General features: G+C 42.0%; 1 protein-coding gene and 1 long non-coding RNA gene across 4 annotated transcripts; one reads left to right on the plus strand and one right to left on the minus strand.

The window, feature by feature from the left end:
* The first annotated feature begins 9,451 nt into the window (after positions 1–9,451).
* LOC120438026 lies at positions 9,452–14,318 on the plus strand. Of its 3 annotated transcripts, none has more exons than XR_005611600.1 (6): positions 9,452–9,515; positions 11,699–11,806; positions 11,892–12,003; positions 12,755–12,912; positions 13,353–13,411; positions 14,283–14,318. It is a non-coding gene; the product is annotated as an uncharacterized LOC120438026 (long non-coding RNA). The 3 variants fall into 3 exon arrangements; XR_005611601.1 differs by having other exon boundaries at positions 14,286–14,304; XR_005611602.1 differs by having other exon boundaries at positions 13,356–13,411; positions 14,286–14,304.
* A 958-nt stretch (positions 14,319–15,276) lies between these two features.
* LOC116327351 (ribonuclease inhibitor-like) lies at positions 15,277–43,455 on the minus strand. Its single transcript, XM_039608496.1, has 5 exons — positions 43,419–43,455; positions 25,325–25,498; positions 20,834–21,007; positions 16,991–17,164; positions 15,277–15,336 (listed from the first exon to the last, which is right to left on the minus strand). Exons 2-5 carry the CDS (start codon positions 25,408–25,410, stop codon positions 15,291–15,293), a joined length of 480 nt encoding a protein of 159 aa, XP_039464430.1. The 5' UTR covers positions 25,411–25,498; positions 43,419–43,455; the 3' UTR covers positions 15,277–15,290.
* Between the last annotated feature and the right edge of the window lie 28,634 nt (positions 43,456–72,089).

Here is a 72,089-nt window from a genome sequence, read left to right on the forward strand (position 1 = left end):
TAACCACTTCGAACTGTTGAGTTGAATCTATAATTTTAAATGCTTTTCTAATGCTTCGATAATCTTAAAGGTTTCTGTGTAGACTGCAGGGACAGGAAGTTACATGTGTTTGAAGTTGCAGGCTTCTGCAGAAGTGAAACTGAAACCAGAGTTTAACTGCAAGTTAAGAGCAGGGTGTTATTATGCATGTATCGTTGATTAACACACACACTTAGTTAGAGGGATCACTGATAGGGGAAAGTTCAAATTGTGTTGCTTGGGGTGGCTTTTAGACTATATTAGGAGGAGCAAACATATTGGCAGATCTGAGAAGGAAAACCTGTGTTATGAAAATGATTTTAATCTTTTATACATGATTGCATTTGAGGTTATGTTATCATCATTGGAGTGTGACATTTAGGCCAAGAGTCACTCATAGTTCAGCTGTGTATAAGCTCAGGCCTTATGTCTGGCTATGACAGAGGTGTGAGGTGAAGCTGGGGTACAGGAGAGGTCACGACACGTACGCAGTACACGGCATGCACGCGCCCCCGCACGTGCACACACACACAGATAGACTCATTTAGGTAAGAGTTTATAACTGCAAAGTCGAGGCGTACGTGGTAGTCTGTTACAGGAAGTGCACCGGGTGTGAAGGGGAGATAAGGAGGCGCTCATGGTGCGACAGCGAGGATGGAGACAGGAACCATCTGCCGTCGACGCGAAGATGATGTTCTATGTTAAAAGTCATTGTGGTTTTGGAGTGACGTATGCTTTGTTGTCCTACTCCTATAAAACCTTGTCTAATGATTGTAAGTTTAGTTCGACGCTGAAATCTGCACAGCGGTCGGACTCACACATGTGTTCATTAAAATGCCGTCTAATTCCACCCGGCTGGATCTGTGGTTATTTATGGATTCCTCTCTCAACATTGAACCCATGACAGAGGGAAAACAGTACACCTCTCTGAACAGTGTCTGGGAGGCTGTGGTTGCTGCTGCACGCAATGTTGATGGTGAACAGATCAAAACACTGACAGAATCCATGGATGGCAGGCTTTTGAGTGTCCTTGCAAAGAAAGGTGGCTATATTGGTCGCTGATTTGTTTTTGTTTTGTTTTTGAATGTCAGAAATGTATATTTGTGAATGTGGAGATGTTATATTGGTTTCACTGGTAAAAATAAATAATTGAAATGGGTATATATTTGTTTTTGTTAAGTTGCCTAATAATTATGCACAGTAATAGTCACCTGCACACACAGATATCCCCTAAAATAGCTAAAACTAAAACAAACTAAAACTACTTCCAAAAACATTCAGCTTTGATATTAATGAGTTTTTTGGGTTCACTGAGAACATGGTTGTTGTTCAATAATAAAATTATTCCTCAAAAATACAACTTGCCTAATAACTCTGCACTCCCTGTATATAACTTTACTCACACTTGTAAAACTCTGTAAGTAGAATTCAATGGGGCAGAGTGACCTGAGCACAGGCCCACTCTGTGACACTCAGAGCTTTGTGGATATCATCTGCAGGTGCACGTACTGGGAGTACTGGACACAGTGCATGTGCAGCCAGCTTGCAGCCACTTTGCCACCACTTTAGGACAATGTTTACAGTAGACTGAGCCACACTGACTTTGAGCAGTCATTGTGCTGCTGCATGGCTGATGGCACTGTCCCTGCAGCTGTCAGGGACAACAAGAACCACTCAGCTACCTCAGCCAAGCCAAGACTGTGCTGATGTTGTGACCTGAGACCAAGACACTAACCCAGGATGGTGATATGATGGTGTGAGAGTGGGTGGATGAGCCCATCCACCTTAAATATGAATCATATAAATATCTGTAATGCAACACATGTTTTATGCAACATGAACATATTTCCCGCTGTTTCATGTTGTGTTTCCAAGATTTCAGTTTACTGTAACTTTCATTTGTATTTGCTTCAGTCTGTTAATCTTGGAGCTGTGAGCAGCTTCTTATTACCAGGTGAGAATATGTAACAGTCTGTAGATGTGATGACACTATGGAGCAGGATCTCCTGTCTAGTGTGGATGCACAGAAAGCTGATGTCACTGCAGCTGCTAATATGTGCTGCAGCCAAGCCTACATGAGAGGGCTGTGCTGTGGAACAGGGTGGTGCAGGTGGTGTTATCTACATTTGAACATTAGACAACAGTCACATGAAGACACTTGATGTTGTAGCTAAAGACCTACAATAAGAGAAAGAGAGCAGCAGCACTAGTGCAGCAACAGCAGCTCATGTTATAAAAACACTGATCAATGATTTGACTGTAACTGCTCCAACTGTCTGTGTCAGTGATGCTGTTGGAGAAGTTTCAGTAACACTGACTGAGACTGAAATGGTTTAACACTGGTTTCATGTTCAGAGAGATTTGACTGTTAAATGTCACATATTTCTGATATATGTATAACACATAATCATGCTCTGTTACACACATTCATATGTGACTGTTACTGTATCATATTCAGTCCTCATCTTACACTCAGGTGTTCATCGCAGACGTGTCTGTAGTTGTTGTTGTCAGTGTGTGTGTGTGTGTGTGTGTGTGTGTGTGTGTGTGTGTGTGTGTGTCATGAGGGTGCATTTGTGTGACCTCCTGATCACAACTGTTTCTAACAACATCCTTGGTCATAAAGGGGGTAATCTCCCCCACACCCAATATATGGTTCAATTCCTGTATTGGTTCACCATGCACAACACAGTGAAACCATAAAAAGTGCAGGAAGCTTACCAATCATCAAACAAACCTTCACAAGGGATGTGCTTGTGATAAAACACTCAACTCCCCCCAGAACCTTGAGAGGCTGGGGAGGGGGACAAAGGAATGCCTTGAACACAGAGTAGAGGTTAAAAACATAAAAATGACAACATTTAAGAATTCAGAAATGTGAACATTTTATTTGTACTGTTTAATCTGCAGATTCTGACAGAAATGTGCAACTATCCTTTGAACATCTAAAACAGCAATAAGGATAATTATTAGGTTATCTACATTATTATGTAAATAACAAAATAACCTAAAGCAAAAATTGGGAAATGTAAAGTACGAAGTCTTTATATTAAGGGCATCAGTCAAACATTATTGTTTGCTCTGGGTCTAAACAGAGCGCGTTATATGTGACATCTTCTTTTGCGCATGTGGGCCGCTTTGAGGGTTCCGACTAGAGAGTGTTCGCTGTCACATTTTATTTGTAGTGTGAACAAGCAGACAAAAAAATCGGATTTGATCAAAAAAATCAGAATTGTGCAATAACACGTGCAGTGTGAACATAGCCTAAGTGACTTTCTTTGGGGCCCATTTTAATGTGGAGACTCATTTTCTATTCATTCATCCTTTCTTTGCTGATAGTGGAAACTATCGCTGCATTTCGTTTCTACCCTCAGCAAAATGATGTCATTTCAAAAAGAAAAAGAAGAACTTTAGATCAGATTACCTCGCTGACTCCTTTTTGGGCTGGGACTCATTTTCTAATTGTCCCAAATAAGTGACTTTCTCCTGAGCCCATTTTAATGTGGAGAAACTCACTTGCAACGGTTTTCCCGGCACGTGTCATATAGCGCTTTTGTTCTAATCGTGCAGATTTGCTCCAAACAACAGAGATTATCTAACAAAACTTTCAGTGCACTGTGAAAGTATCAAAATGAAAAGCCTAGTTAAGCCATGACACATGTTCCTCATCTCAGGAGGGTAAATCATACCAAACCTAATTGGCAGGTTCAACATTGTAACAAAAGAAAAAACCATCAGCTAGATGAATTCCAAACATTCATCCATCAATCAGCCACACAACATAACCCTAATGTCTTATTAGATATGAGTTTAATCCCCAGGCCTGTGCTTTTCACTCATTTGGGTCACAGACCCGTTTTATACAGTTTTCCTTTTCTTTTTTTTCTTTTTTTTTTTGGATAAAACATGTTACATGTCGTCATGTTTTTCCCAAAAAAGTTTGTTCTTATGTATTCAGATTTGTGTATCCGGGTGCAGGATTCACCCGTACATCAAAAACAGGAAACTCAGTGTTTTAGAGTCTCCACTCTATCAAACTCCAACACATTCTATTCACTTATGCCAGAATTCAGTCACCTTTCATTAATCTAGTAACAATCGACTAATTTGTATATCAGCTCATAACCCACGTTGACAACCCAAGTTGACAGGACAACAGAGATGCATGTTCATAATATTATCACAAAAAGGAATTTCCTTCATACAGTAAATTACTTGTGCTGCATCAATCAAGCAGAAAGCATCTCCCAATTTACTATATTAACAATTACATTTATTGTCTGGTCACTGGTTGGTCAAACCAGAATCTTTTTTTCCCCCCTAACAACAGTTGTTTGTTTGTTGTTTGTTGGTTGTCAGCATTGGATAAATTCAGCATTTAATAACAAAACTTGTCTGTTAAGTTTTTCTCTACTATATTTTAATCATTTTTTTAAACTAATTTGCTGTTAGTCCTCTGGTCTTTGTATCAATTTTCATCACACTAAGTGACTTGGACAAGATGATGAACAGACTCACATGCTTAAGATGCTGTCTAATCTTCATGAGCTCTCTTGTATAAGTAAGGTTAATACATTTTCTGTTTGTGTGCATTTTATTTTTACCTTTGTTGAGATTCTACGGACTCTTTCTCAACCTCCACAAGACAGTTGGCCCCAATTTTGAATTCAATTTTAATGTGCTCTCACATTAAGAACAACAGACTTAATTCTTCCTCCATGCCAGGGGCCGAGTGGGCCATTCTTCTTCAGCTTTGCCTTTTGCCTTTCACTCTTTTCAGTCTCTTCCTCTGCCATTTCAATTCCCAGTATGGCAAATGTGAAACTCATTCACACACACAGTGGTGTCGCAGGTGACCTCCCAGATTGTGATCAGGACCGCATGCTTTCATCCAGATGATATTTGTACATGCTGCTGAACCCTTTAGGGTTTAGGGCAGTTTTGCTGTCTGTACACCTTGTTGACTCTTCAAGTCAACGCTGCATTAAATGTAAATAATAGCTGCATTAGTTCAGCTATTTTCCTATTTTACTTCATCTCATATGTCATTGTACTGAATTTGAGCTTACTAAGCTTGATGTAGACTACTTTTAGCATTTATCCACCGCAGTTAAATCTATGGTCTGGAGCACAGCACAGCAAAAAAGGCTTTCTGCAAGGAGTCAGTGGCTTGGACAAGAGTTAAACCACAGCTGTAAATAACTTTATCATCAGCATAGAAGTGCTAGATTGCATCTGGCACATTTAGACCAAGATTGTTTATGTAAATGATAAAGAGAAGGGGACCTAATACAGAACCCTGTGGCACTCCGCTGTGCACTGTAACAAAGTTAGAACCAATAACCAATAAAGAGGGATGCTCAGTGTTGTTTCAAGTGCAATAGTAATATCACTTACCACTCTAATTGCAGCTGTGATAGTACTGTGATTCTTCCTAAAGCCTGATTGATATTCAGGTAAAATGGCATTGGTGTGTAAAAACTCCTTTAACTGCTCACACACAAGAGCTTCAAGAACTTTGGCCAGCACAGATAGATTACATATTGGTCTGTAATTATTTAACACTGCTGGTCACCCCTTTTAATAGAGGAACAACAAAAGCTGATTTCGATACTGAGGGAATTTCATTCGTATCCAGTGTGAGGTTTAAAAGTGTTGTGAGAGGCTGTGCCACAAAATCAGCAAATCAGCTGCCAGTTTCAAGAAGTAAGGATCTAGTAAGTCTGGCCCTGGAGATTTTCTAGGATCTAACACTTTAAGAGCTTTACAGACCTCCTGCACAGAGAAGGGAACAAAGTTAAATGCCAGATTTTACAGAGACTGGGTTCAGAGAGTCAAACAAAGAGCCAGGAGATATAAAGTGCTTGTTAAAGCAATTCATAATCTCCTTCCTATCATAAACAGGAACAGAATCCTTAAAAACATAGGTAGGTAGAGCGTGGGAGCTTTTACTCACTGAAAGAGACTTAATGATTTTCCAGAACTTCTGTGGATTATTTAGGTTCTCAGTGGTGACAGACAGATAATATTCTGATTTAGCTTTCTTAATAGAGAAAGTACATTTGTTTCTTAGTTGTATGAAAAGAAGTCAATCAGTGGGGTAGCCTGTTTTCCTAGCTTTGGCCCAAGCCAGGTGACACTCATAAATGATATCTGCCAGCTCTGGGGAGAACCAGGGGTTTTCACGACCTTTTATCCTATATCTCCTTAATGGAGCATGTTCACAATTTGCATAAACCCATGCCTAAAGAGTGCCCATGCTAATTCTACATCAGGGATCAATCCTATTTTCTTCCAGTCATAGTTTGACAAATCATGATAAAAATGCTTGTTAATTAAAATGTTTAAGAGTTCTTTTAAAAATAATATGATGTTGTGACTTGGCCACTTTAGTATTTCAAATAACAGCAACAACACAGTGGTAACTTAAGTTGTTATAAAAGACACCCAAAGATGAAAATTTATGAGGAACGTGTGTCAAAATCAAGTCAATCAAGGTAGACTTTTCGGGGCTTTTGAGATTCGGGCGAGTGGGTAAATTGACCAGCTGGGTAAGATTGATAGGATCACAAAAAGATTTTAAATCATCTGAAACAGTTTTGAGCCAATCCCAGTTAAAGTCACCAGCCAAAACAAGCTCACCATAATTTAGTCTGGACAGCAAAAGGTTTAAAGAGCGCAGAGCTTCTGTGGAGGCAGAAGGGGGTCGATAGCAACAAGCAACTGTTATGCAAAAACCCTTTGCAATATTTACATTCAGAGCCAAAAATTCCAATTGTTTGCAAATTGATTCTGATAGAACTATTGTAGCATCAAATTTTGACTTAACATAAGCAGCAGCAACACCACCACCTTTCTTAAGCCTGTCAGGATAATAGATATTGTATCCAGCAATGCTAATATGTTCATCAGATATATATTTAGACAACCAAGTTTCAGAAATAAGGACAGTGTAAGCGCCATATGTCTCCTTTATATTTTTATTTACGATTGAGTTCATGTTTGTTTTATAATTCATAGATTCCTTACATAAGTCATCTTTTCAGGATTAATAAATGTGAAAATATATGTGTTTACATAAAGTAATTTTAAGTTACTGTTTTGGGATTGGAACCTAAACGGGGTACCTCTCACTTTAAGTATGTAAGTGCAATAGTAGCATGAAACCCTGTGTGAGAGGGAAGGGGAGGAGCATGGAGAGAGAGGTTAGGAGTCTCATGGTTTTCTGACCGTGTGCACAGATAGTTCTGAATTACTGCTATTTTTTGGAACTTTCATGCTTTTTAGGAAGGAGTTCATTGTTACATCCTCAGTTTGTAATAAATAAACAGTCGTCAAATCATAATGCAACTGGAAGCATTTCTTTTGGAAACCAGGAACACGTGTCAGCCATAGACTCCCTTTTTGAACTTGGTTTATTAGAAATTACCCTACAGACAGTATCTGCATCTGTTGATTGAACCCAAATCTTGATCATATCTTGATTTTGGGTAACAAACTTCGCACATTAAGATGCACTATCTTCAGCCCGATTGAGGATTTAAATTCAGATGGTGACTGACTACATTGCAGCTCAGGGCCTGGGTTAGGTTGTACATTACCAGATAAGAGCAGTAGTAAGACAATCAGAAGTCTCTGCTTTGTAACATTACTTATTGATTTTGACTTGTGAAATGTTAAAACAAAGCAGAATTTTTCATAACTAATTTTGTAATTGTACAAAGCAAGAAGGTTTTGAAGGTGAGGTAAATCTTTGTGTAGATCAAATGATAAATTCATGTCCTGCTCCAAATACATTGCAAATTGTACAGGATGTACAGCAGCAGTGACGCATGTAGATCTGGGGACCATGTCTTGCAGAATGGGGACACTGTTAAATGTGCTCATCTTAGGGACTTTGGGACTTTGAGTGTCCCAAAGTCCCCCACAGCCAATAAGCAAAGTAAGGTTATTAAAAAAGCCATTATCCAAAACAAACAATGATTGTTGATGCTGAATTAAATAGGCTGCACAGACCTAGGATGGCAAGTAAGGCTCCAGCCAGAAGCTCAGGTCCTGGTGGCTAGCAGAGGGCTTCTGTTAGCACATGCACCAATGTGGTGTAGAGGGCTTCAAGCAACAGCACACTGCCCGATGTAATGCAGATGAGCTTTTTCTAGCAGCACAGGCCCTGGTGCGGTGCAGATGGCCCCAGCCAGCAGCAAAGGCCCTGGGATGGTGCCTGTTGGTCCAGCCGCCAGCACAGGCCCAGGTGTGGTACAGATGGGTTCAGCCGGCAGCACAGGCCCCGGCAGTGTTGCCAACTCCTCAGTAAGGAAAATCGCTATTGGTTGTCCTAAAAGTCGCTAGAAGTCGCTAAATGATGTCATCGCCTAATTTGCATAATTGGTCATGCTAATATAATTGTAAATGTTGTTGGAGAGAGAAATAACATCGTGGAAGAGACATAAAGTGAGTAAAAAACGTCCTAAATGCATTTAGAGTTTATTTAGAACTACAAATTAAATTTCTTTTAGCAATTATTGTTTTTTTTAATGTCACAATTCCAACTCTGCTCCTTTACCCGGGCTTGGACCGGCAAAAGTGACCCGAAATAGGTACTCTGGTGAAGTTACTTTGTGTGTGTGTGTTTATAAGTAGTTTTAAACCTTGTGATCCACAAAACAGCATAAGAGTAAAAGAGTAAAAGAAGAACTGACTGCGTTGCAGCACCCGCTGCTTGTTGAGAGTAAAAGCGCTTTCACGTCTTTTTTTTAGCGACTTTTTTAAGAAAAAAAGTCACTAGGGGGTCTGAAAACTCGCTAAATATAGCGACAAAGTCGCTAAGTTGGCAACACTGGGCCCCGGTGCAGTGAGATGGCCTCAGTAAACAGTACAGGCCCTGGTTAGGCTCAGTTGGTTTATGCTAGCAGCACAGGCCCTGGTGTTGGGCCAACACGTTCTCACTCCCAACTCGTCAAATGTGTGACGCATGGTCAGGCTCCCTCTGCTTCACTTATCGACGCGCAGGGTACCCCCCTCGCGTCGAGAATTGACGTGCAGGGTCCTCCTATTGAATACTGCAGAGCTCCCTAATCGTTGTTTATTGACGACAAGAGATTTCCGCGCAAGAGCCTGTTGTCCGTATATTTATACATTGTAGTGATATGTACTGAACACAATATATTATATAATGTAAACAACTACCTGAGAAACAGCAGATACATTAATTATAGGCCATTACTTTTGTATCATTTATTGCATTTATGGAGGGAGAGGTGTATGCTGGGTAATGGCACAGCTAGCGACCGGCTGACTTTATTCACCCGCTTCGGCTGTTATCAGTCCATACAATGGGCGTTATTAGCAGAAATCAGTCCCATAGATATGGACCATCCACCTGCTAGATTGTTCAGAAGGTTGGTATCATCCATCCAGATGGAGGATCACTGACAGGAGCGTGGGAAGACTCCAGAATCCACTCTGGCTGGAATCCGGTGGATACAGCAGTGTTACAGGTAAGACCATTTAAACGGACAGCATTTATAGATGACTATTAAAAGTCAGCGAGTGTCAATAATGTTAATGTGGTTATGTTAGTAATACAGCGAGTGCTAATATAACAGCTTTAAGATGCATTTGTAGATATTATTACGTGTTTTACCGTCTTTATGGTGCTAGCTTAAAGTTACGGTGTAAACGTTAGCTTATATTGTAGTAAAGCTGTTACTGTTAGTGATGGGTCGGTCGCGAACGAAATGGCTCTTAGAGCCGGGTCTTTGACGTGAACGACGCGAGCCGGCTCCTTATCGCGAGCCGTGGGTTTTTTTCTTTTCTTTCTCTCACCCTCTCTCTCGCACTTTTTTCTCCGCTTCACTCCGCACGCGAGCCAGTGCTTTGCGCTGGGCAGAGGGGCGGTAGTTACAGTCTCAGTAGCAGAGGAACAGAGCGGGAGGGAGAGAGAGAAAGAGAGCCAGGGACAACAACGTCACATTACAAAGGTATAGTAATCATCCACAACTATTTTCAGTTGCAGATGATAAAGGATTCAGCAAGTTTTTTCATGCAGGCCCATATGACAGAGAATATGCATCTTCTTTTTCATATTTTCATTTATATTTAATTGTGCTGTGGTTTGCAGTGTTTTGTGTTTTAAATTTGTTTAAAAGGAAAAACTGAAAAATTAAATAGTTAAAAGTTGAACTGTGACTAGTTGGTTTTTGTATTATATGATTTATTTATTACATTTTATGTGGAGTGAATAATAAAATAAAAGTATATTTACGGTGGCCCCTAGAGACAAAGCAGCACGTACAAACCCTGAAGCACGTACATACTCCAAAACACGTAAAAACTCAGAAGCACGTAAAAACTCCAAAACACATAAAAACTCAGGCTACGTCCACACATACCCGGGTATTTTTGAAAACGGAGATTTTTCTATGCGTTTGCACCTTTCGTCGTAAACGGCGTTTTTGGTCACTGAAAATGGAGATTTCTAAAAATGCCTGTCAGGGTGGATATTTTTGAAAACTCCTTTTTTGCATTTACGCATAGATGAGGAAAATGGAGAAAACGCAGAAGTCAAAGATGTGCACCTTTTATGAGTCCTTGTGTATAAATACACAAACAATATACATATGCTTTCAATTGTGTAATTTAAGTGGTCTAGGTAGCTGTTTTGGAAGTTCAGTTAACGCTAGAAATGTGTTTTAGAGTTTGTACGTGCTTTTTGGAGTTTGTATGTGTCTCTAGGGGCCACTGTATATATTTATATATAAACGTATATAAATAAAACCACTTTTTTTTACATTAGTAATTCCTTTTGTGCATAATTTTATATTATTGTAATAATAAATTAATTAAAGCAACAAAACAACCTGAAGAGCCGGTTCGGAGCCGAAAGAGCCAGCTCTTTTTAGTGAGCCGAGCCGAAAGAGCCGGTTCTCTAAAAAGAGCCGGAAATCCCATCACTAGTTACTGTTTAAACGATGTTAGCACAGAAATATTAGCTTCTGTCATGACTGATGAAGTTACTAGTTAATAAAGTTTCCAGTAAAGTGATTAATCGCAGCCACAGATTGACAGTAAATATCTCGATTAGCTTCAATGCATCTGTAATAAATATGTGCAAGTTTCAGTGCTTCGTTTAAACTGTATGATACTTATACTGACCCAGGGTCAGTGTAAAATACAATCCTAGCTGTGTGAACAAAGCCTGGCTCCTTTAATCCTGCATGACAAACCTCAGGATGCAGGTTATTATTACTCTTTCCTGCTGGCACACCTGTCACACCTGAGAGTCAGCTAGAAACTTACAGTGACGTGGACATCATGCAAAGACTGCCAGACTCTGTAATACTGTAAATGATCAGTGACTCAGGTTAACACTAAACTTTAAACAGTCCCTCTGTGTCTCTGTGTGTGCTGAACATCTAGGATTGAGTCAGGCTGCATTGACTGTGGGACTTTTCTGTGTTAAAAGCAGGTTGAAGACGGCTCAGAAACATTTGAAGATTAAAATTTAGCATTATGGCTGCTGGTGATTTGTAAAGCCTCTACTCAGCTGTATTTTTGTTACTAATTTATGTTTGTTGTTGCTTAACACAGATTTCAGAAGAGCAAAGATGAGCACTGTTGCTTCATCCTTAATAGTTTAAGTGGATTGGAAATCAATAAAATCCAGATTCTTCTTCCACAGAAGTTTCATTTGTCAGTGTGGATCTGCTGAGTCACCTGAAGAACTCATTTCATTCTCCACGATGTTGATTTACAGAAATGTTTCACAGGAACTGATTCCTCCCAAAGGGTGAACTAGTGTGTTTCCATAGATTATCTCTGTATGAATGTACTTCTTAAATGAAGGCTAGTGTTTGTCCTGTTTTGTTCCTCAGGTACAGTACGTGATATTAAGGGCAGGCGGTCATCACTGGGGGAAGACAAGAAGCAGACGTACTTCCAAGAGGGAGCTGCAGTGAGGACACAGCCTGGTCACTGAGGTCAGAGGTCAGAATCTGAAACAGCTCAGGTTTATATTCTAGGGGTTATAAAAAAAAATCAAAATGTATTTATAAAGAAACCTTTAAATAATATTTCAAATAATAGTCATAATTATGATTATTATTAGAAATATCAAACATTTAAGTGGATTTTCTGTCACACGTATTGTCTTAGCCCTGCGATAACTGGCAGCCTGTCTTTGTCCTGTATCAGCTGGGATAGGCTTCATCCTCCCGCAACCCTGAATTGGATACATGAATTATATTGAATTGTATTCCAATTATGTAATCTGATCATTTACAAACTCAAGGTATCCAATCAAAATTTAAGTAATAATGTTAAAAATGGGAAAGCAGAAATAAGTGTGACATGAATGTAAATGTGTGAGCTGACATAGAGGACAGCTACATGTAGTCTGAAAAACCTTTGTCAAGTTTGCAGGTCCATCAGCACGAGACATTCTTACATAGAAGAGTCTGTTAAAGTCTCTAACTCAGTGAAGCATTATTGGTCCCGTCTGTTTGGATAAATATAGTAAGTTGATGTTTGTCCATTTATTGACACACTTTCTTAAGTGCTTATCCAGTTCAGGATCACAGTGGAGCTGCAGCTGGATATGTTCAGTAAAGAAACCTTACAAAAGTTAACATAAACCTGCATCTCTGTACGTTGTTGTCCACAGGATGAGAAAATCAAACTGGAAGACTGTGGAACATGTTAATAAATGTTTGTGTGTTTATGCCTGTGTCTTTCACAGGAGGCGCTGAAAGGTTTCCCTAATAGTTCCTGGTGAATCAAAGCAGAACCATAAAGGTTGCTGGACTGCATGATGGCCTTACCCCTGAGCAGTCATCCTGTTAAAGGAGGAACCAGTTAGAAGCTGTTTTCAAAGTAGCTGAGCAGATTTCATCTCAAGTAAGCGATTAACTGTTTGTTTGTTTGTTCTGCCACTTAAAGAACATTTAAGGACACAGACAGGTCTTTTGAGTGTTTAGTTGAATTAATTCTACTGGCTCTCATGGTCATTTGTGATTATGGACATATTTTTCATGTTCATCAACCATTTAGTAAATTCTATCTATTTAGTAACATCTGTCAGCTATAAAATGTAATATAAATATAAAAATATCTTAATATCTCCTGCCCGTTATATTTTAATGATGTAAGACCAGACGTCTGTTATCGTGTTACATTAGCATTCCTCACATATGAATGAGATGCTGTACAGTACAATCCTACTGACACAGCAGAGGGATAACGACGGCTATTCAACATCGTTACACGACACATTCGAGCTGCATGATGCAGACAAAGTGACTAAATCATCTTTTTGTGGTTTATTGTCTTCAAACCAGCAGACAAAGCCGATGGCAGAAGATGTTTGGAGAAGAACTTCAGGCCGTGGACTGAAAAGGTATTTTTTTCTTGTTATCAAAAGACATTTGGAGTGACGGCTTCTACAACTGTGCTGAAGTAAAGCTTACAGCCTAAGAAGTCACAGTGTTGATATTCAGCACGAAGAGAAAACCTCAGTTGTTTGAATTTATTTACAATCATAGTTTTTGTAACTGACTGTAAACAGCTTTTACAGCTTTGATATTGTTTGACACTCGATATCAGGTGATGGGGTTTAATTTAAAGGTTTCTATGTCCCAATGAGCCATTTACACTGACCAGTGTCAGTTTGACTGTATGTATCCCAGATCATTTTTATTGATCTAGTCATGGCAGACCCCCCCCACCACCACCCCCCCCACCCCCACCCCCCCTTCCTCCCAAGTTAACTGCGAACCAAAAGAACTAGTGGGGCTATTTACACACTCACAACCAGTGTGGGGTAAAAAGAGCCACCAAAAACCTGTCAGCCTGCACAGCTACAGATGTGCTAAAAGCTAAAAGAGTTAGAAGCTCTGCTTATGGAGAAACCTTCTAAGCCTAACAGGGGACAGGTACTCCTGCCCAAATAACATGATATAACCCCACATACAGCCCAGCCATAAAGAGAACCAAGTCATTTGGTTAAAGACAGCATGGGACCAAATGCATGTAACCAGCCTGCACCCACCTGACATTTCTTCCTCCTGAATTAAATGAATGAATGGATGAAAGTTAAATGACTACAAACCTAAAGCCACTAGTTCCCACACTGGAGTTCCCCGACACTGTATTAACTGTACTGAGCTTGTATCAACAGTTGTAACAGGCTAAGCTACGTGAGAGACTGCATTGAGCGATTGTTTCTATCTTAATGGTTTCAGCTCAGATGTTCTGCTTTTTCCTTTCAGTAGATCAAAGCAGCTCGTGCTCTGTCTGCTTCCATTTTGATGGCAAGAAGAAGAAGAAGAAGAAGAAGACTTCAGCGAAGTGGCGTTCATGGTCTCAGTGGACAGTCATGGTCACACACTGCATGTGGTTTTAAAAGCAACATTGTTCACCACAACAATGGAGATGTGTAATATCAGTGCAGCTACGGTTTGTTCTTGAACATCAGTTCTGTTTTCTACTTTGACCACTTAGACCAAAAAAGTGTTGTTTTCAGATTCTTTCTTTTAAACTATAAACAAAGAACAAATACATACAAACATACAGAGCTCAGATATTTTACATATTAGGTAACAAGCCTAAACACAGCAAGCACAGGTGGCGCTGCAGGAAAGATCACGGGGTCATTTAAAGGTCAGAGGTGAGTCTTCTGTGTTCAAAGCTGCATCACTGCCCAGTTTAACAGCAAAGATTAAAAATTAGTCTGATTCAAAGGTTTCAGTCACAGTAGAGAAGCTCGTATTGTGTCTTTTCTCCCAGCTGTTCGTTATCTCGTGTCACTTTTCTGCTCCATATTTCCAGGTGTGTCTGAGGCTCCTTTAAAGGTGGGAAAAGTGAGCTTTAATGGGAAAGGTGGTGACTAATGTGAGGCGGAGGGCAGAAGCTGGAGGTCTGGATCGGATCCACATGAGAGAAAAGCAGGAACAGATTCAGTCCAAGTCATTTCTTTGATTCCAATCAGGACATTGATTGATCATTAGTATCCACATTAAACATTAAGCACTGATTCATCCACCGAGGCTCAAACTGCACAGACACATGAAAACATGATATTTATTATTCAGAAGAGACTGTAGAAGGACAGAGCAACAGCAGAGCAGTCCAGATACACTGATGATCCTCTGTCAGATCCAGAGGGACACACAGGGATGATGCTGGACTCTACATTGTGTCTGACAGTGGAGCTGTTCTCAGAGCAGTTCACGCTGCAGCACTGACAGTCATCTCCACCTCCCAGTAACATGGCCCTGTCAGAGCGTCTCTACACACAAGCTGCTGCTGCTGACGCTGTCCAACCTGCAGAGAGAAGAAGGAAGAGCAGAGGAGATAAACGAGTGTTCCCAGAGACTCTTCATCAGCTGTCAGTCAGTGATGCAGCACATCCAGTATAAAGAGCAGCAGGAACTCCAGTGGTGGGACTGTACTAGGACTAAGGATGGGTACCGGTATCTGGTGCCATTATGGCACCGGTTCTGACATAAATGGTAGTAACCAGACTGAAAAGCAGCACACATTTCGGTGCTTTATTTCGGTGCTTTTTTTTTTCCTGAGATGTGATACACTTCAGATTCTAGCCAATCATTTTACGTCTCCAAGGATAGTAGGCGGGCCCAGGTACGTACGTTCTTTTAGAGCAGAGCTACAGATTAAAAATGCCCAAGGCGAAGCGGTCAAAAGTCTGGCTGTACTTCACAGCAGAAGATACAAACTCAACAGCCTGCAACAAGTGCTTTAAGCTGATACTGTGATACTGTCAAAGGAGGTAACACCTCAAATCTGATGAAACACCTGGCGACGCATAGCGTTTTTTAAAAGCCGAGAAATGCACCGTATTTGAGAGCTTGCTGCGAGACCTCACACCGAGCACATCTACTGCGGGTGTGGTGCCTGTTATCGGACGAACCCGAAGAGTAGTCCTGGCCCCTAGCCCTGCCAGCGTAGCAGAAATGATGACGATGATGATGGCAGCAGCAGCCGTTCTTCTCTGCGTGAGTAGCTTAATGTTGTTCGTGTGTAATTTACGTTGAGTAGGCTAACCACATTATTACATTAATGCATGTAAGATGAACTAGCAAACACCGTCGTAGTTACATGCGGCTGTCTTCTTGTTTGATGGCAGATACTCCCTTCACCCTGGCCAAAAAGGCTAAAATGACCAAAGAAAAAGTGGAAAACAGTTAAACATGAGAGGTTTTTGGACAAAGTTTGTGTTTTTTCCATTGTTTAAGCACTGCTTCCAGCCAAGAGTGATACCATATGTGCCCTATAGCTGCAGAAAAGGCTAACATTGTTATCTTTTTACAAAAAACAGCTAAACATGAGAGGTTTTTGGACAAAGTTTGTGTTCTCCATTCTTTAAGCACTGGCTCGAGCACCGTTTAAGCACCGGCACCGTTTCAAAAGTACCGGTTTGGTACTGGTATCGGATAAAACCTAAACGATACCCATCCCTAACTAGGACTCATTGTTGCTTCACTTTTTCTAATGTTTGGATTTTTATTGAAGTTGATGAAAATGTTTTTCACTCCTAGTTTTAGTTTGGACTTTCATTCATTAGAAGAACCTTGGTGTGTCCACTCTGAGCTCTGTAGGAACCCCAACAACAAGCCCAACAATCCAGATGTTCCAGCTGTTAACTGGAGGAATTCCATCCAAACATCTGCGCTCACTAAATTCTTGCAGTCATTGGTCTTCTTGCTGCTTTGTTCAGAGAGCTGATTGGCTGTTGACAGTGTTTGATTAGAGCGTGTCAGCTGTTACTATGGTGACCATAAAGGTGACAAAAAGGCAGAAACAGGAAGTGTTTGTGTCCAATCCTCAAGCTTGTCACCATTCTCCTCTCACAGCTTCACTGAGAAGCTGCAGCTTTACAGGATCTTTGTTTCATACTGACTGTGTTTAGTACAATACTGCTGACAGCACCACCCACTCACTCCAACACTCTACTGACCACAGATACTCCAGTCTGTAGCCTGGACTCTTCTTAAAATCACACAGCTGCTTCACATCTGGATCCTTCAGATTGTTCAGGCTCAGGTCCAGCCATTTCAGATGGGAGGGGTTGGACTTCAGCGCTGCTGCCAGATAATCACAGCTGATCTTTGACAAGCAACAGTAACCCAATCTGTATCAAGAACAAAAGCTGTAAGTTTATTAGACAAAGAGTGTGTTAGAAATCATTCAGTGTTTCATCATCTGTTCAGAGCTGAAGAAGGTTCAGAATGTAGAAGTTTAGAAAATGGAAACTCCAAACAGCTGAAGCCAACAGGAAGCAGCTTCAAACAGGAAACTGTGCAGAGTTTGTGACTATGGCCGTTTCTCAATTCTCAAGTACACGACTACGTACTCGTGTTCTCGGCGAGTCTGTACTCGCCGAGAACACGAGCACGGACTCATGATTTGTACAATTGGAACACCAGCGTACGTGATGATGTCACAGGTCCGGAGTTTTTACTGCCGACATTTAGAAGTGATCTAAGTGACTTATATATCATTTTTAACCGCAGTAGTGAAACCTCTAATAATAAAAATAGTGTACATGTACATACGTGTATATACCTTAATAAAAACAAGCAGGTGAGATGTTAGAACGCTTTTATTTTTATTTTACTGGACATTTAATACAATAGACAGCTGCTGGGGTTTCTTTAACCTGACTAGCAAAAAGACAGCGGGGGGGGGGGGTTGAAAACGATGTGTCAGGAGTCCGCTGTTCTGGACAAAATGCATTCTGGGATATTTAGCTGTACCAAGTCCACACAAGTCACCACCGATGCATGCTCGATAAAACGGGCGGAGCGAGAACACATCCGGGACTTTTTCGCGTTCTCGGCTTGATGCGTACTTTGAATTGGAACAGTACTTGGTCTCCGACTGATGACGTATCACGAGTACACGAGAACGCAAGTACGCACATGTACGCATATTGAGAAAGGCCCTATATGTCCTGATGCAGCCAGTTTGATTTTGGAGATTTGAATCTCTGTTCTGTGACTAAGTCCTTGAATCATTTCTTCTGGTTTGTTGAACAACACTAAGTATTGGACATGTGTTGTGGCTCCATTAGGGGAGCTTCTAAATGTGATGTGATGGCCCCTCTGGGTCTGTCAGGTCACAGGACTGAAGAGAGCTCAAACTGAGCACACAGTTGTTCTAGTCTGTGGCAGAACAAGGACAAAAGATGAATGTGATGCTGAATCAGCAGAAGACTTGGAGTCAATTGATTCCAGCTTTGATATCATTGATTTTAATGTAGATCTTTGTGATTTTAGGAAAGGGCTGGTAGCTCTGACAGTCTCACTGATGAGGTGTTTGTGTGGAATATCTCTTAGTGGGATCAAAGAGAGAAAAAGCCCTGGTCCTGATGCTGTGGGAGTCAAATGATTGAAGTATCCTATGGCACTCATTGATGATGGTCCTGTGGCCCCACCACCTGCACCTCTTTTTAAAGGAACTAACTGTAATCTGAAGCTTCAAATGGAACTAAGACTTCCTCCAGTAGGTGGCAGTGTATGATAAGAAAGTGTTATTGTAGCTGGCCTGTAGTCAGAAACAGGAAGATGCAGGATTTGAGCTGAAATGGGGAAAAGTGGTTGGCACTAGTGCCTTAAAGCAAGAAGGTTGTAGGTTGAAGCTTGTTGGCCTTTCTGTGGAGGTTGGATGTTCTCCCACAGTCCAATGAAATGCTGCTTAGGTTCATTGGTGCTTCTAAATTGGCTGTAGGTGTGGATGTGAGAGAGTGCTTCTCTGTTGGCCCTGTGATGGACTGCTCACCTGTGCATGTGGACCACACCTCTTGCCCTATGACAGCTAGGGCACAGGCTGCAGCCCTGTGAGCCTAAACTGAATGAACAGTTAGGAAAATGATTCATAGATGGCCTGAAATCCCCCAGTTAGCAGTTTGGTAGATAACTATGACATGCTAATCACATCCAGCAGCTGTATTCTACCTGTAAGCGGATCCCTGCTGAGCCAAAGCACTTTTTCAGATACAAATTACAGCCTTTAATAGAAACCTATTGGTCATCATGTTATTAGGCTGCTGTTAGCTTAATTACACAGAAAATTGATAGAAACTAACAGAGTTCATAAAAAATAAAGAGAAATGTGCTGATTTAAAGCCATGGAAGTGCTTCAGATTAGTGATGGTAAATCCGATTCTTTTTACTGAATCAAGTTTGAATGAGTCACTCACCAAAATGAATCGGTTTTTTTTTAGTAATTTCAGTTGCCAAGAGAGTGCAAAAAATTTACATTTTCACTCAAACTTAATTTTTTTCTCTTTTCATGTATATCCTACTGCTAAGATGAGTCACTGAAAAAGAAAAACAACTATTTTTATAGAAGAAAAAAGATAAAAAATATTAAGATTTCTAAAGGGGACATTAATTTAATTTATTTTTATTTTATTAGTATTTTTCTCAAATGTGTCAAATATATATTTTCTCATCTAAACGTCCACTGAGCCGTGAGCCAGGGGGCAGTAATGTGCCTTAACATTAGTTGCCAACCAAGAAGAAGAATAAGCTGTGAGCCAGGAGGGAGGGGGTGAGTGAGTGAGTGATTCGTTTATGCTACGATTCAGCGCAGGAAAGGAGGGGGTGAGTAACTCAAATGTGCCGTTAACATGTTAGCAGAGCAATGCTACTGTGAACTGAGGAGCTATTGTCTTGATGTGAGCTTTTATTCAGGGTTTTTTTTCTTCCAGTTCAGAGCAGAAATGTTTCTGTTAAGAAACTGGCTGTTGTTTTTTCCCCCAAAATTTTAATTATAAGCTAGATATATTTCTACTAATGAAATTAGTTTGCTAATAGCAACAGGGATGAGTCAGTGAATGAGTCAGTTGGGCTTGTAAATCATGAATCACAAGTCAGTAAAGTGATTCTGGACTATTGAATGATTCGTTCATGTTTCGCATATTACTACTTCAGATGATCTCTGTCCACTTATGTCCATTCATGTAATGCAGCTTTGATCTTCACAGTCCGCTTTATGAAACTCATTCTAACCCTGAATGGCCATGGGGCGATCATGGCTCAAGAGTTGGGAGTTCGCCTTGTAATTGGAAGGTTGCCGGGGCTCGAGTTGACAATTGACAGTCTCGATCATTGTGTCTTTGGGCAAGAAACTTCACCCGTTGCCTACTGGTGGTGGTCAGAGGGCCCGGTGGCGCCAGTGTCTGGCAGCCTCGCCTCTGTCAGTGCGCCCCAGGGCGTCTGTGGCTACAATGTAGCTTGCCACCACCAGTGTGCCAATGTGTGTGTGAATGGGTGGATGACTGGATGTGTAAAGCGCTTTGGGGTCCTTAGGGACTAGTAAAGCGCTATACAAATAAATACAGGCCATTTACCATTTATCTTAACGTCAGAGTGTTCCTCCTTCTCTTTTCCCATCATTCATTCTGGCAGTGGAGGAGATTTAGATGTTGGACTGTGTTTTGGATGATGTGTGTATGTTTTGTGTTGGACTTTAGCAAAATATACACACACAACACAAAAGCAAACGGCCATTTTGATTTGGATTTCAGTGTCGGACAGACTTTAAGATGGAATGAAGAGTTTTAGAGTTTAACAGTGAATTATCCAGTGGAGGATTTTTCTTCTTCTTCAAAGGTTTGAAATGTGAACATTGTTCCGGTATAGTCAATGGACTGAACCAGAGAAAAAGAAAACAGATTTTACCATGAAGATCCTCAGTGTGTATCAGTATAATATCAGCCTGATGTCTGCAGTTTAGTGTCAGCACAACTTTCACATCATATTAATCTCAGCACAACTAAAACATGCTGACTGACCTCAGAGTTTCAAGTCCACATCCTGGACTCTCCAGAAAACCACACAGCTGCTTCACTCCTGAATCCTGCAGCTTGTTCCAGCTCACGTCCAGCTCTCTCAGATGAGAGGGGTTGGACTTCAGCGCTGCTGCCAGATAATCACAGCTGACCTCTGACAAACTACAGTCCTCCAATCTGTATAAAGAGTGAATAATGTAAGTTTATTAGACAAATGTGTGTTAGAAATCATTCAGTGTTTCATCATCTGTTCAGAGCTGAAGAAGGTTCAGAATGCAGAAGTTTAGAAAATGGAAACTCCAAACAGCTGAAGCCAACAGGAAGCAGCTTCAAACAAACACAACAAGAGAAAAAACTCTGAATTTTTCCCCATCTTCTGCTCTGTAAAACTTGACGCACATCACTAACCAGGGCAGACGCCTATGACCTATGACTGTCCAACACTGTCTCTGTAAAGACAGCGCACGTCACAGATGTTACACTGGATTCAACGTCCCAGTGTTTCCTGTCTTGTTGGAATTGTTCTACAGCTGCCTAACAGCACATGTTTCAGCAGCAAATTTCCTGCCTTTATTTTTGCGCTGATGCAAATGTGTGCTAACAGCTATGAGTTTGTTCTTCAACAGTTGATGTCACCTGAACAACGTGTGAACTTTGGACCCAGATTTGTAACACAATTCAATGCAGCAAAGCATCCAACCTGAAAAGGAAACAGAGACGGTTTGCCTTCAAAGTAAAAGATGCTCCTTCTGACCACAGTATCAAAGAAAGTCTACAGTATAAAATAGAAAAGACCGAAAAAAGTTTTGGCTTGTTTTTAAATTGGTCAGTGTCAGGAGAATTATTCTAAAACACTTCTTCAGTTGAGAATCAGAGAGGAGAAACACACACTGCAGTTAGTTACTTGCAAGCAAGGGCAGCCACAGAACTCGCACAGAAGTGCGGGCTCTGAGACTCGCGCCGTGCCACTGCCCTGTTCTTTATTTATACATCAGTGGGTGTTTGTTCTTTACATTGGAATGTGGATGTTTAGGTGTGTGTGTGTGTGTGTGTGTGTGTGTGTGTGTGTGTGTGATAACCGACTTCCTAACCTGCTGGCCTGGAAGTCCAGCAGTTCATCTAAACAAAATGCACTTAGAGTAAAACAGACATAGATACGTTTTATCCTGCCATAAAACAATAAAAGAAGGTACGACCTCTCCCATGCTCCCAGGATGTGGGTGTGAAAACCAGAACACTCTGGAATCACACAAGCTTCGTAGGATGAGACATTCTTTCAGGATCAACTACATACTTCTAAACACAAATGATTACATGCAGCATTCTACCATAAGTAACCCTATATAATTAAAAGATAATACTGACATTATATTTAACATTCTATTAACAGTCAGAAATGAAACTACACCAAGCTCAAATGTCTGACAGACATTTAATCCCATTTTAGTTTGGCCTCATCCTGGGCTGGATTATCCAACAAACACTGACCACAGGCCCAGGGGCCACGCACAGCTGGGCTCCATCCAAGAGACAAACCAACACAATAATAAAGAGCACCATTTGATTTTCTTACATTTTAGCTATCCCAGCTGGACTTTTGTCAAAGCTGGAAAGGCACCTAAAGAAAGCTCCAGTCGATCCAGGAGAGAAGGACAACCGCTGCCCAAGTGAAAACCTGTAGTGATCCCATATGTGTCAGGAGTATCGGAGCAGTTGAGACGTATTTTTTCTAAACACAGAGTCTCTGTGGCTTTTTAACCCCAAAACACAAAAAACTGGTCCACCCCAAGGATCGGGTCCCCCGACACAAACAGAGTAACATAGTGTACGCTGTTAAGTGCCAGGAGGATTGCCAGGATTTATACATCGGGGAAACCAAACAACCTCTGGCTAAGATGATGGCACAACACAGAAGAGCTACCTCGTCAGGCCAGGACTCTCCAGTCTATTTACACCTACAGGCCAGTGGACACTTTCAAGGATGAGGATGTTCACATCCTGGACAGGGAGGAACGCTGGTTTGAGCGGAGTCAAGGAGCCCATTTACGTGAAAAGGGAAAGCCCCAACTCTCTGTGAATGGTACTCATAGCCATTGATCGGTGGTCTTTGATCAGTGGGTTTTGGTCAGTGGTTGTTGATCAATGGTCATGAGAATTTGCATAATTATGATTAAGGAACTGACCTCCCAGCCCATTGTTCCTTCAGTGGGCTGGTTTCAGTCATTATGCAAATGTACTGTTTAGAAGGTTTGGGGAAACCTGCAGTCAGCCGAGACTGAAGAAGTCACTTGGATGAGTGACAAAACGTTTCTCCCACAAAACGCTACGTCCAGATGAACAGATTCAACTTTTGGAGATGAGCATATATAAGTTTTCTGATGTGACGGGTAGAATAAAGTGTTGGTGTTACAGCCTTTCTCCCCTCTGCTGCCAAGGCTTTTAGTCTCTCCCAAACTCAGCTACAGGACTTCCAAATGAATGAAAGCAGCAGAAGTGGCTTTACAAATAAAAGAGGAAGAGGAGAAGAAGAGGAGAGGGAGGCCACCCTGACCATCACTCCAGCTGAAAACATCACACTTCCAACATTAAAGTTGGTGAGAAAATGTTGTGCAGGATGAACTGCTGGCTAATCTGGAGGCTGTAGCAGCAGCTCACAGTCACAGTGGATTTTCACTCATAAAAAAGCTCTGGCTGCTTCAGTTCTCATTTCATATAAGAGACTTTAAAGCTTCAGTGAAGCTGGACTGTGATGCTTCCTCTCCATATTCCAGTGAGGCCTCCATAATGATTTCATCTGTTCTGTACACACACTGTGTATGTCTAATTATTGAGGAAGGAAAAGAAGCCGAGCATTCAAATCCAGTTGGCGATGGTCCATCACACATTTGTGCCCAGGGCTCTGTAAGCTGAACATCCAGTCGTGGCCACATGGAGCCATCATAGAATTAGTGTCAACAATAAAATAGGCAGTGATGTTTCCAGATGTGATTCAGAACATAATGACATTAAAATGATGGGATTACATGGAACTGGCAGATCCTGGTTCAGGCTGCAGTCTGCAGTGATGTCAGCCATCATGTCCCACCTTCACTGGAGGCCATCTTTGGCTTTATTGTCAAACTCTACTCTGATTGGCTGGCCTGGAATCCCTGTTACCCATAATGCAACAGGCATCAGACACGGGCAGAAAGAGTCTGAGATTTTTTACAGTTCTTATGTTTTTAATAATATTGAGCCAAAGTGAGAGAAAAAGGAGCTTTATGGAAGCAATAAATGTGACGAATGAGCCATTACATTTACACCTGAATCACAACACTCACAACACTCCAGCAGGCGCAGCCATCGGCCATCAGCTGTGCAACACTCACACAAATATATCAACTGAGTTTAATATTTAGGCACTTACATCATTTATGTGCTTCAGTGCTTCTTACATTTTACCGCCAACACGTTTAAAAGGAGCAGGTTTTACTTTGAAGGTCAGTTGTCTCTGTTTCCTGTTTTCATTTTTCACATTGTTCAGGCAGAATTGAGTGTTGAAGAATAAATTCACACGTCAATAAACATTTTTATCAGCACAAGCAGGACAATGAAAGCAGGAAATACCCTTAAACTGCTATTTCTAATTCTACAACTTCAACAACTTCACATGAATTATGCTTCACACACAGACCCACAGTCTCTGATTGCTCTGAAATCTCACTGACAGCCAATAGAAATAAAGAAAAGTCCAGACTGACAGTCTCTGTGGGGTTAGGAAGTGAACTGCTAATGCTGCGTTCAAGCGCATCACAAACTATTGGAATTGGATCCAACTTTGTGAAGCAGATTTCTTATCAACTGCTAAACATTTCTCATTTCCTCATGAACTGTATTAAACTCTGTAAATGAACTGAGAACTATTTCTACATTTGAAACTATGGATTAATTTCCCCATTCCTTCTGTACATTAGTGTATAAATGAATGTTAGACTGGGCTCCATGGAAACACTTGGACTGGTCTCAGCTGCCTTCTTTCTGTAGTTATTCCAACAGAGTCCTTTCTCTTCTCCAGCTTTTGTTTGAAATCTTCTCATAGAGCCTGAACCCTGCTTTGTTGTCATGGTTGGGCCTATCATCAGATCTTCAAAAGCCTGATTCACATCCCTCACACGCTCTACAGCCTCATCAGTACTGAATTCATCTTCACTGACTGATGGAGCACAACATGAACCTGTGGAGGCTGAAAAAAAGTCCTGTCAAACATCTCCCCGTTACCACTCCACCTCTGTCAGCCTTAAAATGAACCCTGCTCAAGTTTTTCACTTCTATTTGGAACCAAAAGGAAAAACTGTTGTTCAGTCATTTGGAAAGACACATTTCTGATAGCACTCAAACTTCTCCACATTTGTCTTCAGACACACCCTGAACATTTAGGAACTAATGAAAGTTTCAAACATCAATCAAAGATCTGAAATATAGAAAAACAACAACAGCTGCAGTCAGTGAACTCACCTCAGAGTCTCCAATCGACAGTTTGGACTCTCCAGTCCAGCACACAGAAGCTTCACTGCTGAATCCTGCAGCTTGTTTTCACTCATGTCCAGCACTGTCAGATGGGAGGAGTTGGACTTCAGAGCTGTGGCCACAACTTCACAGTGAGTCTCTGAGAGCCAACACTTAATCAGTCTGTGATATAGAAAATATAAAATGTGTTATATTAAAAGCAGAAAATCTGCATTGCTTAGAGAGATTGGTATCAGAGGACAGGCACAACGGCAGGCTATAAGAGAATTAGCTAACACTGGTGAGAGGACCAGTCACTGGCTATGGCTAAAAAGGGCTGACATCAGTTTGGCAGCTAAGGCAGTCACCTAACCGCGATAAACATGCCACTGAATGTATATGAAGACAAAACAGAATGAGGTCATAATCTGTTGAACATCTGCTCCTCACATCTGTGCTTCAGAGCTCCTCTTACTGTGTTTGACATGACACAATGATTCAGTCTCTCTCAGACCTGCAGACTTTAGGCTTCCATAATGTCCACAGTCAGTGAGATCTGATCCAGAGTCAGAGTGAAGACATACATTTGGACTGTTTCCTGTTTTGAATCTGACTCCAGAACAATTTGAATGAGTTCAGCTCAGTGAAGAGTTCCATCTGGGAAAGATGATCTCTGTTTGCCACCTGTTGCTGTTAGATACGACTGTCCACGTCCACACGCAGGAAAAATCTGCTGACTGTTACCAAACGGAGCAAAAGTCTCATCACTGGACAATAATAATTAATGAACTCAGAGCTGCTGATATCATATCTGATTTCAGGGGAACTAAACAAATAAATTCTTCTTCTTGATGCATTCTCAATCATCCAGGAAAGTAAATCTCCAAAAGTTGATTCTGTTCATAGCGTTTTGTGGGAGAAACGTTTCATCACTCATCCAAGTGACTTCTTCAGTCTCAGCTGACTGCAGGTTTCCCCAATCTTATAAACAGTACATTTGCATAATGACTGAAACCAGCCCACTGAAGGAACAATGGGCTGGGAGATCAGTTCCTTAATCTTAATTATGCACATTTTTATGACCATTGATCAACAACCACTGACCAAAACCCACTGATCAAAGACCACTGATCAATGACCATAAATAACACCCATCTCGCCCCTGTGGGCGGTTTATCCTTCAAGCTCGGGTCCTCTACCAGAGGCCTGGGAGCTTGAGGGTCCTGCGCAGTATCTTAGCTGTTCCCAGGACTGCGCTCTTCTGGACAGAGATCTCCGATGTTGTTCCCGGGATCTGCTGGAGCCACTCGCCTAGCTTGGGAGTCACCGCACCTAGTGCTCCGATTACCACGGGGACCACCATTACCTTCACCCTCCACATCCTCTCGAGCTCTTCTCTGAGCCCTTGGTATTTCTCCAGCTTCTCGTGTTCCTTCTTCGTGATATTGCTGTCATTCGGAACCGCTACATCGATCACTACAGCCGGCTTCTTCTGTTTGTCTACCACCACTATGTCCGGTTGGTTAGCCACCACCATTTTGTCCGTCTGTATCTGGAAGTCCCACAGGATCTTAGCTCAGTCATTCTCCATCACCCTTGGGGCATCTCCCATTTTGACCTCGGGACTTCCAGGTTATACTCGGCACAGATGTTCCTGTACACTATGCCGGCCACTTGGTTATGGCGTTCCATGTATGCCTTGCCTGCTAGCATCTTGCACCCTGCTGTTATGTGCTGGATTGTCTCTGGGGCATCTTTACACAGCCTGCACCTGGGGTCTTGCCTGGTGTGATAGACCCCAGCCTCTATGGATCTTGTACTCAGAGCTTGTTCTTGTGCTGCCATGATTAGTGCCTCTGTGCTGTCTTTCAGTCCAGCTTTGTCCAGCCACTGGTAGGATTTCTGGATATCAGCCACCTCCTCTATCTGCCGGTGGTACATACCGTGCAGGGGCCTGTCCTTCCATGATGGTTCCTCGCCTTCATCCTCTTTCTTGGGTTTCTGCTGCCTGAGGTATTCACTGAGCACGCTGTCAGTTGGGGCCATCTTCGTGATGTATTCATGGATGTTTCTTGTCTCATCATGGACTGTGGTGCTGACACTCACCAGTCCCCGGCACCCTTCCTTCCGCTTAGCGTACAGCTTCAGGGTGCTCGACTTGGGGTGAAACCCTTCATGCATGGTCAGGAGCTTTCTTGTCTTTATGTCAGTGGCTTCTATCTCCTCCCTTGGCCAGCCTATTACCCCAGCAGGGTACCTGATCACGGGCAGGGCGTAGGTGTTGATGGCCCGGATCTTGTTCTTACCGTTCAGCTGACTCCTCAGGACTTGCCTGACCCTCTGCAGGTACTTGGTGGTTGCAGCTTTCCTAGCGGACTCTTCATGGTTCCCATTCGCCTGCGGGATCCCCAGGTACTTGTAACTGTCCTCTATGTCTGCAATGTTGCCTTCTGGTAGTTCAATCCCCTCAGTTCTGACTACCTTCCCTCTCTTTGTTACCATCCGACTACACTTCTCCAGTCCGAATGACATTCCAATGTCATAGCTGTATATCCTGGTAGTTTGGATCAGTGAATTGATGTCTCGTTCACTCTTGGCATACAGCTTGATGTCATCCATGTACAGGAGGTGGCTGACAACCGCTCCGTTCCGTAGTCGGTATCCGTAGCCAGTCTTGTTAATGATCTCACTGAGGGGGTTCAGGCATATGCAGAACAGCAGTGGGGACAAAGCATCTCCTTGGTAGATCCCACACTTGATGGTGACTTGTGCTATGGGCTTGGAGTTGGCCTCTATTGTTGTACGCCACATCCCCATTGAGTTCCTGATGAAGGCTCTTTGGGTCCTGTTGATCTTGTACAAGGCATTCTAGGCATTCCAGTATCCAGGTGTGGGGCATTGAGTCATAGGCCTTCTTGTAATCAATCCAGGCTGTGCACAGGTTGGTCAGTCTGGTCTTGCAGTCTCGGCTGACTGTTCTGTCTAACAGTAGCTGGTGTTTTGCGCCTCTGGTATTCTTGCCAATCCCTTTCTGTGTCCCGCTCATGTATTGACCCATGTGCCTGTTCATCTTAGCCGATATGATGCCTGACAGGAGCTTCCATGTAGTACTGAGGCAGGTTATTGGTCGGTAGTTGGATGGGACCGGTCCCTTCTTGGGGTCCTTGAGGATCAGGACCGTCCGACCTTCGGTTAGCCATTCCGGGTGTCTCTCGTTAACTAGCAGCTGGTTCATTTGTGCTGCCAGACGCCGTGGAGTGCAGTCAGCTTCTTCAGCCAGTAGGCGTGAACCATGTCGGGCCCTGGTGCTGTCCAACTCTTCATACTGGAGACCCTTTCTTGGATGTCTGCCACTGTGATGGTTACTGGACCCTGTTCAGGGAGGTCGCTATGGTCTGCCCTCAGATCCACTAGCCACTGAGCATTGCCGTTATGGGTTGCGTCCTTCTCCCATATGCTCTTCCAGTATTGCTCCGTCTCCAGCCTTGGTGGTGCTGTTCTCTTATTGTTCCCTTGCCACTGAGAGTACACCTTTGCTGGTTCTGTGGAGAACAGCTGGTTTATTCTCCTGCCTTCTATCTCTCTGGTGTACCTCCTCAAGCGGCTGGCCAAGGCTGTGAGTCTTTGCTTGGCAGTTTCCAATTCAATTCAATTCAATTCAATTCAATTTTATTTATATAGCGCCAAATCACAACAAAAGTCGCCTCAAGGCGCTTTATATTGTACAGTAGATAGCACAATAATAAATACAGAGAAAAACCCAACAATCATATGACCCCTATGAGCAAGCACTTTGGCGACAGTGGGAAGGAAAAACTCCCTTTAACAGGAAGAAACCTCCGGCAGAACCAGGCTCAGGGAGGCGGCCATCTGCTGCGACCGGTTGGGGTGAAAGAAGGAAAACAGGATGAAAGACATGCTGTGGAAGAGAGACAGAGATTAATAACAGATATGATTCGATGCAGAGGTCTATTAGCACATAGTGAGTGAGAAAGGTGACTGGAAGGGAAAAACTCAATGCATCATGGGAATCCCCGGCAGCCTACGTCTATTGCAGCATAACTAAGGGAGGATTCAGGGTCACCTGGTCCAGCCCTAACTATATGCTTTAGCAAAAAGGAAAGTTTTAAGCCTAATCTTGAAAGTAGAGATAGTGTCTGTCTCCGAATCCAAACTGGAAGTTGGTTCCACAGAAGAGGGGCCTGAAAACTGAAGGCTCTGCCTCCCATTCTACTTTTAAATACTCTAGGAACAACAAGTAGGCCTGCAGTGCAAGAGCGAAGTGCTCTAATAGGGTGATATGGTACTACAAGGTCATTAAGATAAGATGGGGCCTGATTATTTAAGACCTTGTATGTGAGGAGCAGGATTTTGAATTCAATTCTGGATTTAACAGGAAGCCAATGAAGGGAAGCCAAAACAGGAGAAATATGCTCTCTCTTTCTAGTCCCTGTCAGTACTCTTGCTGCAGCATTTTGGATTAGCTGAAGGCTTTTCAGCGAGTTTTTAGGACATCCTGATAATAAAGAATTACAGTAGTCCAGCCTGGAAGTAATAAATGCATGAACTAGTTTTTCAGCATCACTCTGAGACAGGATATTTCTAATTTTAGAGATGTTGCGCTAAATGGAAGAAAGCAGTCTTACATATTTGTTTAATATGTGCGTTGAAGGACATGTCCTGGTCAAAAATGACTCCAAGGTTTCTCACAGCATTACTGGAGGCCAAGGTAATGCCATCCAGAGTAAGAATCTGCTTAGATACCATATTTCTAAGATTTTCAGGGCCGAGTACAATAACCTCAGTTTTATCTGAATTAAGAAGCAGAAAGTTAGCGGCCATCCAGGTCTTTATGTCTTTAAGACATTCCTGCAGTTTAACTAATTGGTCTGTGTTACCTGGCTTCATGGATAGATAGAGCTGCGTGTCATCTGCATAGCAGTGAAAATTTATGCTATGTCTTCTAATGATGCTGCCTAAGGGAAGCATGTATAATGTAAATAGAATTGGTCCTAGCACTGAACCCTGTGGAACACCATAATTGACCTTAGTGTGTGAAGAGGACTCTCCATTTACATGTACAAATTGGAGTCTATTAGATAGATATGATACAAACCACTGCAGTGCAGTACCTGTAATACCTACAGCATGTTCTAATCGCTCTAATAGGATATTATGGTCAACAGTATCGAATGCAGCACTGAGGTCTAGCAGGACAAGCACAGAGATGAGTCCACTGTCAGAGGCCATAAGAAGATCATTTGTAACCTTCACTAAAGCTGTTTCTGTGCTGTGCTGAGCTCTGAAACCTGACTGAAAACGCTTCAAATAAGCCATTCCTCTGCAGATGATCAGTTAGCTGTTTGACAACTACTCTTTCAAGGATTTTTGATATGAAAGGAAGGTTGGAGATTGGTCTATAATTAGCTAAGACAGCTGGGTCTAGAGATGGCTTTTTAAGTAAAGGTTTAACTACAGCCACCTTGAAGGCCTGTGGTACATAGCCGATTATTAGAGATAGGTTGATCATATTTAAGATTGAAGCATTAATTAATGGCAGGACCTCTTTGAGCAGTTTTGTAGGAATGGGGTCTAAAAGACACGTTGATGGTTTGGAGGAATTAATTATTGAAGTTAACTCAGAAAGATCAATTGGAGAAAAGAGTCTAACTTAACATTGATGGTACTAAAAGTAGCTGTAGATAATGTTACATCTGTGGGATGATTATTGGTAATTTTTCTCTAATGATAAAAATTTTATTTGTGAAGAAGTTCATGAAGTCATTACTAGTTAACGTTAAAGGGATTGTTGGCTCAGTAGAGCTCTGACTTTTGTCAGCCTGGCTACAGTGCTGAAGAGAAACCTGGGGTTGTTCTTATTTTCTTCAATCAGTGACGAATAGTAAGATGTTCTGGCTTTATGGAGGGCTTTCTTATAAAGCAGCAAACTATTTCTCCAGGCTAAATGATGATCCTCTAAATTTGTGACACGCCATTTCCTCTCCAGCTTACGAGTTATCTGCTTTAGGCTACGTGTTTGAGAATTATACCACGGAGTCAGGGACTTTGGATTTGAGGCCTTAGTTTTCACAGGAGCTACAGTATCCAGAGTCGTACGTAGTGAGGAGGTAAAATTATTAACAAGATAATCGACCTCTGTTGGAGTAGCGTTCAGATAGCTGCTCTGCTCTATGTTGGTACAGGGCCTCAGGTATGGACAGCTTGCTGTATTTCTCATGCACCTTCTTTGTCGCGCCTTTCTGCAACTCCGTTAGTTGTATAACCTCCCTCCGTGCTACTTTGATCTTGCCCTCTAGCCTCCTTCTCCATGGAGGGTACTGCCCCTTGTGGCTGTTCAACTTGTAGCCAAGCATCTCACTGATCACTGTCGCCGTATTGTAGATCAGCTTGTTAGTGTCGGTAATCGTGGTTGTAGGTATCGTCCGTAGTGCTGCATTAACATCATCTAGCAGACCTTCTGAGGGTACTTCACGTAATCTTGGTAACCGCCACGGGGATCCAGGTTTCAAGCTTGGCCATGATCCTATCTTTCAGGTCAGTTCCTCTCGCACTCAACGACCCTTCTCCTATCGCACTTGGGGCTATGTACCCAATCTCGGGTGGGGGTGATGATATCTCCCCCCTGACCTGGCGTCCTGACTCCTCCTTGCCGTAGCATTTGTGTTGTACCTCATCAATCTTCTACTGTGAGAGCAGTCCCTTCTTTCGAATGTTGGAACACTGAGCTACTAGTTGTTTCGCCGTCATTGTGGATGTTGGGTATCGAAGAATCCATAGGTCCCCTATATATATATATATATAAATATATATATATTTATACATATATATATATAAAATCTCACCTGGATCACCTGTTGAGAGAAAAAAAGAGAAAAGAAGCACAAAAAAGAGCAATATAATAAAAACAACACCATCGCGATAATCTATGTGTATATAACAGTAAATACTAAATGTTGAATATTATTCTGCAGCATGTGAGATCGACAGCGCACAGGGTGCTTTGAGGTAGGGTTAGGGTTAGGTTTCTTTGTGTAAAGATCTGCTAGAGGGTGTTGGGAGCCATAGCCCCGTCCTCCACGGCATGAAGCAGGTATGGAGGAGATCCAGGCTCGAGACATGCAGAGACATCTACAGACCCCCAGAGCGTGAGAGTCCAAGGAAGTCTCAGACAAGGCTCACAAAGAGTCAGAAAGAATGTGAATACTTAGTTTTGTGGCTGTGGCGCATTTTGTATAGCTTCTTTTCTTTGTTTAGTAGCTTTCTGCCTTCACCTGAGGGTGTGCCCTAAGCATGTGACTTCAGGTCTCCATAATTGGAGTTTATTTAAAGATAAATAAGATGATTTCATATATTGCTCGCAGATCATGCACTAGACGATATGTTGCAGTATTAGCCTGCTTCAACACTTAAACAAAACATCACTCTTTGTTTTATTATTATTATTATTATTATTATCCCGTCTCAAAACAGAAAATGAAATTGTAGTTGTTCTTGGCTGAGAAACACAAAACCTCTTTTTTTTTTTTCTTTCAAAACAAGAACCTAAGTTTTAATCTCTCAGCCTTGTCACATAAAACAAAACAGATAACCCAGCTCTCAGCTGGCTCTGGACTTATCATCATCAAGGACACATGGTGAGAGCTACTTCAGAAGTTACAGTACTCATCACTCAAGCAACATTTCAAAAAAACAAAAACAAAACTAAGCACACTGCACAGAGAACAACAACAAGACATAACTGAAGATGTTGTTCTTGTTTGTTCTCCTTGAATTTTAGAATAAAGTTATTACATCTGCATTAGTAAATCATATGCCTAATCATTATGTGCCACTGTGATCCACAAGTATGATCACAGATTTATTCATTTTTCAAACCAACAAAACAAAAAACAAAGACAAAAAAACAAATTGCCGATGGCATGAAGGCTTTAGATATAAACTAATATACTATTGTATATTAGTAGTAAAGTAGTGTATTGTAATATACTATTGCTGTTATTTAAAAAAAAAAGGAAGAATAAAACAATAATAATATTAATAATGACATACTATTAATAAGAAGAGGCACCTCAGTCAGTTATGATGTGAGGTGGAAGATTGTTAAAAGTACTCCGATTCAAGCTTAAGGTTTGCTCAAACTCAGTACAATGATATATGAGATGAAGATAATAAGGAAAATACCTAATCTAATCAAGTGCATAGAGACACTTGACCTGGTTGTAAACCTGTCATCCTAGATGAGACTTTGTTGAGATGAAGAGCAAACCTATACTAACAAATAATAAGTCAAGCCCTGAATACAACAGCTAAAGCTACAGGTTTGAGACAACACAACAGTGCACTGGCTGCTGATTCTATTTTTAGACGGTGTGTGTGTGAGAATGCAAATGAGGAGCGGTGACGCGCATGCGGAGTGTTGCTTTCGGCGTAGAGTCTTATTGAGCTTTATAACTATTGTTTGCAAATATTGCTAAATGCCTGTGACTGAGATACTGGTTTTACTCACTACAATAGTATAAATAGAGTGTGAATTCATTACTGTGAATGTATAGTAATTGACTGAATTTTGATAGATGTATATATCTTGAGCCATAAAGGCTGGTGTGTTTTATTTTTAGTTATGTGTGTGTGGTGAGAAGCTGTGAGGATGATGAGAGGTTTCAGTTTTTTCTTTTCTTTTTTGACTTGCTCTTTCTGATTATGGAAGGCATGTCCAAGATACTCGTATGAAAGCGTATTTTGAGTGATTTTAACTGTGTGAATGCTGTCAGTATTTGATTTGAGTGACTCTGCGTGATTTGTCTGAGTGACTGAAAAAGGGGGGAGTTTGAGAGAAAAGGCAGTGTGTGTGAGACGATTTATGGCGTCTGAAAGAGGTTAGAATATTTAAAATTGTGTATGAAATATATTTCTTTTGGGATGTAAAGTAGGATGTTTTAAAGTTTGAAAGTGCTTTTAATTCAAGAAATCCATGAGTGATGTTATGAGAGGTTGAGTTTATTTTTCTGATCGAAAACACAAAATGAAAACACACATACACAAATTGTTACATGTGAGATTATTATTGAAATGAATCAGAAGTGAGATAGTTTGAATTTAGAACTCAGTGATAAGATGCATGAATTAAACCTTATTGTAACAAATACTTGCAATGAAGAAAGCAGCTTACACTCAATTAATATGAACGCAAAGCCTTGGTGCCATAGGCAATTTGTTTTTGTTTTTGTTTGTTTTGTAAGTTTGGAAAACAAATTTGTGATCATACTTGTGGATCACAGTGACATATAATGATTAGGCACATGATTTAACAATGACGAGTTTTAGAGCTGTGAGTTATGAGCTTTAAGCAATGCAAAGTTTTTCCTTAACTTAAAAGTTTGAAATATGTAAGATGTATGAATTCTTTGAGAAATAGGAATTGCCTAAAATGCCCTAAGTCAAAATGTAGTGTTGCATCTACAAAGAAGAAAGCAGAAGAAGCATTCATTAACTTGAAACTGGCATTACAGACAAATACAGTTTTGGCTTTGTCTGATTATGATAAGCCTTTCTACTTACATGTAGATGGACGTGCAGGCCTGTGCAGCCGCAGCAGAAGCAGTAAGAAAGTCAACTGACATTGCTTTAGGGCACAATTTAATCATCAGAATACCCAAAATAATATGATTTGATGACTTGTGAAGGTAAACCGATACTCCCCAAGTCCCTGTGCAGAACAGCAGCATTAGTGACACATGGGGTGACCCATGTGTCCTCGAGGGATAGTCCAGGTCCTTAATACACACTTTTATACTCTAGTGATTATATAGACGTATTCTCAAAATGGCCAGAGATTTATCCAGTGGAAAAAGCAGATGCAATCTCAGTTGCAAAATGTTTATGCAATCATTCTGGCCTGAATGGCCTGAGTGCATAGGCCTAGTAGTAAAAATGTGGATGAAATTAATACAAGGCTCTCAAAACTGACATTATTTGAGGTTGTTCATGGGAGACCTTTTCCACTCCCAGTGACAAGTGAACCTTTAGAAAAATCCGTCAGAGAAACAACTCTGGCAGAATGGATGGCAAAACTACTAGAAAATAAGGATATTGTTTTGAACAATAAACTGCCGTAAGACTCTCTAGTCTCTTGCAGGTTGAAACCAAGTGTTATTGACAACACCCACAGCCTGTAAAATTGCAGAGAGACCATCTTGGATACATCAGAGCCACTGCAAAAGGTTGAGGTCCCGGGAAGCCCCGACACCGAGGAGGAAGCGCCACGCTTGGTTGTTTCGGGGGTGAGGGTGGTAAGTGCGTTCTGGGGCCCCGTGAGGGTAAGCCCGCACTCCAATCTCTATCCGATCAACTTTAGGCAGCCAGGTGTAGGTGTGAAGGGGAACCCTGATGGTTACCTTGACTACAAAGCTCACCCTTACAGGACCCCAGCCGATGCCAACAGCAGCTGAGCCACGAGGCAGACAGAGAAGATGGACGTACGACAACTTACACCTAATGGACATGACACAAGATCACATCCATCCTTGGATGGAAAATGCCTGATACAGATATGTGTTTAACAAAACCACAGAGAAAGACTGTTGTGTTTGCTCGCACATGCCGAGCATATTAACACAGCCATGTATGGGAAACACCCTGGGACAGGTGCACTAATTCTGATTTCCGACCACCTTCAGAGTGACTTTTGTAAAGTGCACAACAACAACAACAACAACAACAACAACATCGTCATCCTGATCCAGGAAGAAGCCCTCAACTTTAACAAGTTTAAAGAGACTGTTGATCGTCATTGAATTTTTCTTGATTTTATTTTGCTTTTCTTTACTTATGTTATTCTTTGTTTGAAGCTGTAATTTCACAGATGATAAGTTTGTCATTCACAGCATACGCAGATGTACCAAAACCAGTGAAGACTTCTTTTCCTGTTTTTCAGATGAAGATGAAGTGTAACTAATGATGTAGTAACTGAGAATGTGAAAGACAAGTAGTTACTCACTGATGAATTGTACATTTCACTTCGTGATCAACAGGAGGGAATGTTAAGAGAATATTGTATAATATGATCAGCTATATGAAATGTACCTTTTGTATCTTATTATTAAGGACATGTCTAAGTGACTTTTCACCTAGTAACTTGTGTGCAGCTACTAACCGATTCCTGTCTTCAGAGAACAGAGAAGTGAAACCTCAGCTCTTTTAGAAGAACATGCAAATGTAGTGAAGGGGAAAAACCCGCGGCTCTAAATGACGTTGTTACCTTTATACACACACACACACATACACACACACACACACACACACTCACACAGAAAAGTATAAATAAAGGACGCGGACAGTCGTGGGGCGCAGTTCGTGCGTTCCATGACTGCCCCTCGCGAGTGAAAAACTTCTGCAGTGTTTGTGTGTTTTCTAAACTCAGGAGTCTTGGCTAAAGAAAGAACGGCAGGGTGATTTAAAGAAATCCCCTGTCATAATGAAAAAAAAAAAGAAGTGACAGTTTGTGTCTGTGAGTGTGTTAATGTGGAAAAAAATGACAGGAAGGTGGAGGCAGCAGACTTTCACAACAAGAGTTGTTTTTATTTTCTGTTGCTGGCTTGTTTTTCTTACTGTGTACTTTTCTTTTAAATGGGAGGAGATATTTAGGAGTTACTGCTCTTTGTTCAGTACTGTCTCCCCTCTAAAAAAAAGCTGCAGGTGGCACAGTTAAAGATGTAAGATTTTCATTAGCAGAGACACAGTTAGAAATTAGTCCATCAGAGGGACGGCTGAGGTCAAACAGCTGGACACAGAGAGACAAACATCTGTGCTTTGACTGAAACCATGTCTGTGTACAAAGAGAAACCAGTAACTCTTATTTGGTAATATGGTATAGAAATACACTAAATAAAAGTAATGATCATTTTTTATATTAAAACTTTAAATTTGAGATGTACCTGATAACTGATTTCTAATTATCTGTTCGTGTTTTCACTAATTTAATATGTTTGGTCTAATGAAGTCAGTCTGAATATCAAACCCAACAACCTTTGTGTTGTTGTAATAACTACTTCCTGTTGAAGCAGATCCAATATTCATAACAAAGGATTTATAAACAGACAGAAGCCAACAGGTTTAATTCAGTTCTTACTACATCTGTGCATCCACCTGCACTGTAATACTTAAGACCCTCCAACAGCTGCTTACACTCAAACAGATGTGTCAGTGTGACAGCAGGTACTGTGGACCACTGCTCAGGCTGCAGGAGAGCTGATAGAGCAGCTTCACTGGTGGCTCCTCATCTCTAACCTACAGTAAAAACATTATAACATCTTAATAACATAAGAGCTGCCCAGTCCTTTTCAACACTAAAATCTCCTTGTTGGCTGTCAGCTGTGGTTGAGCAGGATATTTGAGGTGTTTAAAATATGCTGGAGAAACCTATTAATATATGCTGTGGATGAATAATCTCAGTTGTTCTCCTGACTGAAGTTTGGCCCGTGTATAGCATCCTGCTATGCAATTGCATTTGTCTCTGACCACCAGAATCACTCACGTTAACTTTTATCGAGTGGAAAAAAAAGCTGGCGTTCATCCTCCAGCTTCACTGTGGTAATGTTATGCTCCCATAGCTGTGTCGCTAGCAATCACTTAGCACAACATTATATACCAGGTAGTCCAACTTCAGTAACCCTGCAAACGCCACTGCTGTTTAGTTTCCTGTCTTCATTTATGTTGGAAGTGGTAGCAGAGCTGTATGTTTTAATTAGTTTCAAAAATCTCTCAGTCAGAACATGGTATGTCTTGTTTAGGTGGAAACTAGCGAGCTAACTTCCTGTTAACTTCTAACTCCGTTAAATTTAATAAATTCTGTTTTCATGGATACCTGGATGTCTTAATTGATACACCTGGTAAAGCAGCGACGCTGATGATTTTATTAAAGATGAAACAATTTAGAACGTTTTTAACTCTCAGTGTTCGTTTGAGTTTGGGAGCTGAAGAGGATGGAGTTTTGGACCCAGATTACTCCGCGAAGCTCCTCACTACAGCAGCCGTAATGCTCTGACAATCCATCAAGCAGTGCGGCTTACCAAAGTTGTAATAAAACATTTTTTAACAGATTTCTGCACGCCCAAATCGGTTCGAGGTCAGTAAGCACAACCAGAATTCATACATAAGGCACACTCTCGATTTTTGAGAAAATTAAAGGATTTTAAGTGTGCCTTATAGTGTGGAAAATACGCTATATGGAAGAAAAGAATATATCGCGATATATATCGTTACCGCACGTGCTTCAAAGTATTCTGCGATATGGGTTTTAGGCCATATCGTCCAGCCCTAGGCTGGACTCTGTCTCAGTCTGGAGTTGTCCCTGGTGAGAGGCGGCGGGCTGGGGTGGGTATTCTAATATCCCCTCGGCTTGCTGCCGGTATGATGGGGTTTTTCCCGGTGGATGAGAGGGTTTGTTCCCTGCGCCTGTGGGGTGGAGGAATGGGTCCTGACTGTCATCTGCGCTTATACGCCGAGTGGCAGTTCAGAGTATCCAGCCTTCTTGGAGTCCTTGGGTGGGCTGCTGGAAGGTGCTCCACCTGGAGACTCTGTTGTCCTGCTGGGAGACTTCAATGCTCACGTGGGTAATGACAGCGAGACCTGGAGGGGCGTGATTGGGAGGAACGGCCTCCCTGATCAGAACCCGAGCGGTGTTTTGTTATTGGACTTCTGTGCAAATCAGTTTGGCCATAACAAACACCTTGTTTGAACATAAGAGTGTCCATAAGTGCACGTGGCACCAGGACGCTCTAGGCCGCAGGTCGATGATTGATTTTGTAATCGTTTTACCAGACCTGGAACCATATGTTCTGGACACTCGGGTAAAGAGAGGGGCTGAGCTGTCAACAGCATTCCGAGGGAGCCTGGGGACATTGAGTCCGAATGGACCATGTTCAGCATCTCCATTGCAGAAGCTGCTGCATTGAGCTGCGGCCGCAAGGTGGTTGGTGCAATTAACCCTTTAAAACCGGTCGGAGCGGGCACGCTCGGTTTTGCGTAACTATTTTTACATCCCGGTAGCTCTGCAACCACGTAAGCTAGCGCAATAATTTTTTTTGCATATGAAACCGGAGGAGTTGTGCTTACATCTTATGCCATCAGCTTGTCCTAGGTCACAGTTTCCTTCCACATATAACTTTGCAAAAACTGCATAAAAAGCGCTTGCAGCAACAAAAAAATAATATTCCAGAAACAAGCTTCGCCGATCCGATCAGCTGTTCACAAGACTTCCTAGGTTGGAATAGACGTCAGCGCGAACTTTCACATGACCGTCATGACCTGCCCGAAACAAAAAACAAAAACGATTTTCAATTTTTTTTTTAGTTTATTGCACTTTTTTGCAATTTCTGTAATTACTATGCACTTAATCCATACATATTATTAAAATTTGGGCTATAATGGTTGTATTGATGTATAGCAACTTGAAATGCTCCCAAAAATGGCACTACAGCATGTAAAAATATAATATAAGCTCTGGCGCACTTGGTTCTATGGTAGGTCTTAAAGGGTTAAAAGACTGTTTTAAATTTAATACAGTAACTTTTGTTCAGTCTGAGAAATGTAAAACCCTCTTTGTTTCAGTGTGTACGCTCGGCTGGAGCAGAGCCAACATGTCGTGATATTTTAAACAAACCTGCTGAACTGAAGCTAAACACAACCACAGACAGCAGTGTTGCTATAATTTTATGATTTCTAATTAGCTTTTATTTGTGTTTCTGTTTCACTTTGTGTTTTTAATTCATGTAGTTTCCAGAGTGAGTTTCAGTTTCTTTCAGTTTAGATTTTAATTTTTATTTATTATGTATTTATGGTCTGAGGCTGCACTGATTTAGATTAATGCAGATTTTATAATAAAATTCTGAATTCTTTGTAGTTTTTTATGTGCAGTTTTCATCCATCCATTCGCTTCACTTATCCTTTTCAGGGTCGCGTGGGGCACTTGAGCCTATCCCAGCTGTCTTAGGACAAGAGGCGGGGTACACCCTGGACAGGTCGCCAGGAGTGATGGTAAATTCTAGATTCTTTTTACTGAATCGAGATTCCATGAGTCACTCACCAAAGTGAATCGGGTTATTTGAGTCATTTGAGGCACTGAGTCATTTTCCCACAGAGTGCAAAAAATTTATCTTATAGAACAAAAAAGAGCAAAGAACAACTATTTCTAAAGGGGAATTTTATATTTATTTTTATTTTATTTGTATTTTCCTCAAATGTGTCAAATATATATTTTTATATATATTTAAATGTCCACTGAGCTGTGAGCCAGGGGCGGTAATGCGCCTTAAAATTGGTTGCCAAACAAGAAGAAGAAGAAGCTGGAGGGAGTGAGTGAGTGAGTGAGTGAGTGAGTGATTCGTTTATGCTACGATTCAGCACAGGAAAGGAGGGGATCAGTAACTCAAATGTGCTGTTAGCATGTTAGCAGAGCAATACTACTGTGAACTGAGGAGCTATTGTCTTGACGTGAGCTTTTATTCAAGTTTTTTTTTCTTCCAGTTCAGAGCAGAAATGTTTTTTTTTTTAAGAAACTGGCTGTTGTTTTTTCCACACAATTTTAATTATAAGCTAGATATATTTCTACTAATGAAATTAGTTTGCTAACAGCAACAGGGATGAGTCAGTGAATGAGTCAGTTGGACTTGTAAATCTTGATTCACGAGTCAGTAAAGTGATTCTGGAGTATTGAACGATTCGTTCATGATTCGCACATCACTAGTCACCAGTCTGTCGCAGGGCTAACAGATAGGCTGTATCCCAATTCATGGTCTGCAGCCTTAAAGGCCGCATTTTAAGGCCGATTAGGTCACAGCAACGCGACGAAGGCTGTCCCAATTCAAAGGCTGCTCGAAATGCGGCCCTCAAATGCGTCCTTCATTTCCCTGAATTTTAAGGATGTGGCGGTGTAGACTTTGTGCCCCAACATATCCCAGAATGCATAGCCCGGTGGTGGGTGTGGATAATTTTGCGGAAAAAAAAATGGCGGGAGCGGGGCGGCCAAAGAGCAAACTTGTGTAACTTGTGTAACGAAGAACATTAAAACATTACTGTTGGCAAAGTTATGTGACATTAGCGATGTTAGTACTAACTTGGTTTTACAGCCTTTACTTTAAAATATACGCTGTCCAATAGTCGACCGTAAACTTACAGAGAATGTGATGATTTTATGGATATTTAAAGTAAGCACTGAGAGAAATTTAGTAATGCCAACATATTAAAAGAACATTATTTGTCTCTTATATATAATACATTTATATCAAATCAATGTCAAAGAAACTTGTCTTTGAGTGAAGATTTAAGGTGACAGGAAATATAAATAAATGCAGCTTGAATCTTTACTGAAGCTCAGTATTTGAAACAGAGTTCATTATAATAACTAATAATGATTAATATAATAACTAATATTGGCCATATTATATTTATAATACCAAAGTGAGATGACTTTAGTCTCATGAACAACATCAGGTAATTGTTATTTACTAACTAATCTTAAAATGACTGTTCAGTACAGAAATGAAGCCCAGAAATCATGATTTCACAGTCCCGTGGTCTCAGCCTCAGATACTTATCAAATCACACAAAGCTCATGTAGAAACAAACAAACAAATGAACAAAAGATTTTCTCCTTCATTTCTGTCAAATAATGCTGTATGAAACGTTTCCAGCTGTTAGTGTCATAGCGACGGAGGCTAGACCGTTCCATTTCACAAGCCTCGCACTTCCGGCCTTAGCGGTCTTTGAGTACACGGCCCTTGTGGACCGTTAAGGCTGCGTACTTTAAGGCTGCAGACACTGAATTTGGACACAGCCCTAGACACAAACAATGATTCGCACTCGCATTCACACCTATGGGCAATTTAGAGTTTCAACTTCACCTATCCCCACAAACTGCATGTTTTTGGACGGTGGGAAGCCGGTAACCTGGCTGGGTACCGGTTCTGACAAACCATCCTACTTTGGCAAAACGTCCTACCGTAAGTAGTTTATGCACATTTTTGCTGTCACAGAGTAATTCCAGCACCAATTTAAGTAGGTATGACGGTTTTCCACCTAACTTTACCCGTTAAAGTATGCTTGGCAATTAATTTTACCCCTCAGAGTATGTGTGTAGCTGTTATTAACAAAGTTAGGATGATTTGCCACTGAATTTTAGCTGTTAAAGTATGCTTCTAGCGCATACTCACAAAGGTAGGATGGTTCGCCACTTAAATGTAGCTATTAAAGTATGCTTCTTGCTCAGATTAACAAAAGTAGGACGATTTGCCACTAAATTTCAGCTGTTTAAGTATGCTTGTAGGTGACATTCACAAAGGTAGCATGGTTTGGCAGTTAATTTTACCGGTCAGAGTATTTTTCTAGCTAATATTCACAAAGGTAGGACGGTTTGCCACTGAATTTCGTGTTGTGCACATGCGCAGAAACAACGGGTAGGATGGTTTGCCAGGCAGGATAGATTCCCAGAACACCGGGAGGGAACCCACGCAAGCACGGGGAGGACAGGCAAACTCCACACAGAAAGACCCCGGACTGATGGTGGAATTGAACTCCTTACTTGCTGTGCGGCAACAGTGCTAACCACCACCGTGCTGTTTTTATTTTTATTTTAACTTTCTTTTAATCTAGTTTTAGTTGTGAGTTCAGTTTTTGTGAACTACAAGAACTTTTGTGTGTTTTGTAACACTTCTTCCTGTTGGAGCAGAGCCAAAAGTTTGTGACGTAGTATTTTTAAGACCGACATGTTGAATCTGAGTCTAACACAAATTTATACTAAACACAATTTACAAAGTCCTCTATCTCTCCTGCTGTCCCTGTGAATATAAACACCCAAAGCTCATGACACATTCAGTGTGTTTTCTCTGATACCCGGAGTCTGACAACACACTAACAGCAAAGGGCAGACACACTTGGCGTCGTCAGTAAACATTACACACTGACTTTAAAGGAGAGACCGGAAATACAAACACACACAGTTTGTTGTGTGAAGAAATCAAACATGAGCTGAACAAACAGTAAAGTTCCTAAAGACAAACTGTTAAAGGAGGACACAAAGCAAACTTACAGTTTCTTCACCAACAAGCTCCACTCCACGAAGTTCAGGAAAGACTAACTTTGGGAAAGAAGGAAACACCCAGAGAGGCGTTTGAGGGCACTCGGAAGAATGGAAACACGGTGTGCTCAGGAGCACTTCGGAAACTCCCAAACCTCTGGCAGTTCGTGATTTATTTCTGCTTGTTTTCTTGTTTAAAACACAAACATGTGTCATCACTTTGTTGTTCTTCTTCCTGCAGCGTTTGAATATTTCAGCACTAAACTGATGTTTCTTCAAAACTCATTTCAACCTGTTGAAGTCATGAATGAAAGTGCAGACTGAGAGTGGATCACATGATGTTTAAGGTGAGTCATGTGACATGTTCAGTATTGTCACACATGTCTAGATTGTCCCTGATATCATAACTGCTCAAACACTGATGATTATATTTGAAGAATTATTACTGATGCAGCAAAGTTTGAATGGAGCTCTCTGTCTGTGCTGATTTGTCGCCCTCTGGAGGTCAAAGCACAAACTGCATGATGTCACTGTAACCACCACAGAGACAGGAAGTGTTTTTAAATGATGAAACACTGAAATGATGCTAACGGCTGTCGTTAGGCTCACTGACAGCAGCGCTGATGTGTTCATGTCAAACACTGGCTCAGGTCAGACTCCTTCATCCTTCTCCAGTGTGACGCCGCCCTCAGACCCACAGGAGCTCTGACCTTTGACCTCCTGACCCTAACCATTTTAGTCTCTTTGCATTTTTAAATGCAAATCAATGGGGGCGTGGTCACATATTATTTACCTGATGCTGGTGTTCTCAACAGAGAAGTTGGGTGAGTGGGTTTTTTGCACGTCATTCGAACTCTGAACTTTGACCTCCTAACCATTTTAGTCTCTCTTAGCATCTTTAAATGGAAATCCATCCAAATCCATCCAAACTGTAGCAAAGCAAAAGAAGCTGGAAGTTGTTCTATGAATGATGTTCATACCAGAGTTTCTGTTTCCAGCTCAGACGTGTTAAACGCTGCTGCTGTGCTGCATTTGTCATTTCCTGCTTTCACTACCATCCATGTCAAAGCGCTGAAGTCATTTTATCTTTAATGCAGTAAAACAGGAGCTGTATTCTGACATTTATTTACTGTCATCACAAACACACACAGCCGGATTAGCATCCAGACTAAGGGCTGAAAAGACTAAATCATTCTTTGACTATTATTATTATATATTTTTATTATATCCTGTTTATATGGATGCACTTTTCTATCTGTCAGTGCTGAAGCAGACGTCACTGATCACATGACTCTGAGGGATGTTTCCAGCACCTCGCTGAATCTGAGCCATGAAGATTTAAGGCAGCTCTGAAGGCAAAGCAGGTCTGAGCCTGTGTCAGTAGTGATGGGATTTCCGGCTCTTTTTAGAGAACCGGCTCTTTCGGTTTGGCTCACTAAAAAGAGCCGGCTCTTTTAAACTCGAACCGGCTCTTCAGGTTGTTTTGTTGCTTTAATTAATTTATTATTAACAATAATATAAAATTATGCACAAAAGAAATTACTAATGTAAAAAAAAAGTGGTTTTATTTATATATAAATATATGCGGTGGCCACTAGAGAGAAAACACGTACAAACTCCAAAGCACATGTCTAGTATGAACTGAACTTCCAAAATAGACCTACCTAGATCACTTAAATTACACAATTGAAAGCATATGTGTATTGTTTGTGTATTTATACACAAGCACTCATATATAATCAAATAATTTAAAAAACATGTTCATTTACCTGTTACTACCACACACCAAATCCGGTCGTTGGTACTTGCTGGCTTGTGTAGCCACTAGGTAACAAAAGCTCAACACTGCGCCGAGCACTGGAGCACTTCTGTTGTCTTTTATACGTGTTTTGGAGTTTTTACGTGCTACTGAGTTTTTACGTGTTTTAGAGTTTTTACGTGCTTTGTCTCTAGGGGCCACCGTAAATATACTTTTATTTATTCACTCCACATAAAATGTAATAAATAAATCATATAATACAAAAACCAACTAGTCACAGTTCAACTATTTAAATTTTCAGCTTTTTCCTTTTACAAATTTAAACACTGCAAACCACAACACAATTAAATATAAATTAAACATAAATTAAAAAATGAAAAACAAAAAGAACATACGTATTCTCTGTCATATGGGCCTGCATGAATAAACTTTCTGACTCCTTTATCATCTGCAACTGAAAATAGTTGTGGATGATTACTATACCTTTCTAATGTGACGTTGTTGTCCCTGGCTCTCTTTCTCTGTCTCTCCCTCCCGCTCTGTTCCTGTGCTACTGAGTGTAATTACCGCCCCTCCCCCCAGCGCAAAGCACAAGGCTGGCATGCAGAGTGAAGCAGAAAAAAGGGCGAGAGAGAGGGTGAGAGAAAGAAAAAAAACCCACGGCTCGCGATAAGGAGCCGGCTCGCGTCATTCACTTCAAAGATCCGGCTCTAAGAGCCATTTCGTTCGCGACCGACCCATCACTATGTGTTAGCAAGCTGTACCTAACAAAGTGGCAGCAAGGACTCAGTCAGTAATGATCAGAGCCAGCAGGGGGCAGCACAGAGAGGTGCTGTCAGAGAAGCAGGCTGACATCAGACTGGTCATATTCCATCATCTATACCTGAAATAATCATCAAACACACGGCAGAGCAGAAACATGTGGTAACATCTGGAGCTCAGCCTCAGTTTGATCCCTCAGAGGTTTACCTCAGTCCTGCTCCTCTGCTTCCTGTTTACAGCACACACTCATGGTGTGGACTGAGAGTCATGTGGTCAAAGCGAGGCCCTGGTACTCTGACAGAGAGCGAGTCTATCCTAATGTGTGACATCACTTCTAACAAGAGAGCATTCAGCTTTCACAGCAGACAACATCCTGTCACACTGAGCATGTGCAAACACAGCTCTCAGCTTCCATCACTCACAAGCTCCACCCTCCACTTAAAAGCCCAGAACAAAGCTTGTGACCAACACAGCGCAGACAGAGGTGATGTTCACGCTCTGTTTGTGGGTGGGAAACTCACCTGTGGGTGTGGCTGCTCCTCCCCTACAATCTCTGATGTCACAGCTGCTAAATTAGACTGAACTGAAGCCAGAGTCAAACAGAAAACAGCGTCAAAGACTTAGAGAGAGCACTGCTCCATCTCTGGACCCAAATATATGTTCCACCACCACGCTGCAATGCATCTTGGGATAGGGTGGGCCCACCTGTCCTTCAAATCCGGGGAGGAGGAGGACACGTTTGTGGGAGCATGGGATTCTGGATGGCCTTCCTGGCCTCACTGTGATGTCATGGACCTTCAGAGGCAGCAGAGGCTAAATTTAAACACACCTGCAGACTTCATGTGTTCTGCTCTGAAAGCTGCCATGTGTCACAGCCTGGATAATAAAGCCATCAAACTCCACTCAGCTCAAATAACACCATCAGTGTTTGATGTCCAGAGGATTCATGAGCTTTAACCACGATAGAAGCAGGAAGTTAAGATGAAGATGAACCATGTAGTGACTGAAGGACAAAGCTAAAACATACAGATGTGTGGAAAACTAAGCTACAGCCATGTTTGGAGGCTCACTGAAGTCCTCCCAGGTGAAAGTAGAAAAGTCTGATTTTTACTGTGAAAACCACAAACATGTTTAATTAATCATTTTTACAACTTAGAAAAACTTAATGTCCAAAATCTTTCCAAACACCAAATCTATATACAAGCTTTACATTAAATGAAGCAAACGCAAACGCAGGTATTATCTGTACAAATACTTTGTGTTGCACACACAACAATCAGGTACATATGCAATAAGATAGATCAGACCCGTATTTGTGTTGCAGATGTGCAGTAAAGAGCCAAAGACCCAGTGCTGTCTCCTGCCTCTTGCTTTCACGCCAGAACACAACACAATGACAGTTGTAACACATGAGCGGGTTACATACAGACATGATGAAAAATGTCTCTTTCATTGTTCTCCATGTTCTAATAAACATACGCCTATACATGTAAACATATATACAGTCAGATGTGATACTTGTAATGGTTCTGTAGTGATTCAGTGAGATTCAGTAAATATCCCATGAGTCCATCTTCAGCCTGATTTCCACTTCCTGCTTTGAGCTCTGTGTGAGTCTGTCTGTACAGTCACATGACCAAGAGTGTGTCAGCAGGAGCTGCAGGTTTCAGTGTGAGTGCAGTGAGATGATGATCCAGATTTGATTCATCATTTGCATGTTGATTTAAGGCAAATCAATATGATTCATGTGACAGCTGCTGCCGCATTAACCCTGTGTTGTCCACACTGAGCTTCAGATGTTCCAGTTGTTTGACATCTGGAAGGACAGAGGGACACTGTTAAGGTGCAGCAGCACAGCTGTAGTATTGTGTATCCTCTGCAGGCGGAGCTCCACTTATGTGAAATACTAAAGTGAAGTAACAAAGTCCAGGAAACCACTGAACTCTCCAAATCCATTTGACAACCAAATAGAAGGAAATAAAGTGGAGACTTCAAATCAAAGACAAAGTCAAACATCCAAACTCAGCCTGCAGTTCAGTGTGTGCATACGCACTCACAGACATGTGAGATCTGAGCTGGGAGGAAACTGTTTAACAGCAGCTTCAGTCTCTATCAGATCTTTTCCATTAGTACTTACTCGGCTCCGCTCGGCACAGCTCCACTTGGTTCTGGTTTTCCATCAGGTGCTGGTTCCTGTTACCGGCTACTGTTTTGGTACCTACTCCACCCGGCTTCCAAAAATGTGACATCGGCAGACTGCAGGCCACTGATTGGCTGGTGGGTGGTGTTACTCGATGAGTCACGAAGGCATCTCCTTCACCAAAATCAAAAGCGCCATTTTAGAAACTCACCAACAAAGGAAGCGGCTCCAAAAACAGCGGCGTGGGGGACGGTACCGGGGGACGGTTGAGGGGTTGAAGGTTTAGGAGCTGGTTGAACTGGTCCCAGAACTTTGACTGTTTTCATCATTTCTTCGCTTTAGAAAAATGAAACAAGCACCAAGAGGTAATTACAGCCGCTAAATCAAAGTGAAGAGTGCCAAATGCTTCCTTCACTGCGATGTGAAAGGTGTTTCTTTCATAGTGCCGGTGCCTGCGGATCATTGGAAATGATTTTGTTCAAAAATGATCCAAAATATTTGAAAGCCAAGGAATAAAGTTGATGTAAGCAGAATCAGTGTCACAGTTTCTCTTTTTTTTTTTTTTTTTTTTTTAACCTGTCCCGTTTGGTTCTTTTGCCATCAGAATTATTGTCTAAAGGCGAAGAAGATGATGCCCAACGGATTTATTTTTACCAAATGGACCATCCCAGCCTTGCCGTAATGGTCCATTTGATTCACCTTTATTGTTTATTTTATTTTCACTTGCTGAATACGGGACAGACTTGACTGGTGGAAAGAAAGGGGAGAAAGAAAGAGGGAAAGAAAAACAGGTGAGAAGAGGGACGGGGAAAAAGGGCAAAAAACAAAAACCAACAGAATAAGCAGATAAAAAATACATATATCGATCACCTGGATCACCTGTTGAGAAAGAAAAAAGAAAACAAGCAGAAGAAAACGAGAGTAATAAACAAGATCACAATGATATATGGGAATATGACAGTAAATACTAAATATTAAACATTATTGTGCAGCACGTGAGATCGACAGCGCACAGTGTGCTTTGAGGTAGGAGCCAAAAGGGTGTAGTTGTGTGTGTGATCACCCGTGTGTACACCTGTGAGCATGAACGCGCTTGTTTTTAAAAGGTTCCTTCATGTAATGATCTGCTAGAGGGTGTGGGGGGCCACTGCCCCGTCCTCCAGGGCATGAAGCAGGTATGGAGGAGATCAAAACTCCAGACATCCAGAGGCCCCCAGAACACAAGAGACCAAGGAAGACCAACAGAGGGGCAGCCGCGCCACTATCCCAGAAAGAGCTGAGGAGAGTCCCAGATGAGGGGTCACTCAGCAGCCGCGGAGCAGAAGCCAGGGGGGGGGTCACAGTTTCTCACAGGCTGCTTTCTCACTTGTTTTCACTGCAGTCCTTGTACTTGATGATTTTCAGAGGAACTGAACTATGAATCACCAGAATCCAGACTGGAGTGAAGAAGGAAGCTCAGCTTCTTTATTTGTGTCCACTGCAAACACAACGTCAGCGTCTTCATTCACACAGCTTTAATCTGCAGAGAGCCAATCGTTTCCTGTCTGTTCAGACAGTTTCCTCCACTAAAATCATCTGAATATTCAGCCACAGTCCTCCTTCTCTGTCAGAGACTAAACAGCAGCAGGACTGGACTCCTTTATTACAGCCTGTCCTCATTTTAAAGGAGCTTCATGTTGAAGTGTGGAGGAGAGCATTGGCTTCATCTGACTCAGCACACAAAGCTTCAGCAGAAGGAGGCACTCTGTCTGGAGGCTCGGCTGGAACCAGCGGTGAAGGTAATCAGGCTGTTTCCTGCTCTGGAGGTGAAGCCTCTGTGGGAGGAGCTACGCTCTGGAAATGTGACACTAGAAAAGTCCAAAGCATGAAATAAAATCAGTGTCATTGGCAGAAAAAGTTCTCCACTAAATCTTTTCATGGCTTCGTCGTCCTCGCCTGGTTTGAAACATAAATCCCTCTTTTTGAAGTCCAATAATCCTGATACTGGTGCAATAATGAGAAGCATTAACAGGAGAACAGTCAGGGTCACATGATCACTGTGTCAGCTGCAGATGTTCCTGCTGTTATCAGCTGACATCTGGAAGGACAGAGGGACACTGTTAGAGGACAGATGTTGCACATGTGTGTGTGAAGCTTCACTTACTGTGTGTGTGGCTGACAGGATGGAAATGTTCCTATGACAACAACATCACATCAACATCTGTGGATCAGTGTGACAGACTGACACCTTCTGCCCTCAAAGACACACACTAAGAAGCTTTGCTGTGCACACAAACAGCAACACAAAAAAACTCAATCAGGACCTGCTGATAGTTCAATGTTCAGTCCAAACATGGCCCTGTTTTACCACGGGCTGCTCAGTGCACACACAAACCTGGGGAGGGGGCACCCGGCCCATCAGCCATCAAATCTGCCCTCACTGATGCAGCACTTCTCTGTGAGTGTGTGTCTGTCTGCATTCTTACTAAAACAGCACAAAGTTTGACATGTTCATGTCTTAAATTCACAAATAATAAATTCTTTCATCAAACTGATGGAGAGATTTTATCAATCCATTCTAAAAGTTGAACATTTGGACTTCAGCCTGGGTGTCATATAACCAGTGTGAGTAATTAGACAGACTCTACCAACACGTCATGTGATCACTGTGATGATGTCATCTCCTCACAGCTCAACTGTGGCCTCCTGGTGAGTCGTGTTGAACCAAAGGAAGATCCTGTTCTTTTTTTTTTTATTATTAAAATCTTTATTTGTTTTTAACCTTTATACAAACAAAAACAAAACAACAAACCAAACAACAACAGAAAAAAAAAAGGACAGCTTCCAATCCCATGATTAATTCAACTATGCATTTTGGATCCATTTTCAATACTTACTAACTATCAGTACACAACTATCAGTACACACACAAAAAAAGGACACTACAATCAAATTCTTAAGTTATTCCGTTACTGAGTGCCTACACAAACATACAAACACAGCAAGCATAAAATTTAACTAAAGATAATTGTCCTGACCAAATAAATTTCAACCATCTCAGCCGAAAACACGTCCCCATGATTTGTCAAAACCCTCCCTATCGTCATTAATCCTCGCCAAGAATTTTTCATACGACACCATTTTCAGCATATTTTCTTTCCACCTATTATATTCTGGAGGAGATGGTTCCTTCCATACACTGAGAATAACTCGGGCCGCTGCAATCACCCCCACCTTTATAACCACAAAGTCATATTTTGAAACCCCCGGCAACTCCGACCGATCCCCTAATAAGCACAGTCTTGGTGACAAGGGTATTATTAAACCAATCCACCTTCCTATTTTGTCCAATACTTTTTGCCAGAAGGGATAAACTTTCCCACATTCCCAAATAGCATGCATAAATGTCCCTGGATCTGAATTACATTTCCAGCATATATTACTGGGACTGATACCCATTCTATATAGTTTGGACGGAGTGAAGTACCATCTGTGGATTAAATTGTACTGAGTAAATTTACCCCTGGCCTCTCTTATATATTTATCAGAGAATGACAAAATTCTACACCAATCTTCTTTAGAAATTGCACAACTCAAATCTCTCTGCCATATAATCCTCAAGTTTTCACATATCTCTTTTTTTAGATTGTTAAACAGTTTGTAGAAAACAGCTGCTCTATGTGCTGTACTGGACAATTCTAAAAACTCCACCACCATATTTGTGTTTTGAGTAAATTTTCCTTTGGTAATACAATCCCTTATTTGTAAATATTTCCAAAATTATTTTCTCCTATCAAACCATATTTTGGGTTATTTCAGCGAATGACATAAACACTCCCCTGAGTAAAGATCACTTATCCTGTGTATGCCTTTGACAAGCCATTCCTTCCAGAACACCATTTTTCTCCCAATCTGTACAGCAGTGTTGTTCCATAGCGAGGTATAAGGTTGTCTTAAATGAGAGGCTCCACACATCTTGTGCACCTCTACCCAGACAGCTTTAGAATACCCGAGCACTGGGTTATCATGAAAGTCTTGTCCATTAATTGCTGAGCCCTGTGAGAGAACATCCAAGGGTGTAAAAGGGCTCACTAGTTCCTGTTTGATCCTCATCCAGCTCAGCTCAGAGTCCGAACCTGTCCAGTGCTTGGCCAGTCTTGACATTTCAAAAGCTAAATTATACAACTTCACATTTGGGAGGGCCATTCCCCCAATGCCTTTAGCGGCCCACATTTTCTTTATATTCACTCTTGGCTTCTTCTTATTCCACAAAAAATCCCTAATTAGCTTCTCAAATTGACTAAATATGTGTAAAGAAATTCTTACAGGTAACATCATGGAAACATAATTGAACTGTGGGGCCACCATCATTTTAATCACATTAATTTTACCCCATAGTGTAAGATTCAATTTACCCCATTTATCCAGATTTGTTTTTATCTTTAGGAGAAGAGGTTCCATATTTGAAAGCATAATATCCTCCAGTTTGGGGTTTAATAATATTCCTAAATACTTCATGCCTGAAGATAAATACTTAAAATTAAATGGAGTAATGCATCTAGAATGACATGATGCTGATAGTGGCATGCCTTCCGATTTGTCCCAGTTTATCTTATAACCTGACAACCTTGAAAATGACTCAACACATGCGAGTAACGCTGGTAGAGACTGCATGGGATCCGTTAATACTGCTAAGATGTCATCAGCATATAAAAATAACTTGTGCTCCATACCCCCTGCATGAACACCTCTGATATCCCTGTTAGCTCGAATAGTTAAGGCCAGTGGTTCTAAAAATATTGTGAAAAGCAGCGGGGACAGAGAACACCCCTGCCGGGTCCCGCAAGTGAGATGGAAAAACTCTGACACCAATCCATTTGTCAAAACTGCTGCCCTTGGACTTGCATATACAGTTTTGACCCAGTTACAAAATCCAGGCCCAAACCCGAACCTTTCAAGGGTTGTCATAAGGAAGCCCCATTCTACCCGATCAAAAGCCTTCTCAGCATCCAGCAAGAAGGCCGCAACCGGAGCTAGACTAGATTTGCTTTTGTGCATGAGATGAATAAGTCTTCTAATGTTATCACCAGAAGACCTATTCTTAATAAAACCAACCTGATCACCGTTGATGATATCTGGTAATATTTGATCCAAGCGGAAGGCCAAAGCCTTTGTCAAAATTTTGCAATCAACGCCTAAAAGGCTTACTGGCCGGTAATTTGATGGGTCCGATAAATCCCTATCCTTTTTAGGAATAATGGAGATTAGTGCCTCATTAAATGTACTCGGTAAGGAGCCTATTTCTAGTGCCTCAAGATAAACTTTATGCAAGACTGGAGCTAAAATATCAATATATTTCTTATAATACTCAATCGGGAAGCCATCCAAGCCTGGCGATTTCCCACTTTTCATTGATGAGATCGCAGCTCTGACCTCTTCTTCAGTTATAGGTGCATCCAGCCTTGTTTTCTGTTCCTCAGAAAGAGTAGGTAAGTTTAGATCTGAAAAAAAAAGTCTTCACCTCCCCCTCATTAACTGCACCAGCAGAGGTATACAAATCTTGATAGAATGATTTGAAAATTGAATTTATTTCTTTTGATGAGGTTACCACTTGGCTGTCTTTCTTAATCATAGATATATTATTTAAATTATCTTGCTTCTTCAACTGCCTTGCCAATAGTCTACCATTCTTTTCGCCACCTTCATAAAATTTTGTTTTAAGCCTAAATAAGGCATATTCTGCCATTTTGTTATAAATGTCATTCAGCTGGTATTTTAATTTACATATAGTATGGTATTTATAATTTGAGTATTGCCTCGCTAAATCCTTCTCCAATTCTCGTATTTCTTTATCTAAGGTTTTTTCCCGTTCTAGATCACTTTTCTTAACTTTTGTTGCATATGCAATTATCTTTCCTCTTATATATGCTTTTGACGCTTCCCAAACTGTGGCTACTTTATCTGTGGAACCTATATTGATTTCGAAGAAAATTTTAAGATCCTTTGTTAACTCCTCACTAAAACCTTTGTTCTGCAACAACATCGTGTTAAGCCTCCAGCGACCCCTCTTTGTTCTATCTGTGTTTAAATCAATTTGCAACTCTACTGTGGCATGATCACTAATGGCAATGGCACCAATCTCACAGTCTACAACTGAATCGACCAAAGTCTTTGATATTAAGACGAAATCTATCCTTGAATATGTTTTAAGATCCTGTTCTGGTGTCCTTAGAGGAGGTCAGAGACGTCCACAGTGGGGACACCAGATGATGATCTTTGGTACAAACTGTGTCTGCGATTGTTTCTGTCTCGTCCAGTTATCAAAGGACACACCATCAACCACAGAGATCATCCAGGAGCTCCCAGTGGACGACCTGAAGCCAGCCGTGGTCCAGATCTATGACGACTACCAACCAGGTCCAAGTCTAACTAAGCTTTACTCCAACAGCACTGACACACTTCAGAGGATCCATCAGACTGAACAGTTCATACAAGCTGATGTTTCCATCAGTGACACAGAGAAATGACACTTTCATAAATCTGGTTTTAGTCACTTTGAGTGTAAACAGGAAACAAACTGCATCATTTGTGCTTCTTGCACCAGGATCCTCCTCGTCTCTCCCACAGCCAAACACGAGCTTCGCACGTGTTTGGAGACTACAGACTGGGACACAATGAAGGCTGCTTCTAACAGCTTGGACAAGTTCACGGAGACTGTCACCTCCTAAATCCACTTCTGTGAGGACAGCATTGTGCCATCACGCACCAGGGTGAGTTATAACAATGACAAACCCTGGTTCACTCCTAAACTCAAAAAGCTGTGGCTGGAAAAGAGAAAGGCGTTCAGAAGCAGAGACAGGGACTGCTACAGAGAGGCCAAGTACAGGTTCACTAAAGAAGTGGACATTGCTAAACATCAGCACTCTGAGAAGATGCAGCAGCAGATCTCAGAGAATGACTCGGCCTCTGTGTGGAAAAGTTTTAGGAATATCACCAACTACAAGCCTAAAACCCCCCACTCCACTGATGACTTGCTGTTGGCCAACACCCTTAACGACTTTTACTGCCGTTTTGACGAGCCATCAAGCAGCCTTCACACCTCCAACGGCCCCAACAATAGAGACACTTTGGACATTCATCCCCCCACCTCTCCCCCCTCCATAGAGCCATCACCACCATCATACACTTCACCTACAACACCTCCCTCCACACCCCACACCAAGGAGGATTTCACACCACCTTCTCCCACCACTACTCTTCATATTCATGAAGCAGATGTGAGGAAGCAGTTTAAGAGTCTGAATGCTTGAAAAGCTCCTGGCCCAGACGGTGTGTCTCCTGCCACCCTCAGACACTGTGCAAACGAGCTGGCCCCAGTGTTTTCTGGCATTTTCAACTCCTCACTGCAGGCATGTCATGTGCCTGCCTGCTTCAAGTCCTCCACCATAATCCCTGTCCCCAAGAAACCTAGGATCACTGGACTAAATGACTACAGACCTGTGGCTCTGACATCTGTGGTCATGAAGTCATTTGAGCGCCTGGTTCTCGCCTACCTCAAGACCCTCACGACCCCCCTCCTGGACCCCCTGCAGTTTGCTTACAGAGCCAACAGGTCTGTAGACGACGCTATCAACATGGCTCTACACTTCATCCTGCAGCATCTGGACTCCCCAGGAACCTACGCCAGGATCCTGTTTGTGGACTTCAGCTCTGCCTTCAACACCATCCTTCCAGACCATCTCCAAGGCAAGCTTTCCCAGATGAATGTGCCTGATCCCATCTGCCGGTGGATCACTGACTTCCTGACGGACAGGAAGCAGCATGTGAGGCTGGGAAAGAATGTCTCGGACTCCCGGACCATCAGCACCGGCTCCCCTCAGGGCTGTGTTCTTTCTCCTCTGCTCTTCTCCCTGTACACCAACTGCTGCACCTCCAACCACCAGTCTGTCAAGCTAATCAAGTTTGCAGATGACACCACCATTATTGGACTCATCTCGGACGGGATGAGTCTGCCTACAGGAGGGAGGTTGAGCGTCTGGTGTCCTGGTGCAGCCACAACAACCTGGTGCTGAATGCCCAGAAGACAGTGGAGATTATTGTGGACTTCAGGAAGCACACAGCCCCACTCCCCCATCATCCTGACTGACACCCTCATCACCTCTGTGGACTCATTCCGCTTCCTGGGTACCACCATCACCCAGGACCTGAAGTGGGAGCCCACCATCACCTCCGTCATAAAGAAAGCCCAGCAGAGGATGTACTTCCTGAGGCAGCTGAAGAAATTCAACCTGCCAACACGGACGATGATGCAATTCTACCCTGCAATCATCGAGTCCATCCTCACCTCCTCCATCACCGTGTGGTACGCTGGAGCCACTATCAGGGACAAACAGAGACTACAGCGTGTTGTGCGCTCTGCTGAGAAGGTGATTGGCTGCAGACTCCCATCTCTGCAGGACCTATACACCTCCAGGACACTGGGGCGTGCAGCTCGGATCACAGCTGACCCTTCTCACCCTGGACACAGTCTGTTTGACCTGCTCCCCTCAGGCAGGAGGCTCCGGTCCATCCGCACCAGAACCTCTCGCCATAAGAACAGTTTCTTCCCCTCTGCTGTTGGACTAATGAACAATAACCATATGACTGTTCCCACCACTAACACATGGCCCTACACTGTGTTCACTGCATCATTTCATGTTTTGCACTGATCACCACCTGCACTCATGTATATATTTAACTACTTAGCACTTTTAATTCTTATTTTTATGTCTATTTAAGCATTATATGACAGAAAGTATGTTCGCACTAAGTACCGCAGCAATTTCCTAATGTTGTAAACCTGCTCAACATTTGGCAATAAAACCCTTTCTGATTCTGATTCTGATTCTGATTCAGTTCTGCTCTCATGAAGCAGCAGGAAGATGTGAGGCTCAGAGTGAGGACTGAGTACAGACTGATGGCACACACTCAGCCTTTTGCCACTGCATGCACAGCTGTGAGTCATGTGACACTCGTGCACTCGTGTTGATCACACCTGTCATTGCAGATAAGTGAACTCTCCCAGGGGCAACGATCACACACAGTGGTGTGAAAAAGTCTTTTCACTCAGTCATTTCTGACTGTTTTTATCACACAAATGTTCCTGTTAGACAAAGATAACACAAGTAAATAAATGATGATGTCATTGATTAAGGCACAAAGGTGATCCCAACCTACCCGAGTTGTGTGCAAAAATAACTGCCCCTCTGCTTCAATCATGAATGAACTGTGATGAAGCACATTTGTTTCTAAAGCTGAGTTCAGTTTGACAAACACACTCAGCCTGATTACTAGAAGACCTGTTGGATCAACAGACTCATCAACAAGGAGAAAACCATTGCAGACCAAGAAGAGCACAAAGGATGGTCTCACATTGTCCAACAACATGTTAATGATCCTGTTTGGGAAAGACTTTGTGGACTGATGAGACAAAAGCTTTCTGACAGCTTTGAGTCCTGTTACATCTGAAACTAACACAGCATCAATGAAAAGGAGCCTCATAGCAACAGTCACATATGGTGGTGGTAGTGTGATGGTTTGGACACAATGATCAGTCCTGGAGTCTGCTCTGCTATGATAATGGTCCTCTTTGTGTCAGGCACAATACAAAAACATCCATCTCCTCCTCCTCCTCCTCCTCTGTCTCTAACAGAGTAGCAGTGTATGTGGACTGTCCTGCTGGCACTCTGTCCTTCTACAGAGTCTCCTCTGACACTCTGATCCACCTCCACACCTACAACACCACATTCACTCAAACTCTTTATCCTGGGTTTATGTTCTGGCCTGGTTCCTCAGTGTCCCTGTGCTGAGTGGAGTGTAAAGAATGTCTCCTGTTAGAGAAACACTCTGACTGTTGAACAGATAGTTCAGTCTGTACATGTGTTATGCCCCTAGTCTAGGCGTGTAGGGAAACCAGGGCCAGGACCGTGTCGGCTGTCAAACTGCTTGCTCGCTCTCTTCTCTCTCTCTCTTCCCACCTTTATGTGCGTCCCTACACGCCTAGACTAGGGGCGTAACATAAATGGGGGCTCGTCCGCCGTCTCCAAACTGCCAGACCCATCCGGCGAAGTTTTCATCCTCCCAAACACTCCCCTGTCCACCAGTTTGTCCACCAAACACTGTTTAATTTCCGCCTTCTTAGAATTCAACGGAACATCCACATTGAATAAATTAGCCACTAATAGCAAATCCGCTTTTGTGCACCGCTCCAACTTCTCAATGGAGGGCTGTTGTGCAAAATCATCCATGTCAAACGGCATCACGAGCAAAGCAAAAAAGAAAAACACAACTCTGCAGACAACTAACAGCATCCGCTCACTAAAGGGCCGCAAAACACGCGCCTAACGCATAGACGAATGAAACTCTCCGTCTACCCACACACCCTCAATGACTCTTCCCCCACCGCAAAAGCGAAAAGGAAGCGAACCAAACACACGAACAAAAAGGGACGAGCCCCCATTTATGTTAAGCCCCTAGTCTAGGCGTGTAGGGACGCACATAAAGGTTGGAGGAGAGAGAGACAGATACTCGCCCTGGTTCCCAAGCCAAACATCCAAAACCAGTTGTGAGTAAAAAAAAAGGTGATTTTATTAAAGGTGATGAAGCATAGCTCCAGGGTGAACCCAGGCCAAAATAATAAACAAAACCAACTAAGTCCCACCAAAGAAAACTAACTAAACCCTAAGAAAGAAACAAAACAAACAAATGACAATACGAACCCTCGCTCCTTAACCCGGAAAACAGGAGAAAACTGTTCCAAAGAAAAAGGCAGCTCACCCCTTCCGCTTCAGCCTATAGGTGCCTAGGCACTAAGTTAATACACTAGGAGCGGCTCTCACAAAGCACGCTCACACAAACACACAGCTAAGGTATAGGCTGGAAACCAGGGCCTGGACCACGTCGGCTGTCAAACTGCTTGCTCGCTCCCTTCTCTCTCTCTCTTCCCGGCGGGAGCTGTCAGAACGGCTTTTTGAACGCTATGAGGTGCCGTAAGGGACATTATTACTGAAACGCTCTCACACACACTACTGAAATGCTCTCACACACACTACTGAAATTTTACCCCTCACACACACACTACTGAAACGCTCTCACACACACTACTGAAATTTTACCTCTCACACACACTACTGAAACGCTCTCACACACACACTACTGAAACCAGAGGCATTTCCGCTGAACAGGAAGTTGTTTCCTGACAAGGAAACTGATGGAAAAAGTGGTATATTGCAAAACACTACAAGGATGTCTACTCAACAACCTGCTAGTACAGCAGTCCCCAACCTTTTTTGCGCCACGTACCATTTATGGCCGACAATAATTTCACGGACTGGCCTTTAAGTTGTCTTGGATAAATACAATAAAATAAAACCAGTACCGCTTCCAAAAAAAGAAGATTTAATTATAACACACGGGAAAAGACCCAAGGAAACCGAGTTAACAATATAAACGATATAAAAAAAAATTAATAAAATTTTTAAAAAAAAAGATAAATACCCTGAAAACAATAAATTTCAAACTCAAGCCTCAACTCTTGCGACCCGGTACCAAACGAATCACAAGTACCGGGTTAGGGGTACCAAACGAAAACTTTGGTACCCCTAACCCGGTACCCCTAACCCGATACCCCAACCCCCAGGTCCTGGGGTTGGGGACGGCTGTGCTTGTAGCTTAAGTGAAGCAGCCACATTTCTTAACAATATTTTAGCTTCCTTGAATCAAGGAATGGATTCAAGGTGCAAGAGGGAATTCTGCAAGTATGTCCTGTTTCCCCTAAGCTTTTTATATTGGCAACTCAGTTGTTAACACAATTAATCAAAAATTCTAATGACATACAAGGAATATCAATTTTTAATAAAGACCTCAAAATAAGTCAATTCGCAGATGATACATCTATTTTTTTTAAGAGAAATACGTGGTCGAGAAAACTAAATTTTCTCTAAAGCTGTCATGTTTGCATACTGGCAGGCAAGGAGAGGAGGACCCAAAATGCAGGTTTCGGTGAGACAAGGTAGAGCTCAAAGTACCGCTTTATTAGCAAGTTTCCGGTAAACAGTGGACCAAACTAAACTGGGAGAAGTACAAGCTAATAGGCAGATACACACGGACGGAAAACAGAGTGCAGACTGAAGGTGAGTAGACATCAACGATACGACAGAGAACAAAGGTAACACAGGGCTAATATACACACGGCAGTAATCAAGGGATGAGGCACAGGAGGGGAACACACCTGGGAGGAATCACAGCTGACGAGACAGGGGAATAGCAAACAGAATACACTGACACCAGACACGAACCTCCAAAGTAAAACAGGAAACCAGAAACCACTTACAAGGAGGCAGAAGACGCTGCACTTAATCTAGAACAATAAACAACACTATAGAAACATACCAAAATATAAAGAACTGAAGAAGCTGGGTCAAAGTGACCCAGAACCGTGACAAAAGCTTCTCGTTTATCTCTCAGTATCAAAAAATTCATACAAGCTCTGACTCCTCAATAGCTTTGGTTAGAGTTGAACCTAAAGTTAAATATATAGGGCTGATAACATCTAAAAATAACCAATTAGCAGAGAAGACACTATTATATTATATTATTTCTAACTGTATCATGGAGATGAAGAAATCACTTAGCCAGTGGTTAACCAGAGACCTCGCTATTTTTGGCAGAAACATCCTATCTAAAGCTGAAGGCATCTCCAAATTGATTTATCCTTGTCACTCTCTATATATCTCCTCTAAAAACATTAATAAGGCTAACACAGTTATTTTCAAATTTTTGTGGAGGAATAAAACCCATTACATCTCAGACAAATATTGTCTAAACTGTTCTCAAAGAGAATATAACAAATTTTGTGAACTGGTCCCACTGCCTCTGCTTCATTTGATTAAAATGTTATGATATACTATAAGTTCCCATCAGTGCTCCCAAATTTATTGCTAGGGCAATGTCAGCTGTTTGATAAAAATGCAATAATAGATTTATTAGTAGTTTCTTCAAAGACAAAATATTTCATAGTTGAATGGTTACATTGCATGGTTCTAATTTAGTTATTTCATATACTGGATAAAGCATACTAAAAATTTATGAAATAGCCTTTTCTACCTAAAGTTGAAGAAACACACTTAAAGTAATAAACAAAATTAATCCTGTGGCAGAATTACTAAAAAAAGATTTGGTTTTGAGGTGGATCAATGTTCTTTTTGTACTGATGAAAATGAAACCCTAGAACATCTTTTTTCTATGCCCTATCACACAATGCATTTGGTGCAACTTAAAAAAATTGGATTTCCCTAAATATTAATGATGTGCCACTATTTGAATTACATGATAAATTTGTTTATATGGATCATCTAGCATTGGGTGTCATCATCATACTTTTGAGTAAATATCATATCCATTGTGCTAAATGGAGGAACGCTAAGCCTTCTCTCCCTGGTTTTATTAATGATTTTAAGATATTTTTTCTTTGCTAAAAAAGACAAAAAGCACATATGCCAAAAAAATTAACCAGGATAATGCCCGTCTGCTATTCTAAATTTTGACTTATGCTCAGGCTTATATATTGTTAAGTAATGCAGCTGCTTCACTTAGGCTACTAGCAGGTTGCTGAGTAGACATCTGTGTAGTGGTTTGTTTGAAATCTACCACTTTTTCCTTCAGTTTCCTTGTCAAGAAACAACTTCCTGTTCAAATGAAACGCCTTCCTGTTTAACTGAAACGCCTTCCTGTTCAACTGAAACGCCTTCCTGTTTAACTGAAACGCCTTCCTGTTCAACTGAAACGCCTTCCTGTTTAACTGAAACGCCTTTCTGTTCAACTGAAACGCCTTCCTGTTCAACTGAAACGCCTTTCTGTTGAACTGAAACGCCTTCCTGTTTAACTGAAACGCCTTTCTGTTTAACTGAAACGCCTTCCTGTTTAACTGAAACGCCTTCCTGTTTAACTGAAACGCCTTCCTGTTCAACTGAAACGCCTTCCTGTTCAACTGAAACGCCTTCCTGTTTAACTGAAACGCCTTCCTGTATAACTGAAACGCCTTCCTGTTCAACTGAAACGCCTTTCTGTTCAACTGAAACGCCTTCCTGTTCAACTGAAACGCCTTCCTGTTTAACTGAAACGCCTTTCTGTTCAACTGAAACGCCTTCCTGTTCAACTAAAACGCCTTTCTGTTTAACTGAAACGCCTTCCTGTTGAACTGAAACGCCTTTCTGTTTAACTGAAACGCCTTCCTGTTCAACTAAAACGCCTTTCTGTTTAACTGAAACGCCTTCCTGTTGAACTGAAACGCCTTCCTGTTTAACTGAAACGCCTTCCTGTTCAACTGAAACGCCTTCCTGTTCAACTGAAACGCCTTCCTGTTCAACTGAAACGCCTTTCTGTTTAACTGAAACGCCTTCCTGTATAACTGAAACGCCTTCCTGTTTCAGTTATACGTTTCAACTGAAACGCCTTCCTGTTCAACTGAAACGCCTTCCTGTTCAACTGAAATGCCTTCCTGTTGAACTGAAACGCCTTCCTGTTGAACTGAAACGCCTTCCTGTTCAACTGAAACGCCTTCCTGTTTAACTGAAACGCCTAACTGAAACGCCTTCCTGTTCAACTGAAACGCCTTCCTGTTCAACTGAAACGCCTTCCTGTTCAACTGAAACGCCTTCCTGTTGAACTGAAACGCCTTCCTGTTGAACTGAAACGCCTTCCTGTTCAACTGAAATGCCTTCCTGTTCAACTGAAACGCCTTCATGTTATACTGAAACGCCTTCCTGTTCAACTGAAACGCCTTCCTGTTCAACTGAAACGCCTTCCTGTTCAACTGAAACGCCTTCCTGTATAACTGAAACGCCTTCCTGTTCAACTGAAACGCCTTCCTGTTCAACTGAAACGCCTTCCTGTTTAACTGAAACGCCTAACTGAAACGCCTTCCTGTTCAACTGAAACGCCTTCCTGTTCAACTGAAACGCCTTCCTGTTTAACTGAAACGCCTTTCTGTTTAACTGAAACGCCTTTCTGTTCAACTGAAACGCCTTCCTGTTCAACTGAAACGCCTTCCTGTTCAACTGAAACGCCTTCCTGTTTAACTGAAACGCCTTTCTGTTTAACTGAAACGCCTTTCTGTTCAACTGAAACGCCTTCCTGTTCAACTGAAACGCCTTCCTGTTCAACTGAAACGCCTTTCTGTTTAACTGAAACGCCTTCCTGTATAACTGAAACGCCTTCCTGTTCAACTGAAACACCTTTCTGTTCAACTGAAACGCCTTCCTGTTCAACTGAAACGCCTTCCTGTTCAACTGAAACGCCTTCCTGTTCAACTGAAACGCCTTCCTGTTCAACTGAAACGCCTTCATGTTATACTGAAACGCCTTCCTGTTCAACTGAAACGCCTTCCTGTTCAACTGAAACGCCTTCCTGTTCAACTGAAACGCCTTCCTGTTCAACTGAAACGCCTTCATGTTATACTGAAACGCCTTCCTGTTCAACTGAAACGCCTTCCTGTTCAACTGAAATGCCTTCCTGTTGAACTGAAACGCCTTCCTGTTCAACTGAAACGCCTTCCTGTTCAACTGAAACGCCTTTCTGTTTAAGTGAAACGCCTTCCTGTTCAACTGAAACGCCTTCCTGTTCAACTGAAACGCCTTCCTGTTCAACTGAAACCCCTTCCTGTTCAACTGAAACGCCTTCCTGTTCAACTGAAACGCCTTCCTGTTGAACTGAAACGCCTTCCTGTTTAACTGAAACGCCTTCCTGTTCAACTGAAACGCCTTCCTGTTCAACTGAAATCCCTTCCTGTTCAACTGAATCGCCTTCCTGTTCAACTGAAACGCCTTCCTGTTCAACTGAAACGCCTTCCTGTTCAACTGAAACGCCTTCCTGTTCAACTGAAACGCCTTCATGTTATACTGAAACGCCTTCCTGTTCAACTGAAACGCCTTCCTGTTCAACTGAAACGCCTTCCTGTTGAACTGAAACGCCTTCCTGTTCAACTGAAACGCCTTCCTGTTGAACTGAAACGCCTTCCTGTTCAACTGAAACGCCTTCCTGTTCAACTGAAACGCCTTTCTGTTCAACTGAAACGCCTTCCTGTTCAACTGAAACGCCTTCCTGTTCAACTGAAACGCCTTCCTGTTCAACTGAAACGCCTTCCTGTTGAACTGAAACGCCTTTCTGTTTAACTGAAACGCCTTTCTGTTTAACTGAAACGCCTTCCTGTTCAACTGAAACGCCTTTCTGTTCAACTGAAACGCCTTCCTGTTCAACTGAAACGCCTTCCTGTTCAACTGAAACGCCTTCCTGTTCAACTGAAACGCCTTCCTGTTATACTGAAACGCCTTCCTGTTCAACTGAAACGCCTTCCTGTTCAACTGAAACGCCTTCCTGTTCAACTGAAACGCCTTCCTGTTCAACTGAAACGCCTTTCTGTTTAACTGAAACGCCTTCCTGTTGAACTGAAACGCCTTTCTGTTTAACTGAAACGCCTTCCTGTTTAACTGAAACGCCTTCCTGTTCAACTGAAATCCCTTCCTGTTCAACTGAAACGCCTTCCTGTTCAACTGAAACGCCTTCCTGTTCAACTGAAACGCCTTTCTGTTTAACTGAAACGCCTTCCTGTTGAACTGAAACGCCTTTCTGTTTAACTGAAACGCCTTCCTGTTCAACTGAAACGCCTTCCTGTTCAACTGAAATCCCTTCCTGTTCAACTGAAACGCCTTCCTGTTCAACTGAAACGCCTTCCTGTTTAACTGAAACGCCTTCCTGTTCAACTGAAACGCCTTCCTGTTCAACTGAAATCCCTTCCTGTTCAACTGAATCGCCTTCCTGTTCAACTGAAATGCCTTGGTTTTTCAGTAGTGTGTGTGAGAGCATTTCAGTAGTGTGTGTGAGAGCGTTTCAGTAGTGTGTGTGAGAGCGTTTCAGTAATAGTGTCCCTTACGGCACCTCATAGAACACGGTCACGTGTTCCACGGTCCAATCAGCTGCTCACTACTCTTCATTAAGGGAGGGACCTGCAAAGAGTCTTAAGCACAGTAAAGAGACAGAACAAAACAGCCCACACAGAGATCTTATGGCCACAGCCGTAACAACTTGTCTGTCTCTTTCACTCACAAACACGTTTTCAGATTCATGGATTCAATCAGGTGATGTTTGAAACTCTTCTAAATGATTCCTTGTAAACTTCTTCCTCTTCAGTCACAAACAAACAGGAAGTGATGTCACATGTGTTCCTGTCCACACAGCAGAATGAGTCTATTGCTGACAGTGATGTACAAACAGAGTGAGCATTTCTGAGGCCAAAATAAACTGAGTAGTTCACTGAATGAACAATGAACTGTGAGCTCAGTTCCTTCATCATTAGTATGGATTATATATGTATATGTATTATATTAGTATCATATATATCAGGTGCTACTGGTTTCAGTCATTGTGCAAATGTGCTGTTTGTAAGGTTGTAAAGCTGCAGTCAGCTGAGACTGAAGAAGTCACCTGATCAGTGAGCAAACGTTTCTGAAAACGTCCAGATGAACAGAATCAACCTTTTGGGATCAGCCAGCAATGCAGCATCATTGTTGTTCAGGTTCAGAGGTTTGCAGGAATGAACTGACGACCAGAAACAGCTGCAGAGTCCAATAAAATATCAGCTGGAGTTCAGCTGCATTTGAAGAAGTCAAAGAAAAGTAAGGATGGCAAAGGGCGATGTAGGAGCCATATGAGTTGCTCTTTGTCTGTTTAAGTGGGTTGGGTTAAATGGACTCACTGTATTGGTGCACGGGTGTGGGGCGTGTCTCATGGGTGTGGTAGAGGATAAATGTGATTGCACTCACCTGTTCACAGCACCTGATGTTGATGAGCAGAAGGTAGGGTGAGCATGAGGCAAAACTTTCTGTTGACCGCAGCTTGAACGCAACTTGAGCTATTTGATAGATTTTGTCTGTAACTTCATGGTTTTGTATGGTTATGAACTAATTGATGCCATAGGAAAAGTTTTAGTTTGGCATAGTAGTTAGTGCCATCATTGTGAGTTGCAGTCATTTGTTTGTGCAGCCTGTGCTTTTGTGTATTTGGTTATAAGTTGATCCCATGTGCTGATTTGTATATTGGACGGTGCATGTGGAATAAAGGAGCAAATGTTACAGGAGTGTATTTTATGCGTTTATTGTTGCGCGTCACCTGTGTCCTCATGTTTAGCCTGCCGCGGCCTTTGGTTGGAGGAGCCGCAATAATTTGTCAACAGAAAAGTTTTGTAGGTTTTATTGGATTATTTATTCATAGATGAGTTTTATTGATGAGAGTTTTGTAGTTTGCTGTTGCCTTTGTCCACGTAGCTTTTAGATTAAGCCTTTGGCTACACAAAACAGATTTCTTTCAGGAGTCTTATTCCCCTGTTAGGTTTCAGCAGTACAGCTGCACTAGGCGTTGTACTGATTTGCTTTCTAGTTATTGTGCATCAGGCGGCTGAAGCCATTGGCTTGGGAGTACCGCCGCAGTTTGTGTTTAAGACGGTATGTCTTCTTCACAGCTGACGGTATGGAGGTGCATAAATACCCACCGCTAGTATGTACGGAAGACTAGGGTGAGTTAGTTAGGTTTAATAGGCAGATAGTGGGGGATATTGCTCCTGTTAATTGTGTGTGTCCAAGGTTTTATTAAGTGAATGTCATGAAGTTGATGTGTTGGAATGAAGCTGTGTGGCATAGGTGCATTTCAGCGTTTGGATTTTGAAATGCTTTGATGAAAAATGGAGACACACCAATTAATACCATGTGTTGATGAAGACGGAAAGAAAAGACAGCCGAAACCGACTGCTAAGGCTTTGGAGAGTCAGATTGAAAGGCTGCAAACAGAACGTCACACTAAGATTAATAAAATTAAAAAGGTCATAAAGGTTATTAAAGAATTAAAACAATCTGAGGATAATGTTTCCACTGTTCAGGCTCAATTAGAGAATTTGTCTATGTTGCTTAGTGAGGCAACTTGTCTGCATGAAACCTTGATTCCTTTGCTTCCTCAAGAAGAGCAAGAAAAACAAACTGCTTGGTTTATAAGTGTGCGAGCACATAATACTGAGTTTATGGAAGACATAAAGAGATGGCTTCATGATGCAAAGGGAAACTCTCAGAGTAAAAATCAGGTGTCTGAGCTTGATTTGCCTCAGTTAAATCCAGCTGATGTTAAGTCTTCTGATGTATTACCTGCTGGAAATGGTTCTGGTGCTTCTAGGCACACCGGGAATGTTGGTAAAGGTGCTGTGATAGATGATGTTAATCCAAGTGATAGCATCTCTAATGTTGGAAACAAAAGTAGTAGGAAAAGCAAATCATCACTCAGTGGCTCAATGGTTTCATCTGCCTTGTCAGCACGCATAACGGCAGAGGCTGACATGGCTGCCCTTCTTGTTCGACAGAGGTTGTTGAAAGAAAAGCATGCTTTGGAGGAACAAGAAATACAGCTTAAGAAAAGAAAGGAGCTGCTTGACTTAGAAACTGAAATAGCAGCCTCAGCAGCAAAGGTGAATGTTTTGAAAGCTTCTGAAATGTCCCGAGTCTCAAGTGCTGTTAATGGTAAATCTGATGGAATGAATTCGTACTTAGAACGAGAACAGGGGCGTTTAGGTGTTTTAAATCCTAATGCTCCGATGTTCAAACCTGTGTTACCAGAGCGACCATATCAGGGTGTTGATGTAAGTGATCATCAAGCGCAGGTATTGGATGTAAGGCCCAAGGTTAAAAGTACTTTTCAGCCCAAGGTCATTTCATTGGAACAGTCAGAGACGAAGCCACAAGTATTTCCAGGTGTAGTTTCGACTACTCGGATGATGTCGCAGTCTCACGCACAATCAAAACATCTTACACACACAGAGCAAGGTAGTGAGGGTCATGATCATCTAGTCACCGTTTTGCAGAAACAAAATGAAATTACAACTTTATTGGCTGAGCAGCAGTCTCTGTTTTTGCTACCAAGGCGTGACATTCAGTTCTTTGATGGTGATCCTTTGCAATATCAAACATTTATGAGAGCTTTTGAGCACATGGTGGAGAGTCAAGCTCATAGTGCAAAGGATTGTTTATATTTTCTTGAGCAGTACACTAGAGGCCATCCAAGAGAAATGGTCAGAAGCTGTCAGTATATGCCTGCTGAGTATGGATATGCTAAAGCTAAATCTTTGCTCCAGGAGAATTTTGGCAATTCGCTGAAAATTGCTGCTGCCTACATTGAAAGGGTCAGTAAATGGCCACTTATAAAATCTGATGATGTGAAGGCTTTGCAGGAATATGGGTTCTTATTAAGGCAATGTTGCAATGCAATGGGAGACGTTGAGTCCTTGCATGAGTTGGATGTCTCTGCTAACATGCAAGCAGTTATAAAAAAGTTGCCTTATAAGCTCAGGGATAAATGGAGGAATGTTGCCTGCGATCTGCAGGAGAGGTTTCAACGTAAAGTAGTTTTTTGCGATGTTGTTGAGTTTGTTGAAAAGCAAGTTAAGATCGCAAGTGACCCATTGTTTGGAGATATACAGGATCCTCCAACAGCCATCAGAAAAGAGGCGAGGAATGTTAAGTCTCAGTTTTACCCTAAGGCTAAGAAGAGTAGTTTTGCTACTACAGTGGCCAAGGTGGAAGGGAAGATTGAGCCAGCGTTGAGGCGAGAGAGTGGTTCAGTTGTGACCAAGGTTTGCTTGTTTTGTGGAGCTGGACATATGTTGGATTTGTGTCCTTCATTTGAAAGAAAGTTGCACTGTGAAAGGTTATCTTTTTTGAAAGAGAATGGTGTGTGTTTTGGTTGTCTGCGCATTGGGCACAGAAGCAAGGACTGCAGGAAACGTCTCTTGTGTAAAGTCTGTAATCAGAAACACCCCACACTCTTACATATCCACTCCAAGCAGAGGGAAAGTGTTTCAGTGCAAACTATAGGAGGGGGAGAACCACCAGATGAAGGTCCTTCATTTGCTGTGCAAAGCAGTGGTGTTACTGGGGCCGGTGAGCAAAATAGTGCTCTATCCATAATACCAGTTAGAGTGAAGTCCAAGAAAGGTAATCAGTCACTGATAACTTATGCTTTTCTAGATCCTGGGAGCTCAGCTTCATTTTGTACTGAAGGGCTCATGAATAGGCTGAATCTTTCAGGAAGGAAAACTGGCATTCTGTTGCGGACAATGGGTCAGGAGAAAATGGTCAGTAGCTATGTGGTCTCAGATTTGAAAGTAGCTGGTTTGGATTTGGATCACTACTGTGACTTGCCTGACTTATTTACTCAGAAAAGCATGCCTGTTCATCAATGCAATATTCCCCGACAGGAAGATCTGGACAGATGGCCACATTTGCGCCATATTAACATACTGGAGATAAATTCCGGGGTAGACCTGTTGATCGGGACCAATGTGCCCAAGGCTTTAGAGCCATGGGAGGTTGTTAGAAGTCAGTATGGAGGTCCCTATGCAGTAAAAACTATGCTGGGTTGGACAGTGAATGGTCCTCTCAGAGAGGATCATAAGACTGACATTTTTGATGTGACTGTCAATAGGATTTCAGTGGCAAGATTGGATGAGTTGTGGGAACGTCAAATTAAGGCTGATTTTCCAGAATGTATTCAGGATGAGCACTTTGCTTTATCTAGAGAAGATCAGCAGTTTATGAAGTCAGTGATGGACTCGGCTAAGTTGGTTGATGGTCATTACACCATTGGTTTACCTTTTAGGTGCAATCAGGTAAAAATGCCAAACAATAAGAAGGTCGTAGAACAGCGAACTATGAGCCTTAAACACATGTTCATCAAGGATGATTCCTGGTTGACAGGGCCAAAGTTTCTTGCTGAACCAGAAATTAATTGGCCAGTGAACCTTGATTTTGGAAAGATCTCTTTAAATGATCCACAGATTAAAATGGCCGTTTTAGTTAATGCTGTTGGTGCAAATGAACACAAGGGGGCATCAATCAGGGACATTAAGAAGGCCTACAGAAAGATGGCTTTGCAGTTACACCCTGACAGGAACCAAGATGACCCGCAAGTCCTGGACAAGTTCGCAGACTTGCGGGCAGCCTATGAGGTCCTCTCAGATAAGGAGAAAAGGAAACAGTCTGACATGTATGGAGAGCACGGGCTCAAAGAGGGTCACCACAGCTCTCACAGCAATATCTTCTCCAGCTTCTTTGGTGACTTTGGGTTCATGTTTGGTGGCAACCGACAGCAACAGGACAGGAATATTCCCAGAAGAAATGACACAATACCAGACCTGAAGGTTACACTGGAAGAAGTGTACTCTGGGAACTTTGTGGGTGGCAAACCTGAGTTGAAAGAGGCAGTGGAAGGATGGAATCAGGTACAGATTCATGAGATGCTGCTGCAAAAGGGCATAAAGTGGATTTTTAATCCTCCTGCTGGTTCCCATCATGGCGGTGTTTGGGAACGTCTCATAAGGTCTGTCGGGAAGGTGTTAAATTCTGTTTTGAAAGTGCAGAACTTGGATGATGAAGGCCTTTGTACAGTTCTTTGTGAGGCAGAGGCTATTGTGAACAGTAGGCCAATAACCAAAGCTTCTACTGATCCTAATGATTTGGAGGCCTTGACTCCTAACCATCTGTTGCTGCTTAAGACCAAGCCATTGATGCTACCAGGAGTGTTCCAGAAGGGGGACGTGTATGGACGACGTCGATGGAGGCAAGTACAGTACATGTCTGACCTGTTCTGGAAGCGCTGGGTTAAGGAGTACCTGCCCCAGCTTCAAGAGCGTCATAAGTGGCAGAGAATCGGACGGAACTTCATTCCTGGGGATGTGGTTATCGTCGTCGATGATTCTGCGCCTCGTAACTCTTGGGTGACTGGTAGAGTTGTGGAAGCAATTTCTGACGGTAAAGGACTTGTACGTCAGATTCGTGTTAAAACGAAGACTGGTTGTTTGGACAGGCCGATCACTAAAGTGTCTTCTACAGGAAGCAGAAGAATCATAAAGACTGACTTTTTCAGATGTTTATTTGTATTAATGTGTATTTGCTTATTTGAATTGAAATTGTATTTTGAATGTTTGATGAAAGATTGATTATGTTTATTAATATGTCTCCTACATAAGTAAGTATGAGGTAATTATTGCTCTAAAATAATTAGGGGCCGGTATGTAGGAGCCATATGAGTTGCTCTTTGTCTGTTTAAGTGGGTTGGGTTAAATGGACTCACTGTATTGGTGCACGGGTGTGGGGCGTGTCTCATGGGTGTGGTAGAGGATAAATGTGATTGCACTCACCTGTTCACAGCACCTGATGTTGATGAGCAGAAGGTAGGGTGAGCATGAGGCAAAACTTTCTGTTGACCGCAGCTTGAACGCAACTTGAGCTATTTGATAGATTTTGTCTGTAACTTCATGGTTTTGTATGGTTATGAACTAATTGATGCCATAGGAAAAGTTTTAGTTTGGCATAGTAGTTAGTGCCATCATTGTGAGTTGCAGTCATTTGTTTGTGCAGCCTGTGCTTTTGTGTATTTGGTTATAAGTTGATCCCATGTGCTGATTTGTATATTGGACGGTGCATGTGGAATAAAGGAGCAAATGTTACAGGAGTGTATTTTATGCGTTTATTGTTGCGCGTCACCTGTGTCCTCATGTTTAGCCTGCCGCGGCCTTTGGTTGGAGGAGCCGCAATAGGCGATGTTTTCTTCCAAAGAACTGAAAACATGGTCGACGCCTCATTAGAAGAATCATCTGGACATTTGTGAGGAACTCTAACCAAGAAAGCAACACAAGAAAGCAACGTCACACAGATCCAACAGACAGTTTCCATGACTGGAAGTGTTCAGTGTAAAAATGCTACATTGCATTATTGCATCCTCTCACCACAGGAGGCGCTGTTGGCACCACTGATTGCTGATCAGCTGTTCTCTGATGATCTGATTGATCCTGTGAATAACGGGACTCACTGAACTCTGTGACACAGTGAAGATTACAGAGTTTAACATCTGACTGACGTCACACAGACAGAAGGATGAACCAGTGAGGCACAGAACACAGTTACTGGAGATACTG

Source organism: Oreochromis aureus, linkage group 3 (genome assembly GCF_013358895.1).
Source record: "Oreochromis aureus strain Israel breed Guangdong linkage group 3, ZZ_aureus, whole genome shotgun sequence".
Taxonomy (NCBI): Eukaryota; Metazoa; Chordata; class Actinopteri; order Cichliformes; family Cichlidae; genus Oreochromis; species Oreochromis aureus.

Coding starts and splice junctions, on each gene's coding strand:
- LOC116327351 (XM_039608496.1), bottom strand. CDS start 25,410: ATGAGTGAAAACAAGCTGCAGGATTCAGCAGTGAAGCTTCTGTGTGCT. Junction 21,008..25,324: donor TGTCGATTGGAGACTCTGAG/GTGAGTTCACTG, acceptor CTCTTTATACAG/ATTGGAGGACTGTAGTTTGT. Junction 17,165..20,833: donor TGTGGACTTGAAACTCTGAG/GTCAGTCAGCAT, acceptor TTCTTGATACAG/ATTGGGTTACTGTTGCTTGT.